General features: G+C 43.6%; 1 protein-coding gene and 1 pseudogene across 1 annotated transcript in view; one reads left to right on the top strand and one right to left on the bottom strand.

Annotated features, from left to right (window-relative positions):
* Nucleotides 1–1,813: 1,813 nt before the first annotated feature.
* LOC115389870 (E3 ubiquitin-protein ligase RNF38-like) lies at nt 1,814–47,436 on the bottom strand (annotated as a pseudogene).
* A 12,332-nt stretch (nt 47,437–59,768) lies between these two features.
* The window catches only part of LOC115390971 (cysteine-rich protein 1-like), a 2,970-nt gene continuing 1,935 nt past the window's right edge, over nt 59,769–60,803 (top strand). Inside the window, exon 1 of the mRNA XM_030095038.1 lies at nt 59,769–59,917. Coding sequence (XP_029950898.1) covers nt 59,875–59,917 — 43 coding nt within the window. The 5' untranslated portion in view covers nt 59,769–59,874. The remainder of the gene's footprint in view (nt 59,918–60,803) is intronic.

Genomic DNA, 60,803 nt, shown 5'->3' with positions numbered 1-60,803 from the left:
TTTTTAACTGTTCAGGTTTGAAAAATATATACTTTCTCATTCCACATTGTCAGTCTCAAAAAAAAGAAAAAAAAACTTTGGAGTGTAAATTTTAAGGTTATTTTGGCACCATTTTACTGTTCTGGCCCACTCAAGAAGAAATTAGGCTGTGTGTGGTCCCTCAACTGAAATGAGTTTGGCACCCCTGATCGAGCGAGCAATTATTTTTCATCTTTTCCTGCTGACATTAAGACTTCTGGATATCAAATTTCAGGACAGCTAAGAGCTACTTTCATTTGTGAGCAGTTGGCAACGCTGACTCAGAACAGATCAGCCACTCGCTGCAAGATACAGCTGTCCAAGAGAGGTTGCATCAAATCCAAACCGCTTGATTGAGTTGCAGTTACACACTTCAGAGACATGAGTGTTCCACCTGCTTCTGAACTGAAAAGCCCAAGTCTGTCTGAAAAGAAATACTGAGACAAACAGAATTTTTATTGCACTTTCTACTAAGAAAATAAGAATTTTCTAAAAAGTGCAAATGTGCTCCTTTGCACGTGAACTAAATAAATCCTGGCGTTGTGTTTGAGCTTGACATCCATGATGTTAACTGTCCTCGCGTATGCATTCCTGCAGTATGTCACAGCCTCTTTGAGGAAATGTTCGCACTGTTTGGTCCAGTTTAGAAGAATATCAGCCGTAGTAGGCTTTTAAAAGGAAATGATTTATCCAGTCCATTTTTATGAATGCTTCTCTTTCCACTTCCCAACAGCTTATTTCCATTCTTCTCTTTCTCAAACTGGTTTCAAATATTAAAGAAATCATTAAGAAAAAACAAACAACTGAAGCAGAAGCGTGTTTTGTATGAGCATACTGTCTTTCTTTCAACCCAAAATAATGAATCTTAGTTGTTTGACCAGTTCAGTTCACCACATATTTATTTTTTTTTATTAATCATTTTTATTTGGAGATATTGCAACATGTCACAGCAGGAAAATCAAAGCGTAAATCGGAAGCGCTAATGAATCAATGAAAGTGAATTTATGCAGCACTTCTGAGAAGGAAAACATCACAAAGTGCTCCTCAGTCACCAGAATAGAAAGGGAATAAAGAATCCAGCATCCAAGAGGACGAGGCAGCTTGAGAAGCTCTGAAACGTTAGCTCTTAGCTGGTGAGAACAACATGCATCAATGCATTCAGCCAAGCACAATGCACTTCTGTAGAAGTCACTGAAGATTTGTCAACAATTTGGTTGAATGCTAGAAACATCTTCTCACTTTGCAGCTGCTTTCTACCTTCAACACTGAGGCGTAAAAAGAAAAAAGCAAATAAATACCAGCAAGAACTGGACTGTAAACCTCTGTCTTTTTATTTCTACTTCCTTCAATCCTCTCTCCACAAGTGCCTCAATCACTTAATCACTTAATCACAGCCTTAATTAGAGAGAGCTTTAACCTCTCCCATGTAATGGCAGTGTAACAATTAGACGAGCTCTGATTTGGGAAAATGAAAACATTAGAAAACACTGCAAAGAAAAGGCTTTTTTTTTAGATTAGCTGTTAGTTTTGACCTTGCAAAGTAATCGCTGGAAACATAAACTCTTTTAGTGCGGAACAACAGGCTGCCGTCTCAGTAACCTCAGCCGCCGACAGGTCCAAAGCCTGACGGCCTCTGCAGAGAGGAGCATTTCTACTAAATTGATTGGAAGTGCCAACCCTTTCCTGAATCGTTGTGGCAGATGGGCTCAGTATTAAACTGACCCTCTGGTAGTGACAGCCATTTTCAAAACTAGGGGCCCCACACCAAATCTTGAGTGGGTTGACGTGCACACACTCACTTGTTGTAGAGCACGATGTCAGGAAGCCAGATGTGTTTCGACGGGATTCGTAGTTTCTTGATGCCTTCGTATTTTTCTGGGTCCCATCTCAGCCTGTAGTCGTTCCACTCCTGCAGGGAGAGAACCAGAAGCCTCGTTTCTGACCAGCAAACCGTGCATCTTGATAACTGTACAAACAGTCGAAACAGTACGGGCCTGTACCTGAAACAGCCACAGATTGGTCGTCATTATCTGCTCCCGCTCATTCTGCAAGAAAGCAACAATGACTTTTACGCTTTGTCATTTCACTTTATGTTTTCTGCTGGCAGTAACAAAACACACTGAAGGTCAAACCCAAATATCAAAGCATACCTTCAGGTGCCAAATGGAAAAACATGAGCGTTTTGAGTCGAACAAACACACTTTCCAATTGCTTTATAAATGTCACAAAGGAGCTTACAGTTACTTTGACATTACAGCAATAAAGTTGTTTACGTTCTTTCTCTGAGGCTGGAAGGCGGAGGATTATTGCCATCCAGATATTCAGTGGACACACTCGTCCCATCGCTTCCTGGTAGCTGAGGGACTGATGCTGGGCGGGTGCAAGGCTTTCAGGAAAAGAGAGGGACCATGTCCTCCACTAACTCCACAATTCAATTATTCATACAGTGACTCTTTAGCAAGGTGAGCTAACATTCGCCTGTATTCGGGAATGATCCAGTTTTGGCTCAAGTTCAGTCATGCTCCAGATAAAATGATGGCAGTCGTAAGTGCCGAATATAGACGACGAGTTGAGCATGTATGGGTGTATAGAAGCTACATTCAGAATTTTTCGGTCACACCTGTCACCTATACGTTCTTGTGTAGGGTTGTGGAAGGCTGTGGTTGTGGCGTGGGAGTGGATTAAGACAATCTGTAGATCTGTACGTTCACTGACAAGCTCGCCAGCTATTTAAACCCCATGACAGTCAGAAAAAAAGAAAAAAAAAAAACCTTTTGTAAGGACAGTGTTTTGAAATGCCACAATAGAAAAAGCTCAGATGGAGACTGAGTGGCACTGCCTCTCACTCACAGTTCTACAATGTCAGCTTTCCGTGCCTTTTTTTGGAATCACAAACAGACCTGAGCCATCACGTGTGTCATTAGTATCACCCTTTGTGTTTGTTTTCTGTTTGAAAAGACAAAATCTTTGCAGTGGAAAATGTGTGTTGAGTGGTGAGATCACCGTGAAATGATGAAAATGTGAGCAAAAGCAGGAGAGGAAAAAAAAAAAAGCCCCTTCATGTGGAGTCGGAGTTATTTTTATGCCATGTTCTTATCATTCACGTCACACTGGAGTTATCAGACCTGTAACATCTGACACTTTACGAAAAAACAATGCCTGAAGACCAAGCAAAGCCTTGCGCTGCCTTCAGTGGGGTTGTTTTGTGTTACTTCATGGATTTAGTGTAACATCGGTTAGTGTGTATCGTGTTACCTTACAGTGGCTGTACAATCGTCTTCACTCATAAATCACAGAAACATTGCACCCATTCATCCTTTTTATTGTAACCAGCAGAGCATTTAGTCACATTTCTTCCAAACAGAGGCATGTTGAAGGTCCAGGGCAAGAGATTTACTGCCATCTGAAAAGTCTTCCCTTCAAGGAGTGTCGGGAGAACCTGCGGTGGCCATGAGAGACGGGGTAATGCTTCTCCACAGCCAAAGCTAGTCACCGAAACCGCATGCCAGCTCAGAATCGGAGGGATACTATTTTATCAGCAGACAATTAAACAATTTCGCTCAATGGCCAAAAAAGGAGCCTTTTCTTTTCAGTTTGTCCAGAGAATTTGAGAATTCCAAAGAGTTTGGACAGAAATTTGAGAGAGAGCTGATATGCAAAGCTACGACAGTGTCAGCTACAAGACATTTGGGTTCCTTGTTGGGTCAGAGTGAATGGCCGAAGACAACAGGAAAAGTGTCTTATTTATTATTAATGAATTTATACATAGATATGCATGTTTCAAAAGTGATGATAGAACACAATAAATATTTTGAAAAAAACAGCTTAGCAATAGAAATAACATAGCAGCTTTTTGTTTATTGGGCTTTCATTTGTCTACATTTAATTTTTTCTGAATTTCCATACTATTTTAGACTGGATTTGTTTAGTTTTTTATGGCTGGTAAATTTTTAAAAACATGTGTAAGAGTGTGAATGAGAGTTTAAAGTTCTTTAATATTACAGCACTTTTCTCTAGATATCAAAAATACATCGAATAAGGAATCCGATCCATGGATTTTCCCCACACACTCTGGTTTCATGCCACAGTCCGAAAACATACATGTGAGGGTAAAATGTTGATTCCAAATTGTCTGCAGACGTGAGCATTTGTGTGTTTGTTCTGTGAGGAACTGACAACCTGTCGGTGATGAACACCACATTTAGAGCATTGCACACTGGGATGGACTCCAGCATCCTGCAACACTGATCAAATAAAACACAACAGCAGATAGATGGATGGATTATGAAGAGGAAGCATGACCATGGGGGCTTTCTATATGGAACTACAGTTCCTCGTGGACTCACTGGATGAAGGAGGTTTGTACTCACCACGCTGATGAGCTGGGAGAGAGAGACCTGTATGGAGATGGTGACCTGTTGGCTCTTGTTGACAGCTGGTCTGATCAGTTTGTTGTAGCGCTCCGGACCCAACAGGTAGTTCACCAGCCGCTCCTCTGCATTCTCTGCCCTGCTGCCTGCAGGGAAACTAGACGGCGGAAAAACCTTTATGACTGTGTTCCATCGATGTGTGGCATACGAATCCTCTGGTTAATGAGGTGGTGTAACAGATCTATTTGAAATACCAAAACATAATAAAAACATATATATACAGATAATTAATTGAACAGACAAATTCCTGAATGATAAGGAACAGAAAGAAGAGTAAACTTCTCTGACTTGTTCCCACCTGCCTTATCTAAATCTAAAACTGTGGTTTTCAGTCTTTTTTCCTTTGATTCCAACTATTTTCTCTTCAATTTCATCTCTGGTGGACAGAATTGATAAATAAGTGTCATAACAACTTTTGAATATAGGCTGTAAAGTGTTTGTTGTGGTGCAGAATGATGGAAATGTCTACATTTTCACAAAGCCAGACAGTTACTACTGAAAATGACTGTAGCTACGAGTTGTTTACGAGGCTGCATTATGCAGCAGCTCATTTGATCATTATAATGTGATTATATTGCAACATTAATTTTTATTCCAACCATCCTATGTATGTTGTTACCTTTTTTCTTCTTATTTTGTTTAGTTGATCATGACAATATGTAAAGAACTTAAATCTTTGTCCTCATTATCTGCTAATAGTTTGTTTTCACAACAAAAATAAATCAAAAACCAACAAAGACTAATTTTTACAGACTTCCTGGCACTTAACTTCTGCACACTCCCTTAAAAAGAACACAATCAGTCAGCCAGGCACTAATGTTGTGTATAAATGCCATGTGTTTGTCCTGCAGCTAACCACTAACTCTGGAACAAAGAGCGAGACGTCTTCTTTTTATTCTTAATACTACAACACACACATCCGGGTGTGTGTGTGTATAAACAAGTTAGTTTACCAAAGGGTTTGGGCTGTATCACACATCCTCAGTGAAAGTTTGGGTGTGTGTCTTGCAATCTGACGCTCCACTGCAGGGTTTTAGAGAAAGAGAAGAAACAAGTCATTCATGCATCCTTCCCTCTGTGATGATCCCTGGAGCGCCGTGTCTTCTCACCCCGAAATTATTGGTTATGTAAAAAAGTGATGGCATGAATAAGTTAGAGGAAAAATGCTTCTGACCCCACTCTCTTGGATTTCAATGCCTACTTTGTGTCTCGGCTGTCAAGCTGACTGACAACAGCTAATGTTTAATACTTGGACCACTTCCCTTTCTGCACCGTGAGAATCATCTGTTTTTTTCAGATTACATGTGGACGAGCCTGAACGAGCACAGATGTGCTTTTATCAGCAGCTCCCTGCTGTTCCGGGGTTTCACGTCAGGCTGACGTCTTCTGTTGAGGAAACGCAAGTGCCTCTATTAGAAATGAAAAACCATCATTCGTGGGTTTATTTTAATGGTCACAAAGAAACCTGAGGAATCTGTCTGTGTACGAGGAAGATAAAAATAACAAATCACATTCAGAATTCATCTGAAGAGGAGTTGGTGTCATTCAGGGGTGATGTTTAACTACAGCATGTCTTCAACATGGTAATTATTGAGGTTAACCAGTGTCAATTGCATAGAGAGGAACGTTTTCCTTAAATCAGGAGTGATAAACACAATTTAGTTCAGGGGCCACATACAGTCAGATTTCATCTTGAATGGCTTGAACTTGTAAAATCCTGCTATGACAACCTTTAAATTTAAACTTTAAAGTTTTACTTGTTGTGGCGCAGAGTATATGTGATGGAAATGTCTTTATTTTTGCAAAACTAACCAAATAGTACAGAAAATGACTCCAATATTAACATAAAGTCAGATTTAATCAAACCTGGTGCAACAAGGTTTCATCATTCATAGCGGCATCACTGATATCTCAGCTCAGGTGTCAGTGCTGCGTTGTTTCTGCTACTCGAGGAAAATCGTTTTTTTTAAAATAGGGAAATATTTTCTTTGAAATTCTTACAATATGCTGTGTGGTTTGACTGGTGCTTCTTTGTGGGCCGATTTTGGCCTTATGTTGGACCCCCTGCCTTACCTATAGAGCAATAATGACAGCAATTCTTTGTTCATATTTGGACACAATGTCGGTCACTGGAGGAGTTGTAACCTGAACCAGCATTACCTTTTTTTTTTAATCAGGACGTTTTGTTTTTTTAAATCACTTCAACCAAAAAAAAAAGAATTACATTCATTTGTGTGAAATTATTGAAACAAAGCTGTTATGAAAAAATAAGAACTGTGCAGAAAGGTAAATCGTCGATAGCCGTGATCAAATAACTTTTCCAGTTTGTGTAACTTAAGATGTGAAAACTGGTTTGCCCGTTTTACTTGCCATTTGGTGCTATGCTGATGAGAGAGTAAGTCTGTGCCTTTCTGAGGAGCTGAATTGTGCATGCAGACTACAAAAGTGTCGCAGCTCGTCTAACTCAACAACGCAAGGCGGGTTAGTCACGAAGCAGTTTGGGTGGCACAGTCGAGGCGTGGTGAGCACCCTCAAGAAATCTCAATAATATGGTGATAATTGATCAAAAAGTGAAAGATGTGTGAACACCAATGTGAAGGAAATTCAAGGTTTTTAATGGTTATTTTAAGAATTATCACCATATTACGTATCCAGATCAGTAGTGGGCATTAGTTACAACCCAGATGTAAGTACTTGTTAGAAAGTGTTATGAGTGCATCTACCCTCATAAATGTCTCCCGTTACCTGAAGATGCAGAGTTTTTAAATCTCTACATGTCATTTAAAGACCTGAGGAATGTTGCCAAATATCATTACAGAGAACATGGCCCAGTCGAGTCTCCTAACCTTCAGGGAGATGCAAACACTCACAACAACATGGTGGAAGACACGCAGACGTGCGGGACGCCTTCTAGGTGTATTATACCCTCTAAATCTTTTAAACCTGGATTCCAGCGTATGTTTGCCTTGATGGATGCTGCACAGTAATGCATGACTGTGTTGGCTGTCGGAGGAAATCTTTGTCAGAGTGGATTTTTGTGGATATACGAACAACAATAGACAACGACTTGTTTTATTTATGGATATTTTAACGGTGATTCTATTATTTAAATGAATATTGCAGTGCACCCCTGGCTTACAGCCAAGTTAAATCAGTTTTAATCTGTTAAACATCCTCCAAAACTTTAGCCCCTATGAATAACGCTCCAAATCAAGGTCATGTTGGTAAAAGAGCGTCCTCCTTTTGGGACAGCGAGACGTCAGTGCCTGTGTGTTTTCCCTAAAAGATGGAGGATGATGCTTCCTTAGTGGTAGGTATAAAATAGCCTTCTGTAAATTATTCAAAGCACCCATCTGCTTTTACTTACGAGTATGAACTGCACACACCCTCTCTGACATAGAAGTTTTGTAAAGTGTGTCACCGTGGTTCATTTCAGTCCAAAACTGATGGCCCTATGCAAACATGCACAACATAACTGTCTCGTGATGTCCAGGGAGATGATCTGATTTTAAACTAAACAAACAGATTGGGCAGGTTATGTAAGATAATTACCACAAGCCTTTTACCGAACTGGAATCTAAACTGCACAGACACACTGGGAAGTTGTTATATAACATAATGAAATTTAATGAAAGCACAGGTACGACTGAAAGCACCAGGGTTTTGTCCTTGATGTTGACTCATCGGTTTAATGGTTTTGAGGAGTTTCAACTTTAGAAATATATCAAAAGTACAGAAAAGCAATGAATGAGTTAAAGGCTGATTCTCATTTTAATTTAACTCTTAAATGATAAATTGAGCAGACAAGAAACCCTATATGGGATTTCATTAAGATGCAATGTTTCAAGTGAAAACTTACTATTTTTGCTTTTTTGGTTTCAGAAGAGTTTCACGTTTACACAACATTTTGAAACTGGTCTTCATGTAGGGCCACTAGTGGGTGCTGTTGTTTGTTTTTGTGAAGAAACCAGAACAATACAGTATACTAACAATGGGAGAATATTGGATATTCATATGAACAGATGACCAGTCTGGATTATTACTGTGACTCACATCTGAAAATACCACCCAGGACAATATGGCCTGGGAGTCACGACATACAGAGCATGTGCAGAAGAACTATTTACTGAGGCATTTTCAAATAAGTTGCGTTTTCAGTGGCTCCGGGCTCAGTCGCTGGGTAAACATAACCAAAAAAAAAAATAAATAAAAAAAACTCAACGAAGGTTTTGCATTTTCATTTGAAAACATTGCATGCAAACTGGGCCCATTTAAAGCTTCACTGTCCCTTTAACACTTCTTTCTTTCTTTCTTTCTTTTCTTTCTTTCTTTTTTCTTGTCTTTTTTTCTTTCTTTCTTTTTGTTGTTGTTGATTTAAACCACCTTTTGATTACCTGGTTCCGAAACTGTAATACACAAATGAAGTTGCCTGATTTATCAAGTTCTATCTAAACCATGCAAGACACGTATAGTTTGTAAAGCTTTTGTTCTCTGAGCAATAAATTAAAGACATGTAACCAGGTCAGGCTGAAGTTGGAGTATTTTTTTAACTAAATCAGCAGTCTACTCAAGAAAAAATTAGGTTGCGCTCCTTCTTTTTTCTTCTTCAGGCAGTGTAAGGCAATTTAAGCAGACAAAGTTCAAATTAGCTTGTGATGGTGAACATTTACTGCGCATTTGGTAAGTAGCTCCGGCGTTTGATTAAATGTTAATACCTCCTGTAGTTCAACGGAACCTAATTAAGTCGTGGGTTTCGTGCGTGAAAGGGCGTGCGCGAGAGAAGGGGGAGGGGGTGTGTTGAGTGTGTTTGCAACTCAAATCTATTCAAGATTTGTGCGTAATGTTCCAAATCAGCACCATGGACAGCGTCTCTGGTCTCCTTTAAACCACTGAGAGTTACTAAAATCACAGAAATTATTGTTGCTCACTTCCCAAGCACAAATTCCTCATTATTTAACCAAACATGCTTATAAATATGTAGAATATAAAAGAACTTACTTGCGAGAGAGAGGATAATGAGCAGGAGCGCAGTGTGGTCTTCATCTCTTTGCGCAAACTTTCAAACGTTGTTCTTAAAAAAAATAGTAAACACCAAAAGGAACTGTTCAAATGAACTGATTGCACGGTGTATGTATATTCCGTCGTGACAGAGTCAGTCTTCTTTCGTGCTGTTGCCACACATATGGTCCACAATCTATCTCCGATGGTTGCGCAATGCGAAAAGCAGAGGGGGAAAAAAGAAACTTTGGTAACTATTTTAATGTTTTTACCCGAAAATGTTTGTTTGAAAGTGGCAACATGATGAGTCTTAATTTCACACCACTTTCCAAGACGTTGGATGTCCGTTTGCGCGCTGCTCCTTCACATCAGCTGGGACTTGAAATCGCTCTCCATCCAAATCCGACGGTCCACACGTGCGCCACGTTGTTGCTGATTCCGCCGCCGTCCCGGAAAAATAAATCTACTTTGCTCTTTTCTGTGCGTGAAGTGAAGCGCCAGCCTTTACCTTAAGTTCATCCTGTGCCGTTGAAAGTTACGAGACTGGCCCAGCTGCTGGATGCGGTGCGCGGAGCGCGCAGCCGGGGGGCGCGGCGCGCGTTACGCACCGGCTCCTCCGGGTCACAGCCAGCGGCAGCGGGCAGCTGAAGTCCGTCAAGAGGCCGAACAAGACGTTGATTCCCCCCCATAAAACTCCCAGTGGCTCGGAGAAGAGAGGAGGTGAAGCAGGAGGAGGGGGAAGCACGCTGTGTGTTTCTGACTGTGTTTGTTCGCGCTCTGACATTGAGATCGCGCTGGAAATAATAAACAGATGGGAATAGTGATCGGCTGAGGAATAACGATGAAGTAGGAATAAACACGATAACCTGCTGTATATAATGTAATTCTATATTTAAAGTTTTGTGGCTACGTCTACCTAAGCAAACAGCAGAGAACGAGCCAGCATGAAAATGATTTCCAACTTTATGGGATCGGTATTAATTTGCTTACTTTAAACAAATATAAGCATCAACTCGAGACTTCGTGGAAATCGTGCGGTTTTAGGGCTCCTGGGTCACTCCATAGTGCAAATATGCAATTAGTGAAAATAATTGGACACTGGAAAATTGTCATGTCTGTAAGAAATATAAAAGTCAGTGTATCCCACATGGCAGAGAAGCATAACTTGTGTGTGCATGTATCCAAACACTGCATCATTGTGCACATGCACTAAGACTTCATGTAGTGGTTTACATTCTCTCTTAAAAAAAAAAAAAAAAAAAAAAAAAAACTTTACAGTTTGAGTCCAGGCTTTTGGCCTTTCCGTGTTTTTCCCGGTGTGTAAGGGGCGTCTTTTCTGGATGATCTGGTTTCCTTCAAAAACATCCATTTGATGTTATGTGGCACTAATTCTTGGCTCCAGGCTCCTGTCACCCTAAAGTGGTTAAGAAGGTGTAGAAGACTGATATTTGATGACATGATGGTAAACTGAAAAGACATGAGTGAAAGAAATCATTCTTGAATGAGATCTAACAAGAAATATTCATCATTATACACTCATGCAAATTAAACTTTTTGCACATTTGAATGAGATACAGTCCATTTCCATCAATAAAAGCATAAACTGCATTACCTGACATGAGCTGAAAGTGTCTGGAAACCACAGTGGATGACCTGGCAGCGTCAGCCATCAAAGGAATATAAAGTATTTATAACAAACAAAAGAAATAACCAAAAGCCGTCCAGTTACGCATTCTCCTCTGGGGCTGTGCTAACTCAAGAGCCAAAAACCTGTTGTAGTTTCACTCATCTGAGTCTTTACATCTTGTGCGGTATACTGTGCAAAACTCTATTTGCTTTTCTGTCATGGGAGGTAAATAAATGTCATTGTTAAGAACTTTTAGTGAAATATTGAAAAGTTGAACAGATTATTATGATTTCAAGAAAAGTATTTAACAGTTATTATAGTAGATATGTTTGATGGCATGCCATTCTTGCAAGGCATGCTTCCAGTCAAAGTCCAGAAACAATCTTGTTAAGTTAACTGGACAATTTATGTTCTCTGTGTATGTGTTTATGTGAGAGGCTAGTCACCTGGCTTCAGCTGTGTAAGGTGGTGTTGGACAAAAAAATAAAGAAAGAACAGCTCAGTTGATATTTAATGTAAATCACATCCATTTACCCATCCATCCATCAGTAGCATCATGGTGCTGAAGCTGTACGACTGCATTCATTCATCCATCAAGTCAGTTTTTACATCAAGTTAAGGGGCTTATGCAGGCTCACGCCGGGCTTAAGCCAGTGAAATTTTGAATAGTTTGAGAGAAAGCAGGAACTTTACTCTTAAATCATTATCACTAATTGGTACTGTGTATTCCTTTTGCAGTGATTATTGAATAACTGCAAACACCAACATGTTTTCATGGTTTTATTGTGCTCAACTCTTTTTTTTTTTTTATCTTTCCAGATTTTACCCTTTATTGAGCAGTTATTGAAACTCTTGGGACTTGTGCTCAAAAACTAAAAAAAAAAAAGTTGTTTTTTTTTCTTATTACACATTCATGCTTATTTTTGGCAGGTTATTTAGTTAATTGAGTTTTTTTGTTGCTAGTTGGTCATTTGGTGACAGTAGTTAGGCACATGTTGTGTATGTTAGAGGACATAGGTGACTGGAAGAGGAAGACACACAGTTCTCACCAGATGGACCACCAGGACAAAAATTTACAACTCTCAAGGAAAACTGCTACCTTTATCTTTTGCTTTTTCCAACAATCAACTAAACTAAATAGACGGACTGTAAATTCTGTTTTTGAGGCAGTGTTTGTTCCCTCCTGCTCCACCTGTGTTATACTGGCAATAACAGGACAGTGGAACAATGAAGAAATGTCATTACATACTGTAACTTGCACTAGTTTAATGTGTATCATGAGAAATGAGTGGCAGACGTGTTTGTACAATGACTATCAGAGAGTATAGAACTACTCAAGTTAATGGTGAAGGTTACAGGAAACTTGCTGAAGTTAGTTTTAAGGTTGCAGTAAGACATGAGGTTCCCAAATATGAAAGTTAGGAATGTTCTCTAAGCAATACATGGGTACCCCCTTTAGCCATAGCGTGACATCGATACCATCCAGGTGCCACCTCAGGCATGATGGGTTGATAGACAGCGTGTAACTCACCCAAACGCTTCGGCGAGGTAATGGCCCGTACAAACGCAGTCTTGCATGCCCCCCCTGTAGCTTCTGCTGTCACCAAGGACTCAAAGGGAGGCTGACACCGAGCCTCCAGGAGTAAGCGCAGGAGCCATGCTAGAGCTCATGGGGCTCTTGAGGGTTGAAGCCTCAGAGCCAGAGAAGAACCGATAGCAGGTTGTGGTTCCCAGCTGTGCCATTTGCAGCTCCATATTGCTGCCACATATACCTTTAAGGTAGAGGGAGATTGATCTCTTTTCAGAATAGACTGCAAGGAATCTAAGACCATGGAGACTGGGCAAAGCATGAGGTCCTCCTTGCAGATGTTGCACCACTTAACAACCTCCACCTATTGTCGTACAGCAGCCAGGTGGGCGGCACTCTGGTATTCAGAATGGTCCTCCTGACAGGCTCCATACAGCTGCCCTACAGCATTGTGGGCTTCTCAGTAGCCAAACTCATAAGCGGAAACGGTGAGGACCGGAGTGCCAACCTACGTCCGTGTCGAGACAACAGATCCCTGTTGTTGGGGATATGCCATGGTTCACTGTGAGAGTCTGTGCAGCAAGATAAACCATGCCTGAGCTTACTAGAAGACCACCAGCAACAGCATGTGGCCTTCTTAAAGAATTCTCTGGGGTGTCTGCCAGATCAGAGGGAGCAGGATGTGAAGGAGGCCCTATAGCCAATGGTGCACCAGCACATCCTGGCCCAGAGGGCTGGTGGATTCCCTCGGGGAGAACCAAAGTGGACCGTGGGTTGAAACCTCTGAGGTGAAGTGATCGATGATCGATGCTGAAAAGACCTCAAATTGAGTGTAACGGGTGGAGACACCACTCACATGGTGGAGGACTCCGATGGGAGAGGGGGTCTGCCAGCTGGTTCAAGTCCCCCAGAAGATACATGGCCCACAGGCTGGCCAGACAGGGGTCAGCCCACCTAAGAAGTTGCTGAGAGACCTGCAATAGCCGGGTGAACATGGTGCTGCCCTGGTGGCCGATGTGGAAGACGGCCAATGTGCTGTGTGACCATTCAAATGTGTGCCTTCCGTTCAGTCATGACAAGAAGTGTTCAAGGACTGGGTGTACTGCTCACAGTTCCAGCACATTGATGTGATCTGTGCTGTTCCACAGAGACCACTGTCCCTGAAATGCTGTATGCTGCCAAATGGCACCCCTCCCTGAGAGACTGGCACTGTGGTGTCAGTCTCGTTTCGAGCTCAGACCATACCCAATGGGACGCCTCTTGAGAACAAAGTCCTGTCTCCCAATGGGACCAGGGCCAAGATACACTGCTGGAACACCCCAAGCTTCTTGTGATGGTGCCACTTGGCATCCCAGTGGAAGCCGTTCAGCCACCTCTGCAGGGTGTGCAATGACAGCAAACCCCGCGTGACCACAGCTGCCATGGACATCCGCTTGCCTAGACTTATGTGGGAAAGCAACGTGCAGCAACAACCTGTCTCTCTCTGGAAAGTGTGTGAAGGTGAAGAAAATTGTCTACTCTGCGAGGCTGGGCCTCCATGGTCATGGTGCCCAAGGCCATACCAATAAACGTCACTCACTGAGAGGGATTCAGGCAAGACCTATGTGGATTAACCCTGAGGCCTAACTGAGCCACATATGCAAGGAACCTGGCGGTATCCCGGACCACCTGAGCTCATGACGGTGCACAAATCAGCCAGTTGCCCAGGAGCGGCAGCATTTTCATGGCCTGCAACCATCCTTCAGTGTCGCCTCTTTCATTGTGAAGTAGGATTGACCAAGTGTTGGATTGTTCACCCACTAATAAGGAACGTCTGTTCTGTCAGAACAGAACTCACCCACCTGGCACCTTTGTCCAGGGCGAACTTTCTCCTGCTGTGTGGTCTGTGTACCTTGTGTGATTGGTCAGATTTTTGTTGCTTACTTATCCATTCCACCATAAATTAGGCCGAATGGCATTTTATAAGTACTTACCGATACTTATCAGTACTCAGTATTGGCAAGAAGCTACATATTAGTACTCGTACTTGTACTGGTGCATCTCTAGAAAAATTCAGTGTTTCTCCTTCCACCCTCACCTCAGAATCCTCCAGTTGTGGAGTTCATACCCTGCACATGTGGGCTCTGGTTTTATATCTGTGAGCATGGTGTGCATTCAGTTCACACATGAATATTTTTATGAGTTGGAACGGGCACATGCGACGATCGCAGTAAGAGAAGAGTCATGTCGCAGACCACTCTCGGTGGAAAGAGGCAGAGCTGGGCGCGAAGGCAGTAATGTGTGGAAGACATGAACAGCAGACTGCACCTCTTTTAGACATTTTGCTGGTGGTTGATGAATAAACCATCACAGATTCAGCAACTAACAACTGTCAAGCATACAGAGGAAGTTTCTGTCACTTTCTTATTGTTCTGGAGATGTACAGTTGTCATTTTTTCCGATAATACTAAACATAAATCTATGTATTTGTTTCCTTCTCAATTAAACTTAATCTCATTTATTAGAACTATTCCTGTCAAACCTTAAACTAACGAAAATTCTACATCTATGCTATAGTTGATGGGGGCACCATGTGTGTAAATCCCTCACAATCCGAGTCATATAAGTAACACATTACTCCCTTACACGGCCCAGTGGAGATTTCAATCTGCTGTAATGGAAGTGAATGTCTGCCTCAGTCAAGTTAACTGGCACAAGGGTGCCACATTTTACAGCAACTGCTCCATCACTGCTTCGGTCTCGCAGCTTCCAGGCTGATAAATAAAAGTGCACAGATCACACCTGTCATATTTATGTATCTGTAGCAAGGACACAATGTGTGCTGGGGGATTCATAAATCAACAAGTTACACGGGGGGAGGTGAAGGTGTTAAGACCTTTATAGAGGTCTATTTTTAATCTGTATTTGTCCAGATGAGGTCTGCTGTGTGTGCACATGACAAAGGTTGGCAAGTTAGTGACAAATAACATTTTTTTTTTTACATTTCAATCTCAAATCTCAGGTGAAAGTGCTAATGTTAGCCTATCAACTCATTATACGCAAAGTAAATGCATCTTAGACGCATTTAGATTGACATCACAAAGTTTTCAAGTGACAATGCAAAACTTCCATTGCATTTTGGGAGTCATGAGTCCCAGTCCAGATTCTCCTGGACTCCTGGAGAGTTGACAGTCACCATAATAACAATCCAACTTGCTTGTCTGTCAATACGAATGTCTGTGTTCTCCCATATATAGTGCATTGTTCTCTGTGTGTGTGCTTTCATTTCTAAAACAACCAACAGCACCAACTACTGGCCCAACATAAAAACTGCATCATTTTCAAAATGTTGGTGTAAACACAAAATTTTTTGGCGAACACAAACACAAAAATAATGCGTTTTCACTTGAAATGTCATGAAAACAGCCTAAGTTTGTTTCTTGAGGGACTAATTAAACTTTTAATTGCCTTTGAAAAGCTGTATTTATAAAATTGCACCACTGTCAAACAAATTACTTAAAACTGACATTTTGTTGTTTCTGTTGTTTGGTTTTGCTCATAATGAAAAGAGATTAAAAAGTAGATCAGTCACATAGGGAAAGTAACCGAGCGAGAATGGAAGGTAATTTACTTTCATCTGTCAGTGACGTATTGTGTCTGCATCAGATAGACGGACATGACACAAAAACAAACAATCTGAACAGCAACACAGTTCAGGATGTGAAGTAGCAGTGACCCTGTAGGCCGATGTCAGTCCAAAGCCATGAAAGCCGACATCCTGTTGAATGAGTGATGGTCAGTTTGCGGTACAATTTTCATGCACCAGCTGATCTTTGGCTGATCATTTTCTAAAATCCTCCTAAGACACTAAAGGAGAAGTCATCAAGAGTTCATCAGCAGTAAGAGTCCGCCCGGCACTCCGCCTTTGCAGTAGTGCATAGCAGAGGGTGGTGTGCAGGGCGGAGGGACTCCATCAGCGGGTCTGAGTTGGATGGCTCGCATCCAACTAGATATGCACAGCTCAGCCGGAGGGGCCGGGGGGTGAGGGCCGGGAGAGAGGAGTAGATCTGAGTGTAAAAGGCATACTAATGGGAGGTGTGGGGTGATGTGATAAGGTGAAGTCGATGGAGTCGGGAGTGAAGCCTGGGGAGATGCAGCGCCGCTCTCCACACACCTGATAAATGTTGTCAGATGCAACTCAAACATCAGAGGCCATCGCTGCCATTTCATGTTGTTTGATGATAACAAAGTAGCCGAATTTAGCTGCAATTATTCAGACAGAAGAAAGTTTTGGAACAAGCCAAAAAAAATCAAAGTGCAACTCCAGCCAATGTACAAAAAAAAGAAAAACTCAAATCTGCACTGCACAGGAGTAGTCAGAAGGTTTTAAAATGTGATGTTGCAGGCGTAAAGGACACCATCGTGTAAATCAGGGGCATCTACTTAGGAGTTTCTCATTTCTCAAAATCTGCTCTTTATGACAGTCCTCGTCAGCTGTTTACCAAAACAGTCATTTTCATTTCAGGGACAGCATTGTGATGTATTGTTGATTTTTTTTCCTGCAAAAATCAGCAAGTTATAAATCTTTGCTGATGCTGTTTAGTCTTGCAATACAAGAGTGCACCACAAGATGGTGTATTGGTAATCATATAAAGGAGCAGCAGTGCTCACAGGCCCCATTTCCACAATGTTGCTGCTAGTTAAAATCTAGCATTGATCAATAAAAATCTTAAAACGAATCCTTAAAGACACAAGGGTTGAAAGAAAGAAAGATTCAACTGTGAAACTGTTTCTGCAACCAAATACATATTGAAATTTTCTGTGAACATGTGTGTATGGTTACTTTCAGTTGCCAGTTTTCCACATCTTTAAAGTATACATACATATGTATATATATATATATATATATATATATATATATATATATATATATATATATATATATATATATACATATATATATATATATATATATATATATATATATATATATATACATACATACATATATACGTATGTTTTTTCATGTCTAAAAGTACCTCTCTATAGAATCAACTCATGTCAATCAATCTATATTAATCTAATGAGTTTTACAGACACTCAGCTGTCTTCAGAAACATGAATCTCTTTCTCTTCTTGGCACGATTTTCTCAGAATAACATACATTTCTTGTTCTGGAAGTGATCCATTATATCTAGAAATAAACTCTTACTTGTCTTACTTGACACATTAATTTAAATAATTTCTGGGGGGGCTCAGTGTGAGATGTTAAAGTTTTAATACAGATCCACAATATTTCATCCAAAACATGAGCAGGACATGTACCCATTGCTCTTTCCTGGTCAAGTCCATCTCATTATGTAATTTACAGGAACCAGTTTACTTCTAATTTGTGTTTTCAGACTATAAGGAAACTGCAGTACTTATCTATCAAGGGAAACATGCAAACTCACCAACCTGAATTGAACAAATGAATCTGTGTGTCACTGTGAGACAGCAGTGCTAGCCACTACTCCACCATGCTGCTAAGACACCCCACTGCAGATTGTGCAACTCAGCTCCTTTGACCAATCGCACTTGAAGCAATTGAAGCAATTACTAAAGGTTTCTTCTTATGTCTGAATTCTTGCTTGTGTTGTACATCGCTTTGGACAAAAGCGTCTGCTAAATTAAATTGTAGAATTCACTATAAGAGAAAGCTCTACAGCTCTAAACTTAAAAAAACAAACAAAAAAAAAAAACGTATGAAACCCCTCTAGTGGTGATAAAGATAACTGCAGATGTTGTGCTTTAGTCAAAAGTCTATCTCAATAATTAGGTTTAAAAGTAATGTCCTATTTTTACCTTTTGTAGGATTTTAGGCATTTTGTTTATTCATTTGTGTAATGGCAGAGGGTGAGTAGAGGAGTGGGTTTCACTATTTTTATTTGTTTATTTTAAACCTGTACTTTGTGCTGACATTTATTGTCCAAAAATGTTTGATAAAGTTTAAATTGATTTGATGTTTCAGATAATTCTACTAATGGCGTGTAGAAATAGTCTATTGTCACTTGCTATAAACTGGGATTACATGGAAACACTCACTGGGAGCGTAATATGCTTTTCTCCTTCAAACACTACTTATCACAAATCGGACACAAAGCAGCTGGTTTTAATGCATTTAGGCATTTTCTCTTTTTCAAATAATATTTCTTTTTTCTTAGTTTTTAGATGGATTTTTATTAAAGTAACAAGTGATTTCAAGAATTTGCACACTTTTATAATCTCATTCTTACAAAAATCCTTCTGAATTTGGAGGTGAAACACACTTTTATTCTTAATAAATTCGGGATTTTTTTCCCCCTTACATTGAAACACTTTTTGTAGAGTAACAAAGAGATGCAATATCGTAAATTTTACAAGGATTACTCTTTAATTTACATTTAAAGAAACAATTTATTGAAATCCACCAATTACACTTCATTGTTTATAGATTGAAAACCTCCACATCTTCACAGATTGATGGATTTATGCCAGGTTGTTTATTAACCTTAATTTCTGTGACTGTCAATAATGTCAGACTTTTACATGAACATGGATCAATTTTCAGCATATCTGACTGTCCTGACTTACAAAATGTAACATGTAAGGTTGTAAAATAAAAATAAAAAATGTCTGATATAAACTGAAGTCGAGAGTATAAATGTAGAGCAGAGCTGCACTGCCCCCCAGCGGACAGACCTGGAAACACCTCAGATCTGATTGAGGATGTTTCAGTAGGAGATTTGACTGAAAAGAAAATTAAATTGAAAAATTCAGTGAGACACGTGTGATTTTTTTTTTATGGGGGTGTATGAACCGATAAGGTTATAATTTTGCAAGAAATTGGTTCTGTCTTGTTTCTAATACTTGTGTGAACAGCTTGAGTTGTTCTTAACCAACAAAATAAATCAGCACACACTTTAAACCATCTGGTTCTTGAACTAGTACAGTAACTTTTTGATCCTTAGATTTTCTTTCAGCTTGCTGTATTTAGTTAGCAAATGCATGTCAAATAAAACATTTTAAATGTTTTTGTTACATACTTGTTTTAAAGTGAAAAAAACCTTTTCTGATCCTATTCAGCTCTTTTTGTAGAATTATTTTGTCATAATAATAAATACAATGAAGTGTTGTGGTGACACAAGTAAAAGGATCAAATATCTCCAAAACTACAACAAAAAATTGTATTAAACTGTACATGGCATTCTTTCTGAAAATAAGGTCTGTTAGAAAACAAAATTCATTTATGCACAGAAAACATGCAGTAATTAATTTTATGGATCAAATGTGTCCAGTTATGTTTTTAGATATAAATCTTTAGAAAACGTGAAGTTCTCCGAGAACACAAACCACATGCGAGAACCAGTGGTTTTGCCCTTTGAACAAGAAGGTCGCCGGGTTGACTCGAAACAAATGAAAAACCACTCAGACTCACAATATTTTAGAAGAGGAAGTTATACATTTATTATTGAACCAGCTTTTGAATCCAAAAGACACGGTAAGGGATTAAAAAAATCATTGCACTACTTAATAAAGTATTACTAGTAATAACTCTCATACAAAATGTACAAATGTTTGTTAAAAATTTCATCATCATCATCATACAAGCCTTCAAATGATTTTGGTTACAGATATAATACAGAATGAATCTACTATGACACTGTTTTAATGACAGAATTTCATAGGAGGAAAACAAAAATATTCAAACAACCCACCGACTTGCATGAAAAAGATTAATCCACGAGCAGAAATCATACAGGCTGCGCCATCTTTTTCCAAAAGAAACAATAAAAAGTACATAAATAAATGGGACTGAGGTAATTGCTAGTGTACCAAGCAACAAAGAAACTGTCCAACGGATGCACACAATCACAATATGACCACACACACACACTCACCCACGCGCGCGCACACAAAGAAAGAACTGAGGAGAGGAACAACCACTTCCATTGGTTCCTGTGGATAATACATCACTTTACAAACTCACAACACTGAAAGAAAAGTTTCAGACAATAACAATTGGAAAGAAAAAAAAAAAGACATCCCAGATATTAGTTTGCATTTTCTGGGAATATAATCCTGGTGGGAATAAATGAATCTGATGTGTTGACAGTGAGGAGACAGGAAAACAAAGTTTAATAAAAGGCATCTCAGATGTAAGACACTGCAGGTCCCCCCACGACACACACACGCACGCACACACACACACACACACACACACACACCGTTAGCAGAGACGGAACAAAAATGTGATCCAAACAAAGAGTTATCTGAAGGAGATATTTAATGCGTTCACGTTTGTTCTCACATGCACAAAGAACGGACGACATATCATCAGTGGTTTGTTCAGAAAGGGGGGAAAAAAAAAAAAAAAAAAAAAGGTGTGTAGGTCCTAAATCTACATATTAAAGTGCAGAGGCGTCGCATCCACTGACGGAACGCAGCAGATTTCGCTGTGACCGCTCGCAGCAGGGTACCGAGACAGAAACGGTCACTTTTTCTAAGGAAACTGGTAAACTGAGACGCCGTTCACACGACGACGCTTCAAGTGGAAAGGCATCGTTTTCGTTTCCACGTTTACATTGAAACATTTAGAAAATGATGTCAGCTGATAATACAGCGACTGTCAACTACAAAACCGCCAAGTACTACAGCTGTGAGCATCGTTGTCATGGAAGCGGACACCTGTTTTTAACTTGAAATCGCTGCCGTGTGAACGGGGCCTGAACATGAACAAAAACTTCACTGAATCCGAACAGTGTTAAAACACCCTGATTTGTTTTCTTTAAGAAAACTGTCTCGTTTCAGACACGCACGCACACACACACACACACAAAACACACAGAAATGAAGATGGGAAAACGTTAAAAAAGGTACAGTATGTAAAATTTAATTTACATGACGAACATGACTCATGGATGTTTTGCTACAGGTTGCAGTCGTGACGTTGGGAAGCCGACCAGCTGGCCTCCAACACGGTGTGCCGTAAACGCCGTCTGTCCTCAGTCCAAAAATCTCACACCGAGCCCCACAAGCTGAAAAACAACCATCCAAACTGAGACAGACAATGAAAGAGGTGAACTGAACACAAACAGGGTCTGATCGTGACTCGTTACTGCCACCTAATGCATAAAAGTGGCATTACTTTATCTTTGCATACTGCACCTTTAAGACGAAGTTGAAATGACAGAAAAACGAAGGATGAAAAGTTTTCCCTGCTTACAATCTTTTGATTTTTGATCTCACCACGTCCTCCCGACCTCCAGTGAGTCAAATCCAGGCGGAATTTAGCAAATGAATGCGCAGTACCACATGAACTGCATAAATACCACAGGAGGAGTAACACTCATACCCACATTGGCACGCCCCCGCAAAACATGTCAAATAAAATAAAATAAGTGTTTTATCTTTCCACTCAGTGACACACAGTATCTTGGCTTCACCGCACGCAGGCTGCTCGGATGCTTGAGGAATGCAAGAACACAGAGAAATCAAACCGACTCGTCCAGCGGCGAGTGAAAAAGAGTCTCTGCACGCCACGCCGCGAATGCTTAATTAGAAACCAGGATAATAACGCACTCATCATAATCTTTGGACTGCAAATTTACTCTCAATATTTGTTAGTACTACTATACAGAAGTCTCTTTTGTTTCCATAAAGTCTCTTTTTGTCCATCGCCTCGAAGACGGAGGGTCCGAAGTGCTCGGTAAAAAAAAAAAAAAAAGGTCCACCTGCGCATGAACCGTGTCTGTGTGTCAGAAGGCCATTTAACAGTATGCAGGGCGGGTGGGGAGCGGAGAAACCTCCACGCTGCAAAGTGCTGATCCCAGGTCTGATCGGGGTCTGAGGGATGGAGACCGAGCGGTCCAGCTGGTCCAGGAAGGAGCAGAGTGTGTCGGCGGAAGCGTCTGATCGAGGGAACGGGGCTGAGGTCACTCGGAGTCCCGCTGGACCTCAGAGGCATCGGCTTGGCAGATGGGACAGGTCCGGTTCGCCTGGAAGACGGTTCATAATCAATACACTCAGCCGTTAGCTTCGAATCAGGGCCGGCTGCTCAAAGAAAGTTACACTAATGTCTCAAACACCAGAAAACAAGTACACTGGACATTGAAACAGAAAAGAGAGAATCTCTCCAATCCAACAACACAGCTGTGAGGTAACGGGTAACATAACACACACGTGGATATTTAGGGTGATAAATTAACCTAGTTTACATGTTTTGGGAATATAGGAAGCTTGTAAGCATAAAGGAGAACATGCAAACTCCACTCAGAGAGAGATGACTCTGTTCTCAATAGAGTGCATTGTTTGATTCATGTTGGATTCAACCCTTAACCTCGTATCATCTCTGTAACAGTCATTTCTATCCTCAAACACTCAGACACAGAGAGAATGGGAGAAATCAACAATTTTCTCACCTTCAACCACTTATCAACACACTTGGCGTGGAACTCGTGGTTACACGGTAAAACCCTCAGGAGCTGGCGGGACTCAAAGTCACACATACACACCACGCACCTGTAAGACAGCGGACGATGGAGAGTTTCACCGCACTGTCCAAGGAGACACGGTTCAAATCCCCCCTAACAAAGCACAGGCACAGCAGGACTTACAGTGCTGCTCAGACTGGTGGTTGTTGGGATTGAACCTGTACGACGGAAGCTGCTCGATGTCGGCCTTGGTCAGGCCTCGAGGTTTGGCCTCCCCGAGACGCTCGGCGAGGTTCAGCAGGGCCTGGAGGAGGTCACGGTAAGCGGTTAGGATAAGCCGACTGCGAGCTGGACCGAAGGCTGCGGCGGCGGCGGCGTTTCGCCCTACCTCGTAGTTCTCCACCTCGCCGTCGTCCACGTCCAGCTCCAGACTGATGGCGGGCGCCACGTTCGGGGCACGGGAAGCATCGACCTGTTCAGGGTTCAGAGGGCACGCGTTGAGACACACCGCGCTTCACTGACGGTCAGCATGTTACCCACACAACCCAGGAAAAGAAAGACTCACAGGAAGTAAGGGAGGAAGCTGGGGTGGTAGGGAGACGGAGGCACGGCCTGCTGCGAGCGGTACCGCCGGCTGGTGAAGCGGCGGGGCACGAAGTGGGGATAGGGCTGCGGAATCAAGAGAACCCGTCACGTCACGGTTCCAGCAGCGCGTTACGACAGCGGATCCGTGGGACACTCACGACTGTGAACAGCTCCGGCGACAGCGGGTCGTGGTGCGACAGGAACTGCAGCGGCGTGGAGGGGCCCAGGGTGGAGGGGGGCTGGTGGTGGTGGTGGTGGTGATGATGGTGAGCGTAGCTGAAGCCGCCGCCCACTGAGAGCTGCTCTCCCAGAAGCTCCACTTCGTTTTCGATCCTCTGTAAAGGCTGAAAATGAACAGCAGGAGTTACGGAGGAGGAAGGATTTCTTGCTGAATCCTGAAGAAGCACACTGGCACGAAGCGCCCGGCTGCTTCTTCCAATTCCAACTGGTGTTGCAAAACAGCCATGAGGTTATCTGAAGTACATGGTTTGATTTATGTGTATATTCTGAACAGGATCCGTTTACACAACAACAAATAAAGTAAAATCACATCATTTTTTTTGCCTGTTTGTTTCAGGAAAGTTTCACATTTGCACAAAAACCTTTTGAAAATGATGTGAGCCCTGGTTCTGCAAAGGTTTCTTCCTTTTTAAAGGGAGTTTTTCCTGACACAGCTGCCATGTGGAGCTTCTGGCTTTTCTCTGTTAAGAGTGTCTCGAAATGACTGTGTTGTATTCGGCACTGTACAAATATTTAATTGAAATATAGAGGATAATAGATGACAGATTACATTGAATCGTGAAATAAAGCCAGAAACAGGCCACGCCTAACCGTGAACAGAGCTGTGTAAATATGTCAGACAGACTGTTGTGCTAATCAGAAATCCTGGAGCATTTTTCACAAATGTTAAGAGTTTTCAGAGTGAACGTTGGTTTTTTCTTCTGAACAATCAGCCTTATGGAATCACTCCAGAAATGATGTGACACCAAGGCTTTTTCACTTTTGGGTCAATTCTTGAATTTAAAATAATTTCTAATTAGCCAAATACTATCAGAGCCCAGGGGCTGTGGAAACATCTGTAGTCTGATTCAATAAGAGGCAGAATATTCAGAGTTATAATTGACTGCATTTTAAAGTCTTTACAAATCCTGTATTCTTGCAATAAGAAACAATAACAGCATTTCCTCGGTATCTCCTCGGTCTTGTTGTATTTATCACAGTTTGACATCAGATCAGCCACACAGATTGAATCCTCCCGTACCGATCTGGGCTGTTGCGTCTGGAAAGGCAGGAACTGTCCGGGAGTGGGGAGGTGAGGCGCGTGGTGGGACAGGTGAGGCGGCGGCGGGAGCAGAAACTGAGGGTCACTGGACAGCAGCGACGGGAAGGCGTAGGGAACCGGCAAATGTTGCATGGAGCACGCCTGCAGCATCTGGGAAAAGAGCAGCAGAGAAGAAGAGAAAATTCACTTTATTTCTGCAGCAGTTGCAGTTTGCAATTCTGCCACAAGGTGGCAGCCACAACTAAGAAAACGGAAGGCGGCTCTTCGAGCTGGAACGCGTCCTGTGGTTTTTTATGTGCACAGTTTGCTTGTTCTGCGGTTGAGTCATGTTTGGAAGCGCACAGTACAAAGTGTGCTTTCATATGAACAAACAAGCCCACGCCATCCCGGGAGGCGGCGGCGCTCACCGGGTGGTAGTGCTGTCCGGTGCTGAAGACCACGCTGCAGGTGGGCACCTGCTGCTGGGAGGAGCAGGGGGGGGAGGTGCTGACCGCTGCACAGCGGCGCCGCCAGGCCGGGGGGGGACGGGGGTCACAGTGTAGGAGACTGGTACGCTGCCCTGCTGGAGCTGGAAAACAGACGCCGTTCGGTTAACCGCCTGGCTCACGTGCCGCGACTCCCCGGAAAGTTGTGAGACCGACCTGCTCGTGTAAGTCCATGACCACGGCTCCCTGCTGCTGCGGCGGCTGCGGCGGCGTGGCGTGATGCTGCTGGTGGTGGTGGTGAGGTGGTGGTGGTGGTGGGCGGCCGGGTGCAGGAGTCTCGGCGACAGGGTGGGGGGGTGGAAAGCGCGGGGCTCCTCTGAGCCCGCCCCCGCCGCCGGCCACAGGCGGCTGACCGTAGGCGCTGGGCGTGTGCGCCGGGTACGCCTGGTGCGCGGATGGAAGCGCGTGGTGGTGGTAGTTCTCATCCTGGAGCTCTGACGGGGACGGGCGGGGGGCGGGGGCCTGCGAGGAGGGGTGGTGGTGATGGTGAGGGGGTAAGTGGCGAGAGGGCCTGGAGAGCCGTCCGCGCTGGCGCCTCGCCGGAGGGCTGCAGACACGAAGAGGGACAGAAATCAAGCCAGGGTCAGACCGTGATTCACACCAGCGACGGCAACAGATCAGTGACGTAATACGAGATCACGGAGTTCTTCACACTGATGAAAAAATGGGTTTTACCAACACCAGCGCAACAACCATCAATTTAAAATGAACTCCTTCTACCTGAGCCGGGATCAATCACTTCCAGGAGCAGACTCTCGCTCATTTACACAGCATTTTCAAGTGAAAACAGAGAATTTTGTGGGCCTGTTCACATGACAATAGTGCACAGAGACACTACAAACACTCTGACTATGCATCTGAGTGAACAGGGGAAAACGCAGCTTTTTGGAAACCGTTTCCAAAACATTACTGTATAAACTTAAAACTTTTCTGGGATGAAGAAAACTAACGCGTTTTCACTTGAAAAGGTTGTCATGTCAACAGCGCCTTATAAAATAAATTCTATAAAACTGGATTTAAAGATGCTTTAGTGAAGATAGAAACAAGAAATAATATTTCAAAGTTAACTCAATAGCTCATAAAACATGAAAAACCCAAAAAAAAAATCGAAATGTTTCCATCTGAGCACAATGTGCAAATTCAACAAAAACAAGCTGCAATAAATCAGAAAAAGCTGCTGCCAAACATCGATTTTCAAGTTGAAGTGTGGGGAACTCACCTCCGCCTGTGACGGGCAGGCGTGAGGCATCTCTCCTGGTGGTAGAGCGGGTGGGGGTAAGGCTGCCTCCGGCTCGGGGGTCCCGACTCCCAGGGGCGGATGGGGGGAGAGGGGGTGGAGGGCGGGGGTGCGGATGAGGTGAGCTGTTCCAGTACGGACTGGCTGGACAGCCTCTGGCGCTTTGGACTGGGGCTTTCCTCGCTCTGTGGAGGGAGGGAGGGTACAGCGGTTAGTGACCCATAGCACTCATATCCAATCAATCCATTTACGGTCCCTCCGGCTTACAATCCATACTCCTGCACGGACACTCTGCTCCTCTGTGATTCGTGGCATTTCCTGTACGATCCAGCCGGCGTGTGTTGATATGCGCTCGTATGTGTGGAGCTTATTTCACCAGTCGGGGCCCTGAGGGCTCCGAGTCACTTCCTCTCGGAGCGAGGAAACGCAAACACAAGACAAGCGCTCACAAGCCCGTGTGCGAATTGCAAGCACACACCCTGGACTGGAAAGGCGGGCGAGCGCTGTTTTTCCCGCGGCGCGAAAGGGGCGAGCGACGGCACAGGAAAAAGCATAGCTGAACGTGAAGTCATTTCAGGTTGAGACTGACTCAGGACTTATCATATACTGCTTCAGTCCCATCGGCTCATCTCTGAGTCACTTCACTTACTGTTAGTGACTCTCATACTTGGCACTCGGTGAGGCAAGAACACACTCACACACACACACACACACACCCATGTGTCAGTTCTTAGTCATTCTCCCTTCCCAGGACCTTCGCTGTGCTCTGAGGAACACACAGCTTCTTTAGGAGACGCCACACAAAACACACACATACACACTCTTTCCCCACAGTTACCGTCTCCACACCCCCCCCCTTCTACTTGCTTGATCCCCGCTTCCACCTCCCGTCTTCGTGGGAGAGACACGTTGTTAAAGTGTGGTAAAAATGACTCAGCGGCTGTGACTTTTTAGCGCAGACACACACATATACAGCTCAGCAACCTTGAGAGCAGTGTGATAGCTAACAGGAAACAGCTGGAGTGCAGACTGCTGAAGCGCGCGCGCACACACACACACACACACGCGCGCGCGCGGTTATGGAAACGCCTGCAGACATGCGCAAAATTCACATTCACACATGGGCAGCTGCCACCGTTTGAGTTCTACAGCTTTTAAAGAACAATACCTTCAGACAGAGACAGACGGGCCGCTCACTCACGGCTCGCGTGTCGAACTGCATGTGTCCAAAGCTCGGCCGGTTTATGGGGAAAGGCAAACATTAATAATGACTCCATTCAGTCATGTAGTATGAAGCACGTGATAGGACCGGGCTGCGGAGCTGGCAGTGTGACACAAGAAAAGAAGAAGTGGAGGGCTGAGGGTGTAAGATAATGAGAGCTGAAAGAAAACCCGTGAGAACTTCAGGAACAACCGGATCCAACATGACTAACCCGGGTAGGAGGAGGCCTACGCACGCACGCTGAGCAGCGTGTCTTGTTCTTTCTGCCCTGTTCGGCTCAACCATCACACACCTGAACATGTGGCGCGTGTGGAACGGTTCGTTAGCAATGTGGTCCAACTTCTTGCAAAGCTGAAGTCTTCCCAGCCTGATCCACTTCCCAAAGGCATGTTCCGTTTCATCCGTTTACACGGAAACAGCAGAAACACTGAAATTCATGTTTTTCACCTTTTTCACTTGTTAAGTATTAGTTTTAAACACAAAATTCACCTAAACAGAAACACTTGACCTGGGATTCTTGAGAAATTGCACAGTGTTTCCAAACTCGAGTGGGTGTAGCAACTCTGGCATTACAAACCTCATTCTGCACCGTCGAACTCGAACATCCAACTGTACAAACAAGACGAACTGCATATCTTCACAGGACGGAGACTTTAAATCCACTGAAGGCAAAGCAGCCCTGTCTGTTCTGTAACGAGCTTCTCTGGGACTTGCGTACACCTGCTGAATGTTGTGTAAGTCCAGCCGTTCTGAGCCTGCTATGCAACAATCTGATGCACAACCAGAATTAACTTCTGCAGTAACTCCTCTGCTGGATCAGACTGTGACTCAAGGTTTCACATAATCCAGACGCCGATAGACAGTATATACCCCACCTCCTGACCGGGGGGGGGGGTGTCAAACATAAGGCCTGTGGGCTAAAATTGGAACACAAGAGGCTCCAATCCAGCTGCCAAACCATGAAGAAAATTGTCGAAATCTCAAATAAAACACATTTCTGTGTAGTGAACACAACACAACAATGAGACGCGGGCTGAGATATCAGTGATGCTGCCATGAAAGCGAGCCACTGCACTGCTGTCAAACTAGGCTCAAAGCCACGCTTTCAGGGAGAGTCTGTAAAAACATGCAGAATGCACCAGCTACTGGAGAAGTGTTCTCTTTCTTTTAGACATTTCACTGTGTTTTACACCGAGTTTCATTAAATTTTCGGTTGCAATTATTTGTATTTTTGCAAAAATAGACACTTTGATCTTATATACTCTGGACCACAAGAAAGGGAAAGCTTAAAGTTTAAATGTAAAGGCTTTTATGGCACTATTAGAGCAGACAAGGCTGTACGTGGCCCCTGAACTAACCGTGTTTGACTGATTTTTTTGAGTGGTTATGATGTTATCGCCGATTGGTGGATGAACAAAATACCATAGAAAATCTACACTTTGTTTAAATAAAGTATACAGTAAAGCTTACCATCAATACAAACGCACCACGTCAAGTGAGCTAAAGCAGAAAAAAAAGGCTTTCCTTCAGCCGTCTTATTAAACTCATTACAGAAGATACACATTATCGACTGGGTGCCCATTAAAGCTCATGATGGAGGGCACCAGCCATCCACCCCACTCTCCTCTATTCCTCCCGACATTAAGCCCCCTCTCTTCCGACCCGGCTCCCCACAACCTCTCTGCAGCCTCACCCCAACCTCAAAACCCTAGGGACATCTACTGTGCCCATTTCATATCTAAGCCAGTCTCTTTTCCTCCACCCTCCCCGCCTTTCTCCACTGCCTCCTCCCATCCCCCCCTTTTTCCTTCCATCAGATAAGCTCAAACCCTCTGCAGTCCCCCAGCACTCTCATTTCTTGCCCCCCCGCTCCCGTCCCGTCCATCTCGTCCTCTCACGGACCTCTGTCTGAAATCTACGGTGGACATTAAGGTGCTCGGACAGCCAGACAAACACACGGTTGGTCCTAACACATGCAGACTGTCGGCCATTAGTATAAAAGTTTGATGGGCCTGTCTGCCCGTGTTAGAGGGAGGGGGACCTTTGTCAGACAAAGCAGTGTGTCCTCAAGCAATATGCTATATGCGACCTTATGTTCTAATCGAGTGCTTCTTGTGAACGTACAGACATGCGTGTCTGGTTGGAGCACGTTTCCACTGAAGCAACAAAATATGCAGAAAAAGAAAACATGCTGACACACACGGAGACAAACAGACACACCGACTCCCAGCACCGAAAAGAGAAACTATCAGCTGCCCTGTGGCTGATACTGAAGCACACTGCGCACAGTTTGGATACCACATACACACACACATCCAGCGTTCTGCAGAGTCCACATGCGGTGTGTGCACAGAGTCCGACATGACAGATATCCTCCAGCAGAAGTACAGACAACGCGTTCTCTTCCACCATGTCCACCTTTGGGGACTGCATGCATCTATGTGCACTTCCACACCAAGACACACACACACACACACACACACAGTAACTGGCCAACAGCTGTTGTGGCTTCGCTGTCATTGCTGAGAACCAAAATAAAGAGACTCGCATAGTGCATGCAAATATACACCCAGGAAATACAACTGGGATGTTTTTTTTTTTTTTCCATTCTGCCCTGAGAAGTTGTTCATAAGTGCGCACACTGAGCAAATATGGCCACTTGCTTTTAGAGATTCATTAATATTTGCAGACGAGCCTCCAGTAACACACACACACACACACACACACACTTCTCCCTCCCCCACTTATTTTCTTTCCATCAACAAGATTTCAAAGCCCATTTTGTTTCCTCTGCCACTGTTCCTCCCTTCCTTCCCTCCCTCACCTCTTCCCCTCCTTTTGCTTCTCTCACTCCAACCAAGTTCCACAGCTGGAGGTGAAATCATTAGCAATACCCCCTCCCTGTTTTTGGCCTCGCCTGCCTCCCCCCCTCCTTCCCCCCGTCTCTCCCTTCAAGCTTTCTGCAACACCTTCCACAGCATCCTGCCTCCTTCCCACTCCTCCACTTCCTCCACCTCCTCCTCTGTTTTCCACCTAGTCTGCTTGCCATTAAGACAAGCCTTCACTTATGACAATGACTATCATTTACTCCAGTGCACTTGTACGCCGCTGCTAAAATTACGAGGAATACCATGTTAAGCAGATAGAGTGTAATTTTTCTCCTTGTTAAAAACGGTGTGTAATTTCTTTTAGAGAATAAGAACGATCAGGGCCTGTTTACACAATGTTTGGGTGAAAAGGGAAACCTCTGGCTGCGTTTTGCTCAGAGTCACTGAAAACACATTTTGAAAACGGCTTCTGAGGTGGAATCTTTTGAAATGGCAAGGTGTCAATATGGACCGAATGCATCAAGTCCTATTTACACACAACATTACAACTGAAAACGTATCATTTCAGCAACTATCAAGTCCAGGACAACGTGGACTGGGGGTCATGTCGGGCCTCAACAGGGAACTTTGAGGACAACATGATAACTTGTTAACCAGCTTCAATCCCTTCGCCTGCCGCTGGTCATAATGTTTTGGCCGACAGGTGCACATTGTGATGTTGGAAGGTGGTTGGTTTACCTTGTCACTCTCGTCTCCGTATGCGTGCTCTGGGTGGCAGTGGTAGGACCCCCCAGAAGCTCCTGTGCAGACAGATCAAAACAGATTGCATGTTTTAGATTGAACATGAGTAGTAAGAGCTTAAAGTCGTATATCATTCAAACTAATCAGGTAAAGTATTTATTTTTCATTTTTTATTTAAAAAAAAATAGACAACTCTTTTCCCAGTGTTCCCCACATCAATGACTGGATTATTTTACAATACAGTGAACAAAACATGTTGGTAAACCTTTTGTTGGACGCGATAGCTCTATTGTACACACACATTGTGAGGATACCCTTGTTTATCTAAATACAGTACATTTAATCCCGTTGTTGTACCAAATCCAAGTTGTATTGGAACAATAACAAGGCAGCAGAAAACAATGACAACATGTTTGTGTGGAAGGCTGCTGACCGTGTGCACGGCTCAAAAGTGACTGAAACACATATGGTATCCTCTTGTCTCAGATCAGAGGCAGTAGATTTAGGTGCACACACACACACACACACACACACAAAATAAACACAGTAATCCTGGATTAGAGAAGCTTTCTGATGATACTGCCGCTTGCACCACAGCGAAGACTTTTTACTCTTTTTGTTTTTCCACAATCCTTTCATCTTTTTATTGTCTTTTCTATTTATTTGGGTTTTTTGTTTTTCCTTTGTCACGGGCACGTCTTTGGTTGGGGACGTCCTCGCCACAGATGGTAGCGGCGGCACACACACACACACCCAAGGGTAAGCATTCCCAAGGGCACTCCAGACAAGGCTACCTTTACAACAGGGATGAAGAAAACTAAACAGGAATAGAAAAGATGCAAAAAAAAAAAAAAAAAGCTTTTAAAGACAGCTTTTTTCACCTATTGGCAGTTTGTTTGTGCAGTTTTAGCCTGCTCGCAGCAACCCGGTTTGAAGAAAAGCCATGAGTGACAACAAATAGAAGGAGGGTGAGAAAGACGAGGCAGGCAGAAATCCCCAGAGCAAGCAAAAATAAATGGAAAGAAAAGGTAAGAAAAGCTGATATTAGTGTTGTGAAAGGCAGCGAAAAGGCTAGTTCCACTGCGATGATTTGGGACCGGGCGCCGGTGATGCATTCACGGGACTCGCCTGCAGCGCGGTGCCCCTCTGTATGACACTCATTCACTCATCACAATAGGCAAAAATCCGGCTCCCTCCCTGAATGTGGTCTCACTTGCACATTGTCAGAATCCTGTAAATTGACTCAGGGACGAGTCATTCAGTTGGAGTCACTCTATAGAGCACGGCGCTAAAGCTACAGAACGGGTTTAAAATGTTTCAATGACATCGTGTCCACCGCTGGAGGAACAGACCACACGGCGGTCCGCAGTTCGAGCCCCAAGGAACGTGGACGAGCCACTGCAGCGTCCAGCACAATGTGAGGCGACACGGGGAAAATGGACTCAACAAATTTTTAACAACACTGGTTTGTAAGATTTAATGTACATCATAACGTTGGAATTGATATTAAAGAGTTTCTAGCATCTGACTTCAACCTAAGCCTGCTGGGATTAGCGCCAAACCCTCGCCACCGCAAGATGGATCAAGTGGCATTAAAGACGCATGAGTGTCGGGTCTTTTTAAATCATGAAAACAGAAGAGAGATCAATGATGAAATGTAAAGATAGGGGGTGTCAAGCAGAAGGCCCGTGGGCCTGTGGTCCACAAGAGGCTCCAATTCAGCCCACTTAAACAACCAGCTAATTTTTTTTTTTTTTTTTGTGATTAACATTTTATTAAGTTTTCCAATACACCACTCCATTGTAGATACAAATCGCAACAATTTCACTTCAGTACAATAGTAGACCAGTGGCAGAACAAAAACTGACAATACAAATGAAAATAAAATAAAATAATAAAATAAAAAATATATATGTAAATAAAATTAAATTAAATAGAAAAAGAGGGGAAGGGGACATCTGGCTGGCGATTGTCTGTAACATGTAAACTATTTCTCACCCAGTGACCAAATACTCTCCTTAGCTCATCCAATTCTGACCTTTAGGTTGGTCCCTGCATCTTGGAAAGGTACGATCCCCACTTCAGGGAAAGCTCTCCACTTTATTCAGCAGTTTGTATGAAAGGCGTTCTAGTGCAGCCAATAACAACAGCTAAATTTTAAAAACTGCAAAGAAAACGAGATTTTTTTTCTCTTTTTTTATAATTTTAAAACAAATTTAAGAGTCGTGGGCACAAGAAAACACTGAGTTATCAGCATGAAAGCTAGCAACCTTGCTCAAAGCCATGCTGCCAGACTAAATCTGTACAAAAATGCATTTTTTTTTATATTTTACTGAATTTGCACATGATGGTTTCATTAAAATTGGTTTATGTTGAAATTGTAGTCGTTTTCAGTAGCAACTGTTCAGTTTTAGTGAAAAAAAATTATACATTTCCATCTGTGCCACAACAAGAAGAAACTTTAAAGTTTAAAATTAAAGGTGATCATTTCATGAATTTACCCATTCAAGATGAAAGTGGGCTGGGTGTGGCCTCTGAACGAGTGAAACGTGTGGCACTCCTGGTATAGTTCTGGTGATGTGCATCTTCGTGAAAATCCCCAGTAAGCTCAGGAAACGTGACGGGAATGCCCACATTACAATAGCACAGTTCACACATGAGCCTGTTGGAAGGTGAGGCCAGGTTTCGCAAACGTGGGTGGAAGAACAGGCAAAAGATATAAAGATGAGAGGATAATGGTCACAACAGAAATGCTTAAAAGAAAACTGGAATTCTAGATGTTGGAGTGATGTCTAGTCTGCTCCCTCATCTCTATCAGTAGCACATGTGTGCGTGAATGAGTGAACGTGGCTGATGGGGCAAAGCAAACAGTAAAACTGCGATAAATACATCAAGTCCATTTGCAAACAACCAACCATAAAACCTCATGTGACATAATTTTCTTAAAATGTCTTGTTTTTCTTGACAAGAGAAAGAAACGAAAATGGATGCCAACTTTGGATGCACCGAACAGTCTCCAGCACAGGAGGAGGGCCAAGCAGATCTGGGTGCTTGACGATGAGTAATGCAGAAGTTGGAGGCGTGTGGCTGATGGTTTGTCAAAGCAATAAGTAACGCCTCCAAAACCCCATACAAGGGCATGCACGAGAGCGAAAGACAGATAAAATCCATCCATATGCCGCACTGCTTTATGCAACTGTAGGGTCTGGAGGGAGAAGGAAGAGTGTATCCAGCACAAAAAACACAGAGAGGCAATCACACTGGAGGTCGCTATTGTCCATCTACTGAGCATGTGCAGAACAAGTATTTACTACGGCTGTGGTGTGAATGCACGGTGATGGAGACAGATCTCGAGGGTTCTCAAAAAGTTCCACCTTGGGAGCAGTTTTCAAAAGGCTGCGTTTTGGCGTTTTCACTTGAAATCACTGTCATGTGAAATGGGGCCTTGATATTATGCTGCATGTTTAAATGTAGGGATGTTAATGTTCCTGCATAGTCAGTCAAATTCTTAATTTTTTTTTAATATTTGAACATTTTGCCATGTTTTCTACAGAAAAAGCAAGTGGCTTTACTTTGAATTCAGTGCACAAATACTTAGATGTACGCTTTGTTAAAAAACTCTTGATTTTTATCCTTGCTTTTCATATATTAATAAATATGAAGTGAGATTGTTGCACGGTAGCAACTGTCAGTTCTGGTTGCCACAAGGCAAAGATAGATAAACTGTACCCTGACGGGCACTAAAAATATAAAAGCGCGGGCAGCTGTATTTGATGTAACATGTGAAGTGCTTTTCACTGGTTGTCACCGTCTCTCTGGGCTCACATGGCCCGGGCACACCAGGCCTGTGTCAGATACTTCAATGTGCAAAGTGAATGAAGTTTGCAGAATCCATCCTGTTTTCACACTCAACCACGCCTTCTCACCGGTTGCACAAAGTGTTGCTGAAGCCTGCTTGGTTTGTTCCTGAAACCGGCGTGGCAGGAGAGGATGAGGAGGGAGTGTGACGGACAGAAAGGTGGGTGACAGGAAGAGGGCGAGGTGGAGGTGCGGGAGGAGAGGAACGGGACTTGAAACGTGCACGATTAAAGGGTGAGAGCACTGAGGGGGAAGTGAGATGGGAAACAGACCATGGAGTGGAGGAAAGAGCATAAGGGAAGCGGACTGAAGGAGGGAGAAGAGCCGGAGCGAGGGAGCAGGGTGGGGGTTGTGGCTTCCCCTCTTGATGCTATTGATTTTCTGTAAGCCTCAGAGTTGCATCAGCTAGTTTCTATCCATTTCCTTCACCTCTCCTTCTCTTTTCATCCCCCACCCCCACCCCTATTGCACTCAGCTCCAGACACCTCCTTACACATCACTCCTCATCCCTCACACTCTCCCATCACTTCATCACCATCCCTTCCTGCCGCCGATCTATTTCCCTATCTGCCGGCCTGTCGCTCTCTGTCTCCAGCTGCCTTTATCGCACAGACATCCCATTTCCTCCCTGGCCCTCTCGCACACATCTCTGTCCATGATCTCCATCATGCAGTTTTCCTCTCTATTAAAAGTATCTCTTCCTCTCTCATGTCAAAATGGAAAAACAGAGGAGAGCGCTGCCGAAGAGAGAGGCTGCTCGGACGGATAAGATGATAGATACGGAGGGCGCGTTAACAAACTCATCAGCTCTGCAGTTTGATGTGGCTAATATGGACAGGACACGCATTGATTTCTGAAGCCTTGTCTTTATTGGATGTGCAGCAAGTACAAAGACTTGAACATATGTGCAACGCAAACACACAGACACCTCTCGCATCACCCGCCTGCTGAACACATGTCACAGCACACTTCACACCTTGGCGTTTAAAGCAGTCAAGTAACGAGCTGATAGTCGGGCTTAAATAGGCGGGCGTGCAACTCTTGCCCTTCCATTACCTGCTACACACACACGCCTGATGGCGAACGATGGTGCGAGCGCGAGCGTATAGAAGCTGGGAATGAATCTTCCCCCTCTCATACTTCATTGTCCTCCTACACCTCCTTCTCATTATCTTTCTCATTATCTTCTTCTCTCTTCTGTTGCTGCTGCAGTCCTTGAGGTGCTCCTCTTTCCTGCACTCCTTCTCTTAACGTTGACGTCCCAAAGGACTGCTAAACACACCAGTGTGTGTGTGGTGTGTGCACGTGGCACACTTGAATGTGAGGACGAGCGCTGGCAGAAAATACTGGCAAACATGAAAATCTATACTGGCTAACATGAGTGTGTACAAGGCGTTTTTAAACATCACCCCTACAGACATGGCCACACTACACACCAGCTTTATGGGCCGGACTGGTAAATAGCGGTATGATAACCTTTATACTTGAGGTATTTGTGGTAGTGCAGAGTATGCATGGTGAAACTGCCTAAATTTTTGCAAAAAAGCAAACAGTTACTTTCAAAATCCTATAATCTCAAATAAACCCAACTTTAATAACACGTACTGGTGAAACATACAGTGAAACGTCCCAAAAAACAGCTGTAGCTTATGGTTGTATTTATCAACTCGCTGGACTGGAGAATCTTGCGGGTGGTTTGGCTCACAGACCTCATGTTCGACACCCCCTGAATTCAACTGAATTCAAACAGAAGTAATGTTCTTTATACATAAAAATATAGTTTTGAGATGTGTTACAGAATCACATCACCATGTGCATCATGCAGCCACTGAAGCACTGTGGAGGCATTGCTGCCTCACTATATCTGGTTTTCTGTGTAAAGTCTGCATGTTGTCCTTGTGCTTCAGCCTTTTCTTCCTCGAGGTACCCCACTGTCCAAAACAACCACTTGAGGCTAACTGGTGAGTCCACAGTTGGCTGAAAGTGTGACAGTCTGCCTTTCTGCATCGCCGTTACCCTGCCTTCACAGCACCACTGTCGCACAACCACAAGTTGGACTAAGCTGAAAGAAAATGAATGAATAGATGGATGGATGACCAGGAAACATCTCCTCCTCCTCCTCCTCCTCAGTGGCACATTTCCCCCAAAGTATAATCCTGCTTCACCGAATGTCACAATCATAAGCTGACTTCCTATTAATAGATACAGACATAAGTGTCCAAACAAGTTCACTCCATGGTGACCTTACGGATCTCAAAGTATTCATATCTTAACATACCGCTGTACTCCAACACTCATCCGAATCAGAGGTGGTTATAAGGCTTTTTGCAAAACATAATGATGGCTCAGTCATCTGAATCTGGTTTATTTTCAGGATTGACCGACTACAGTGGCTCCAAGACCAGGGTTGAAAAACAGTGCCAGAAACCAAGAAGTATATTAAAAGCTAACTGCAGTTTATAAATTAAGACCCTCAGGCCCTGTTTAAAGATGATGTAAAACCAAAAGTTTGCTGCGTTTTGGGAGTTGCTTTAGACACAACAATGGTCTGAGCCACTGAAAACTCAACTTTTAACAGCTCCCAAGGCGGAACTTTTTGTTGACGTTTCCACTCTGCTGTGGTGTAAAACAGACGAAAACGCAACTTTCTGGAAATGCTCCGTCCATAATGGACATAATGGCAGCAGGAATGCTGCTACTATGCATGCATGTCACGATCGTAGTAAATGGTTGCTCCAGGCATGCTCAGTAGATGGACAATAACAATGCAACAAACTTTTCTGAACAAAACGATGCATTTTGGCTTGCAACATGGTATAAACGGAGCCTGAATCTGGTTTATGTTCAGGATTGAACTGTCAATAGAAGAGTGGCTTCCCAAGACGAGTCTGAAAAACAATTCTTTAAACTAATGGAAAATAACTTTCCTATAGAAAAGCTCATTTAAAGTCTTTTAAAGCGAGTCATTCCAGCCCCGCAAGACTCAAACAAATATCACAACTCCATGGTGGAAGGAGTGCTCCTATTGGTTGATTTATGGGTATTAGTCTCATTTAGGAGCTATCTACTGTACCTTCGCTCCGCCGAGTTCTGGGCTGTCAGCTTCTCGTCAGCGAGCCCTGACAGGGAGTGTTTTGACAGTGACGTCACTCTGTCTATATGCATATGTTTCTGACAGTCCCACTACTGCAGCCCACCCAGGCAGCAAGTAAACAAGGTGCACACACACACACACACACGCAGAGCCAGGAGAAAAGTTCATACAGATACACATAATACACACAGCCAACTCCTTCACATTCTGTGCACTTTCTCACTCTCACTCCCCCCTTCTGTCTTCACAGCCTCCCCCCCGTTCCTCTGGTGAAGACAGAAACCAGCTGAGAGGCGGCGTTATTGGAGAGAGAGAGAGAGGACGAGAGAGAGAGAGAGAAGTAATGGGCAGGAAAGGAGACATATGACAGTCTTAATTCTCTTTTTCCATCATAAATCCCGACACTACTGCCACAAACAGAAGCTCCACACTTCATTCTGAGGAGGGTAATTTGGACCGCCGTTTCGATAGTAATTAACGTATTCGTGTCTCAGGGCAAACCAATGCACAATTTATAAGTCCCGGATCAATGCCAGCGCATTTAGAAAATGTCTAAATTTTATGAATACCCACTGAAAAAAAAAAAACTAATACTATTTGCAAAATAGTCTAACTTTGGTCCGATGCCTGCAGATGTGAAATCAGTCTTTTGACAACAAAATTAAATGTAGACATCAAGTCTGGGTTTTACTACTAGGTTGAAGTGTGACTGGTTAGTTTTAAACATAATTCTTATCAGTGGCATGGCTGTGCCGACTAAACCATTTAGACTGGCTCATGTGGACAGAGCAATGAACTACCAAGTCTCAGGAGAACATGGACGGGGAGTCATGGACACAAGGGAGAGTGTCCAGTACAACCGTTTGACGTCTACACGGAGACGGAGTCAGTGTTGACGAAAAGTTGCAATTTCGGTGGCTCCGACCTCCGTTGTCGTGTAAACAGAGACCCAAAACACAACAAAACTTTTTACATTTTCGCTTGAAAACACTGTCATGTAAACAAGGCCTGAATGTCTGTGCTGCATGACTGTGACTCAGGTTTCAGCATCTGTTGTGAACACACACACCACACACACACCTCTCTCTCTTCCTTCAACTCATGAATCCAAGCTCTTTCAATGACAATGGCGTGTGGAGCGTCTCTAGAAGCCATACCTTTATGAAAACATAACAATAATAACAGCGTGGCACAAGTGTCCCAGCCTGAATGTCAAGAAACTACAGCAGTGAAAAGACACCAGGATTAATGAAAAGGTACACAAGTTCACAAACTGAAGAAACAAACACTATCTTAGTGAGAAAGGCATGTACAATGGTGCATGTGGCTTGTTAATCAGAATACTAGCAGAAGCTTTAAAATAGCCTCATGAATATGGAAAAGTTGCAACAAGGCACACAAAACTCTTGTAATCACCTACTTCTTATGCAGTACCTGTGATACTGACGACGCAGGAGTTTGTGCAGTGTCTTGTGATTTACTTGGGAAAACGAGTTTCACGAGATTAACTAACCTGAGTGTTATTGAACTGTATTTTAACACTATTTTATCAGCTGAATCCATAGCTGCACATGTGGAGTCAAAGCAATTCGCTTGAAAAATTGAGCAAATTTAAACAGAGGGGCACCAAAATCCTTCCAGACCCATCAAGTTACTGAGAGTATCTCTGGCGCACAAATGAGCATATAAACACACCTTTCAAATATGCTCCGTCCTGCAGCTCTGAAGAGGCAGAATTGCCGGAATGCGATGTTGATGAAACTGTTCTACACAGCACCTTTCTGATGCTTGTTCAATTTCTGCATGATCTTTTACCTGAAACCATCTCAGATGTGTGTTTTCACTGCCGTTTGCACAACGTTTCAGGTTAAACGGAACATTTTTGTTTTGTTTTTGGGGGGTTCGGTTCCTGAACTGTAAATTAGCCATAGGTGTGAGTGTTTACTGAGGCGATTGTCCCTGTGTTTGCCGGACAGCCGACCCGTCCACCTACACCCAGTGGTACAACAAAACCAGAGACCTGAGCGCACAACGAGCACATGCGGCGCACAAAACCGGTGTTATAATAACAGGGATGGAGAGCTAACATGCAAACCGCTCCTCCCTCCCATCAATCTCTCTGACTCATTCTCATTTTTGCGTGTCCACGCCTCCTCCCAGGTAACACACTCACCTGCTGCCTTGCGACACACACTTCCTCTTTTTTTGTGAATGAGCACATTAACACCCGTGGCATGCCGTGTCTCCCACACGCTCCTTTAAAACGTGTTCACATCCTGGTTTTCACCATTCCTCCCTGGCTTCAGTCTAATTATCTCTCACCCCCTCTCCTTCCCTCCCTCCCTCCCTCCTCTGAGCCTGACCTCCTCCAGCTTATGCACTGCACTTCCTCACTGTGCTCCTATAACTGCCAAATCCTCCAAACAACTGCTTTTTAAAACTGACTCCTCTCTTTTTGTGCACTCTACTCTCATTTCTAAAGGTTTTTGTGACCTTTAGCATTTCCTCTTCTGCTCCTCTGTTGGGAGTTCTTCCCTGAACCAGATCAGAGCTTCTCCCTAAGATTTGAACAAATATAAGGTTCATTTTACACCATCCAAGGATCTTCTCCTGCTGACAAAACGACGCTTTGTCGTTTATTCGGAGTGACAGAGGAGCAGGAACCCCTGCTACTTGGTCAATCCAAGCGAAAGAGTTTCTCTTCGAACTAAAGGGGGTTGCTGGGTGACAAGACAAAAGAAAAAAAAAAAAAAACAGTACACGTTTCCACTTCTGTTACAGACAGAAGGATGGAGAGGATAGGAGTGGAGTGGAGGGGTAGAGTTAGAGTGGCAGGAGTGTCCGCCGCTTTGGGCGATCCATTAAAACGATCCTCCATTAGACAAATGTGAGGGAGGAGGCCAAAGAAAATGGACCAGAGGGGTGCAGAAAGGGTTGGCTGATCCAGAGGGGAGGGAGAGATGAATGTGACTGAGAGAGGACACACTGTGACAGAGGTGGGTCCGACTCAGTGTAGGATATCAAGCGCTACAACAGGACGTTTGTGTCCGCTCGCTCGGGCCACTTTTGGCAGCAGCTCCACCAACGTTCCAACATTTTCTGTGCTCCTCTTCTTCGCAGGCATTATCACTTTGTGCAGACATGAGCTTTTTCCTCATAACACAACGTTATCCTAACCTGTTAGGGGAAGATTACGAATGCCAAAAACGGGGAACGAAACTGCGCACGAGAGACACTGGGGACCAAGCATGAAAGACTGGGGCACAAAGAGGTTCATGGGACCAATAGAGAGAGTGCAAGAGGGAGGGACCGAAGAATACTGGATATCATTATCTTTCATGGCCCAACGCAGGTGACGAGCAGGAAAAGAATGGATGAAGCATCTCTCCCTCTCTTGTACTTTCTCCCAACAAGCAAGACCCACTCTAGGATTGGAGAGAGGGTTTCATAAAGGTGCACCTTTTATGAAACCCTCTCTGAAGACCATCACGGCTCTTTAGCTCCATTTTACAGACTCAGATCATTAAAAGTGTTCGGAAAGGTGCAGCCAGCCAGCTGCTTCGCTTCTGCAAGACAATATTCAAGTAGAAATTAGTCCCAGCGCTTCCTGCCACCACACTCTTCTTCGCTTTCAAGCTCCAGTATCAGGGGTTTCAAACAGTTTTTCGGGACCAATTTCTTTTTTCTGCTACTCTGAAGAAATTAGCTAAAAACTCAATGATTTCTGAGAAACGTTTATTTACTTGCTTGGAGGATTGGCGGGCCAGATTGAAGTCTCTTACGGGTCAGTTGTGGCCCACATGCCTTATGTTTGAAGCCCCTGACACAAACGAAGCCTACATTATTGCATTCTGCCAATGTCAGAAAGTACATAAAACAAATATGTAGTGCTTCCGAATGGAGTTGGTGAATCTCCAGAATTTCCATCCAGCAGTTCCTGTTTGAATCGAGATCAATTTCGATGGAAATACAACACTGCCAACCTATCTATTGATCTGAGTCCGTCTCCACGCCAAAGCCAAGCTACTGTGACAGCACACAGGTCCACAAATCACACTCGATCAATGCGGCGTTCGGACGGCCAGAACTTCTTCGGTGACGCAGTGTGAATTCACAATCCCATTCATGTTCTTCCTCCATTCTTATTCTAACATCAACACAGAAACACAGTCTTCCTGTAACCCCGCAAGCCGACCCGAAGGCAGACGGGCTGATCACACAACATGTTCGCAGGTAGTCCAGCCAGCGCTTTGTTTATGTGGTTTCAGCTGTAGTATTTTTTTTAAACTCTCCCTCTCAGACAGGTAAATCCAGTCTCCAACAAACACACATACACTTGCCCAGTTTTTCTTTTTTTTTTCTTCTTGAGTGTGTGTGTGTGTGTGTGTACACAGGTATGCAGACACCTCCTGTTTAAGCTGTTTATTTAAATGTAAGAAAACTGTCACTGATGGGAGAAAAATCATCTTGGATCGGTCGGACACTGTTTTGTTTTTCTGCTTTCAGACATATTTGCTTGAGTTTCAAAGAAAAAGCGAGGCAGTCACTGAGCTGAGACTCGCTACGCAACACGACCATACATGAGCTGCTGAGTAAGAGCAGTGACTGGCCTGTTAGTCACTTGATGAGTTATCCTACTATGTGAAACCAGCTGGTCAATACAGTCCAAACCCGAGTTCCACTTTTAAGACATTTCATTGATCCCATTGGGGTAATTAGTTCACCGCGTTTGACCCGTCCTATTCATAGCTGACCTTAACTACACACAGTGCGGCGCCCTGGGAGCAGTTTGCAGCGTCCACGCCAAGTGTGGAAGCTGCTGGCAGTGTTGTGACTTCAACCAGGAAACTGGTCACAAGCTCAATTTTCTAACCTTGAGGCCACTGCTGCACTTTTGCTGCTTTACAGATTCAGATCTTTTAAAACTCTGTCAACTGTCTCGCTAAATTGATGCCCAGCAGTTGCTTTTGATTTTTCATGATGCTGAACACCTCTGATGAATGGACTACGGCCTTAACCGAACAGATCAGGTGTTTTTCCCTAAAATATGTATAACACTTTGACTATAGATTCATCCATTCCGAGCCTGGACCTCCCCTCCTTTACTCACATGTATATATTTTTATGCCTTTGACCTTTTGATGCTTATGTGTGTCAGGTAAGAACATCGTTCTGATCCTGATCTGAAAGCATCCCATGTTGTAAGCCTTTTGAAAATCTTGAAAAATAACTATGGGCATTAGCTTCAAACAGGTGTGTCAAACATAAGGTCTATGGGCCAAAATCAACACCAAAGAGGCTGTAATCCGGCCCACTAAACCACCAAGCAAATTGTAAAAACTTCAAAGAAAACATCAATTTAAGATTTTTTTTTTTAAGCAAATTTCTTAAGAGTGAGGAACATAGCTCAGTTCTGACCAAAGCAGGCTGTTAGATGCAGTTTATACGATAAATAATACAAACTTTTTGCCTGATGATGGTGAAACTCTGGCTGTGCGGTCCCATGTGTGAGTGCTCTCGGATGTATTCAGCACCCAGCTGCCACGGGGTTTAACTTTTCATGGAAACGTGAGTTAACCAGGCAGTTTCTCTTGGAAAGACCACGTCTACCTGACAAGTTATACGATAAACTTAAAATGAGCGTGCATCCCCCTCGTGAGCTAACAATTTGGTTTAATTAAGGTTCACAACTTCCCCTCAGCAACCCTCAAAGCCTGCCCATGTGTTATCTGGATCTTTAATAAATAAAAAAAAAAAAAACAGACTATTGCTCGTGTAGACGGGGATTATCTTCGCCACACACTGTTGGACTTGTTACCTAGCTACATCAATATTTGTGTAATTGACTAAAAGTAGAACATACCACACGATGCCTTAAGAGACCGTCTGCTTGAATAACTACACCGGCTCCAGGCTACCCGAGTCCACACCAAACCACACACTGCTGTTGTTCATTACCTACTGTATGCGCAAACTGTGCACCACATCCACACTGGCAGCACTATAAAACACCCCATCTCATTAAATACATCCAGTGTGTTCACACATGCACAGACACTACTGTCATGCCACCCAGGGGCCGTCCCAATTTGCCTCTGAAGAAAAAAAAGGTATTAAACACCTTCGCTTTCAACTCGGGCAACGCGGTGGTGCAGTGGTTGGTGATGGTCAGGGGTCAAACACCATTTGGGGCCTTTCTGTGTGGAGTTTGCGTGCTTTACTTGTGTGTATTGTCCATAAACAATCTGTATGCGAGCAGAATTGGTGACCCTAAATTGCCCCTAGGTGTGAGTGGCTATCTGTGCCCGTGATGGACTGCTGACATGGTCAGGTGTACTCTGCCCTCGCCCACAGTAAACTGGGATCGGCTCCAACGCCCTGCAACCCTGAACAGGTTAAGATGGACGGATTAATGAAGTATTTTCTCTGCCTGCAGAATGAATACTGATATGTGATCTGAAACAGCCTCTTCACTGCTGCTGATCGAACAGTGAATAATCTACTCGGCTGGGGGCAATATTTGTAAATGTGATTCGATTGAATCAGTTTCCCAGTGCCTCACCTGCTAGGAACCTCACCGCACGTCACTGGCTCTCAAGAAAAGGTATGAAAACACCTTCACAACTCAGAGATGGTGTTAAGGTAAAGTGAATCGCTGTCATTCAGAGGCAGTGGGAGTATTTACCTGCCGTGGGGATGCGGTGCGCTCCAGGGACCGAGGGGAGCCTCTGGATGCCGGAGAGGCTCGCTGCGGTTGTCGGAGAGGCTGTGAGCTCCGAGCGGTGCGCAGCCGGCACCGAGCTGCTGCTGCTGCTGCTGCTGATGCTGCTGCTGCTGGGGATGGGGATGAAGATGCTGCTGGCTTGCTGATGATGATGGAGATGATGGTGGTGGTGGTGGCTCGACACCATAACTCCACTGCTCGGTTATTCCATTCCCAACGCCGTACTGCTGGTAATATCCAGGACCGAGAACGAGATCGAGTCCTTGGGGGTTCCATGGCCATTTTGGGGGCGTGAAGGGGGTGGAAGAGGAAGGAGAGGAACGCGGCTGGGGACTGCGGCGGAGAGCCGACGGTCGATCCGGGCTGTGCAAAGCCCCTTGAGCCGCTGTGGCTGTAAGTGAAACCCCCTGGTCCTCTGCCCCCCTCTGCGCCCCCGTACTCCGTGCGCTCCGCCGACTCCGCCGCCCCCGCCTCTTCGAATAAATCAGCCCCTTTAGGGACCGGCTCCGGGCTGGAGGGCAGCCGGGGGCAAACTCTGGGCTCCTGAGTCGTTGGCTGTCCAGCGGCTTGCGATTGGCATTTCCCTTTCGGGGGATTTCCTCTGTTTCTTTCTTTTTCTCTCCTTTTTTTTCTGCGTTTCTCCTCGTTTCCTCTCACGCTGTTAAAAACACACACAAAAAAAAGAGTTAACCAGGAAAGAAATCTATACAAACAATGAAGTTTTTCTCTTATTTTTCTGCTACTTATTTACATAGACGTGGATGTTGTAATCTTCTTGAGAAACTTAAAGTGTGTAACTTCCCCCAAGTTTGTGACCAAAAACAGCGCGATTCCCCAAAACTGGTTCAACAGCCTGTTCCGACGCGCACCGGGCGTTCACAAACTGCGCGGACCGTTTGGAAACCGAGGGTGATTTATCCGCACGTATGACAGAAATTTGACTCATTTAAATGATTTCCAGGAAGGTTTACTTCGTAACGAGCGAGCGGCGAGAATGGCCACGGCTCCGGAGAGAGGCTAGCGCTGAGAGGGGAAGCATGCTAGCGCCAGAGCGCACCGCACACTGTGACAAACGCGGTTATTCCGCTCATTCCGAGCGTACAAACCACCGTGTTGTCACGTCTGCCGCCCCGCTCGCATCCGTCCCCGTACCTCCGCCGAGTTTCGGCCAACTTTATTCACTTTGGCGAGCATTTTAACTAGTTTATCCAGTCTGCGTAACGTCGCTGGCTAGCTTGCCAACCCCTCCTCCTCACCCTCCTCCTCCTCCTTCACCGACCGACAACGGAGAAAAATCCCGCAGCTAGCCACCCACGCCTCCAATCCCTTTAAAACCCTTGGATGGTGGTAAAAAGATATAAAATCCGAACTTGTTGTGGGTGAATTGAGGGCGGTAGTTTGGTCCACAACGCGTCCCGGCTGAAGAGACGCAGAAAAAGGCGCAGAGAGTGGAATCAAAGTGGTCAAAATACAAGAACCGCGGCTTTAGGGAGGAATCTCCCACTTTAAATCCACTGTTTTTAAAGAACTTACCCCGTGTGCGCTCTCCTGTCCGTGTGTATGATATTGTGAGCAGTGTGTGAGTGAGTGAGTGAGTTTGTGTGGTGTATGTTGTGTGAGAGAGCGTGTTTGTGTGTGTCAGCGTGAAATGTGACAGAACCGTCAAAGCTCCGGTCGGATTTACCAGAACAAACCAATACCCACTCGAAAACAGAGCGACTTGATACTTTCTCATGTTGGATACAATCGATTCAGAAAATAACGAAAACATTCAAATTTCGCAGTCTAAATTCCTAAAAAGTTGCTCATTCACGTGAACTCGATTTTAAAACAGTGTTGTTTTGTACTAAATCGAATCTATTTCCTATCGGGCATCGATTATGACTCCCTGTCAAATCAGAAGCAGTGGGTATGAGAGAGGCAGGCTAAAAGGGGATTTAAATTATTTATTTACAAAGAGCAACCTTCACATTGCAGCGGTTTCCTCTGGAGTTTGCTTTTAAAAGAGGTAATCTCTGTGTATTGAAAAATTGCACGAGCTACCAGGTTGCTAACACTGTGATGGAAAAAAGAAAAATGTAGTTTTTTTAAAGGGATTATTCACTACTGAGTTCAATAAGCTCAGGCCAAAACACACATTACTAATATAACGAACTCCTAAAACACTACAGGACATTCTCAAACATTTCATCACACGGCTCTGAGTACCGTGTCGTGTAAACGGACTTTCAAAACACAGTGAAAGTAAGTTCTGATACAAGGTAATAATAAATAGATTATAGAGATCAATATGCTCAGTCAAAGCTCACATTAATAATGTAGTGGACTATTCCTACCCTTTTTAGACATGTTGAATAGATGTATGTATCATATTTGTGTGTAATTATGTTAGTGTGAATTTGTAGGTCCGTGTGTGTATACTGGATGTACATTATTCATTTTTGTATAAATGTATTTTATGTATAAAAATACAATACATGGCAGCACTGTGATATAAAATGCTTTGCAATCCCCAGAAAGAAACCTTTACCATAAAAACTCATAATGTTGTACATGCACGCAACTTAGATTCACAATGACAGAGCATGCACATGGGAAACTTTACTTATCAGGAAGTGTTTGATTTAAAACAAAAACATTAGGACGCAAGACACAAATCAATACAAAAACACAAAAAACATTAAAAAAATATCTTAAATGTCAGAGAACACAGATTGGTGACAATATCAGATAAAATATCACATTAAATAAAAACAACTGCAGAAATAAGCAGAACTCATAAAATGACAGTAATCTCCAACAAAATGCTGGTGGAACCCTTGTCACAAAGTCAGACATGTGTACGTGCACACACACACACCACACACACTTATAGATTCACACTGACCAGATGTATGCTCACACTCTGGAAAACTATCTTAACACTGTATTTTGGGAATGTTTGAAATAAAATAAAAATAAATGTAGACAAACAGCAGATTAACAGGAAACAAAAGTACACCTAAAACACAGATTGACTGCAGTGACAGATAAAATGTCTTTGTAAGCAAAGAAAATAGACTTGAAACTGTAAAAAACGAAAGGCTGGAGACATAACCAAATTTAATGAAACTTACAAAGAAGGTGAATATTGTTGTATAATAGCTCGAAGTTTTTTTTTCCCCCCCTGACAAGCTACAGTGCATAATGTTTAATACTGATGTTGGTGGGCAGGAGGGTGTGATGGTGTGAAAGATCGCATGTGAAGGAAAACAGCTTTGTGATTTCTGTCCTTCCTCTCACAGGCACTCACACCTTATCCCATCCCAGTCTATCCTGCCTCCCGGAGCCTATTCCCTTGGTCTTGTTCCCTCATTTCACACACATTCAACCCCAACCCATCAACACACACATGCACCCAATATACACACGTACACACACTCACAACACACACATTCTCTCCTCATTACACTCCCTTTCCCTACTTTGATGATATGCAAATATCCCTCCCTCCCTCCTTCCTCTCACTCCCTCCCTTCCTCCCTCTCTTTCTCCCACAGGCAGCAAGCCTACACACACACACACACGCACACACACCACACACACACACACACACACACACATCACACAAGCTAATGCACTGTGGCAGCGTCCACAGACAGGCGGGGAGGATCAATTTTTCACCCAGTGTGCTACCGATATTCATAAGATAAGGCCACAGAGAAAGGAGGAGGGAGGGAGAGAGGGAGGGAAAAGGTGGGAGAACAGCAGCAGAGATGGGGATTGGGAAAATGGCGAGTGGGTGTGATGGAAGGAAGGGAGGATGGAGGAAAAAAAAAGTGTGTCCAGAAATAATGGGGTGAGAAGAATGAAGAGGAGGACTGGGGTACGAGGGAGGGCGACTCTATATGGGTGAGAAAGGGAAGCGGGCGGGCGGGGGGTGTCTCCTGGGTGTGTGGGAGGGTGGAGGCAGGATGAGTAAGTGGGTAAAGGGGGATGGGGTGTAGAGAGGGCTCTGGGGGATGGGGATTGGGAATGGATAGGGTGGTAAGGGAAAAGGAGAGATGGTGTGTGTGGACTCTGAGGGGGGGGGGGTTATTCTGCTGACGTGCTCTCTTATTGGCTTGTTCAAACGCTGGGGGAGGGGCAGCCACAAAACCATACTCTCACCAGCTGTAGGGAAGAGCAGAGAAACAAAGAGAGGAGGGAGAGGGGCAGATACGTGTTTTAATGTTGATATTCTGCTCTAATTAGATTTCGGTTTGAGTGGCAGAATGAATGAGGCCGATCACAGAGACGCAGACGCAGTGGAGGAGGACGCCGGCTTTGTTTGAGTTGGACAATTCCTTGTGTCGTACTTGCAAGTGGGGCACCGTTTACATGACAATGTTTCAAGTGGAACCGCATCGCTTTTGCGTTTTCATTTCAGAAGAGTTTCACATTCACACAACATTGTTATTGTCCATCTACTGAGCATGAACTATTTACCAAGACCGTAGTGCGGTAGCAGCATTTCCTACATGGGACTGAGCTCGAGCGTTTTCTAAAAGTTCCACCGTGGAAGCCATTGAAGAAAAATAGCATAATAAGTTTGCATTTTCACCTGAAATTATTGCCGTGTGAACAGGCCCTGGTTCTGATGCATAACAGGGAAACTGAGGAGTGAAGTTCAAGTACCATCCCTTTCACACCCTGTCCAAATCCATATTTAGTCAATGTTTTTGAAGAAAACCGGAATATTTTAGGAGCAGCTGTCAAAATTTAGGTGACTTGTGATTCCAGTGAAGTGTTATGCAATGTCTTGGATGTCATATGTGCATTAGACAAATAACGGCGCGTCACGGTGCGATGCTTGTCTCAGCAGTTTGTACAGATCTGAATTAACAGATTGTCTTCAAACACAGCCATAAAATTTAAGTTAGCATAAATAAAAAATGCTTTAACAGCATAGAAAAAAAAAAAAAAAAAAAGAAATACCATTCCAGCACACACAAGAAGGCAGATTGAGTGCCATGTGTTTGTGGAGCCCAGCTGAACCCCGCCTGCTAAACCAGTCCTCTGGCTGTGACAGACTGTCAGGCAGGAAATGGAGAGGGTGTGTGTGTGTCTGTGTGTCTGTGTGTGTGTGTGTGTGTGTGTGTGTGTGTGTGTGTGGTGTGTGTGTGTGTGTGTGTGTTGTCAGAACAAGGCAAGAAAGAAATGAGAAAATGGGACAAAGAGGCAGATTGACCAACACAGGCAAAAACAAAAAATAGAACAAGAAAGAAAAGACAAGTAGTGACTTAGAGAAACACACAAAGAGGAGTGGATAGCATCATAGATTGAGAATGAGAGAGAGAGAGAGAGAGAGAGAGAGAGAGAGAGAGAGAGAGAGAGAGAGAGGAGAGGAGGCCAAGCTTTCTGTGGCTTAACCAGACTGGAGCGGTGGGACTTGGCTGGCTGTGGACCCTTGGCTTCACTATTAAAGCAAGGCAGAAAAAAAAAAAATCACAGTCAAAAAATGAAAAGGGCAACAAGCTATGCCAAGAATGCACAGGCAAGAAGCAACACATTAGGGTTCTTTCCTTCTGCCTGCTTTTCTGTTTTCCCAAGCAGATCCAAACAATAGGTGAGACCGGCCTGGAGAAATGAGTGAGACGCAGTCAAACCCTGCTCACTTACCCAAATCAGCTCTCCCCGGGCCCCGGGGCCCCGTTTAACACGACTACTTCTCAAGTGAAAATGCATCGTTTTCTGCGAAAAGTTTATCAGTAATGTCATGTAGTTTCATGTTTTCAGTAGTGGGAGCTGTTACTTGTTTTTGTATTGAAACCAAACATGCAACGACAAAAATAAGCTAAAAACATTAACACAGACCAGGTGACCAGTTGGATTCTTGTTACAAGTGATTGTTAACTCTAAAACTACCAAGTCCAGGAGACTGGAGTCCTGGACTGGGAGTCATGACACTCTGGAGAAAAAACACTGCTAATGTCCATCTACTCACACATGAGCAGAAGAACCAGTAGCTGCAGTAGCAGCGTTTCCACATTGAGCGTGAGCATTTTTGAAAAGTTGCGTTTCCCATCCTTTTTCAAAAAGTTGTGTCTTCAGTGGCTCTGAGCACCATCCGTTGTGTAAACGGACTTTCAAAACACAATGGAAGTTTTATGTTTTCTGGGGGGCCTCAGCTAGAAATCATAAGATCCAAGTTTCCTTGATTTTACAGAAGCTTGTGGGCCATAAAGTTAATCTTGTATGAATGAACTTCCTCCAAATGGACCACATTTTATCTGTTTACGCTGAACAGTGATCATTGTGACGGCTGCAGAAATGTCATCCTCACTGCCAGAGGGCCAAGCTCTGAATGAAAAACGATACGACAAGAATCTGAGTGTGATGGCAGAAAATGTAATTTTTAAAAAGCTCTCATGTCTTTCATTTAATCAACATGCTTGAATGTGACGTCTTAGTAATGCAATAATATTGTGGTAGTTTGTTTTGATGCTTGTTTCAAAAGGCCAGCACCTTAAATTACCTATGAAATCAGTGATTTACCAGTGCAGATAAAGTGGTTCACAGCATTGATGTAGTGTAAAATATGGAATGAACTGAAATATCAAAACCCAATTAAAACTATGTTGTTTCATAGTTGCATTATTGAATTGTGGTACAAACCACATCTAGACATTTCTGGATATTTCGCGTGACGCATGTTAGTATCGTGATGTGAGATCTAAACAGAGTTTGGTGGGAACATTGTGCTGTTACTGGTATTTTGGAGATGTATCAAAGCTGAGGGCTACAATTGATTAAATAAAGATTAAATAGATGAAATCAATTCTGCAGGATTAAACAATTCTGGGATTCACAATGCTGATTCACAAGTAAGGAACAATATATTATTTGGCTAAAAAAAAGAAAAAGCAGAAAAAACCTTTGGGTGGTCTGCTATTCGTTGGAAATCTTCACTTCTTGTGTTTAATCCAGAGCATCCAGTATGATGCTAGCAACCGTGTGAGGCTGTATCAGCACAGCATTAGTTTGAGCCAAACGCCAGCAAGCTAAAAATATCAGTGCCCACATGATGATGGTTGGCCAATGATAGTGTTTAGCATGCAACATTTTGGTCTGGTTAGTATCGTGATGTTAGATCTAAACAGAGTTTGGTGGGAATATCGTGGTTTTACTGGCATTTTGGAGATGTATCAAAGCTGAGGTCACATAAACTGGGACTAGAGGAAAATTCAAGCAATGGAAACATGACGGCAAAGAAGTGGACTACAAAAAAAAAAACAAACATCACAGGGCACGTTTACACAACAGTCACTGAAAATGCAAATTTTCTGAGAATGGCTCTCAAGGTGGATGTTCTCAAAAAAGCTCTGACTCCGTCTCCGTGGAAACCGGTGAAAATACAACTTTCTGGAGACCCTCGGCTCCGTCTGGTGTAGATGGCGGAGATGCTGCTACTGCACAAGCGCACTGCATCCGCAGTAAAGCGTTCTTCAGCACCGGTTCTGGAGATGGACAGTAAGAACAACGTTTGCCTCCAGAGTGTCATGACTCCCAGTCCAGATTCTCCTGGTCCTGGTCCAGCTTGGTATTTGTAATGTATACAGTTGTACATTGAGATTTTCCCTCCTCGTGTAACTCATGATGAAGAGCCAGATGGGAGGAATGTGCAGTATTTGAGGAGGATTTGGGGGCCTTGCTCGGGGGACTAGCAGGACCAGTATCTGTTGCTGTTCCTGCAACTTTCTGCTTCTTAACTCCTCTTCCTGACCTTCTAATTGCCTCACTGTTTGTCTTGACCGTGGGAGGACACCTGAGTACTTGGAGAAAACAAACCAAGAATTCTGACCACGACACGTCCCTGAAGAACACCAGACAACCATGAAGCATTTCAATCAACAGCGAGCAGACCAGTCTGTCTCTGGGATGACTCAATACATCTCAAAGTCTGAATTTAACCCTTCCTTTATTGATCTGAACCTCTTCCTCATTTAAAGTTAAATGCTAAATGGGAAAACTTTTGATAATGCAATGAGATGCAAACTACAGTCAACTTGGATATATGTTGGGATAAATTGTAAAGGAATGTGCATCTGCCTCATATTGGAGGAGATTATAATGATTTCAAACATTATAATGTTTGAGAATTTCTCTTGTCTTTTTAGTTGTTTGTGTCTGTGAAGTTATGACTTTGTTTTTCTCACAGCTTCACTTCTTCATACAAATTTTGACACCACTGAAGTTTTTTCAGTCTCTTTTCCGACTCAGTTTAATTTTTTTAGGATGAATTCCTGTCCTATTCGGACAGTTTTGTGTCTGTTCATGTTTCCTTATGTCCATTTATTCAGCTAGCCACATTATTTTCATACTGGTTTCATTAGTTTTGAATCCTTTACGCGTCTCTCTGTGGGACAGTTATGTCATATTATGGTCATTTTTGTCTCTTCTTTGTTGTTTTGTGTGACTTTGCGGTCCTATGACCCCCACCCGGGTCCTGAGAGCAGTGTGTTTGTTCAGTACTCGTTCAGTGATTAAAAAGCCAAATCAGGGCCAACACGTGCTTCACCATCTACGACTTTACCACCTCATTTACTGCACACATAAACACACACACTACTATAAACACAACTGTAATTTACTTGAACCCAGCCATTACTCTCACCTTAAAATGAGACTGACTTCACCTAAAAATGTCATAATTCACATCACGGCAAATTGCTTTTTGTCACTGTGGGGTCCTGGGCAGAAAGAAATACGTTGCCACAACATCAGTTGGAACGGACGTGCGCACACACACACACACACACTCCTACACAAAACATGAGAATATCCTTTAAATGAAAACCGGGCTCACGCTGCCACTCAACGGCGACTGATCACGACGTAATGGATGCCATGCTATAATCATATCACGCACAGGAGCATGAGGGGGACTTATGGGCTTTTCCAGATTAATACTGAAAAACAAGGACTTATTTTTCTGACTTTTCCATCCACTGATACCCTAAAGTAGGGGATTATGGCCTTAGATGGCCTGACCTCCGGAAGGCCGTCACAGTGGGGGAGATATTGTGAAAAACACACTCTCCAGAAATGGTTCACCACACCGCAGAGCACAGCATACCAAAATATCCATCTGACCATGTCAAATAAGCACCAGAACGGCTCGTAACAGCACAGGGCGAGAGAGTCAGTTCGGTTAAAAATGGCTTCTTCTGTTTTGTCCAATCGCTGAGGCACATGAAGGCAGTTGTGAAATGTCATATTTTGAAATCAGGAAAATGATATGAGAAGGAAGTAATAGAATCTCCGTGTTTCAAACAGGTACCATGAAGTGAATCACCACAGTTTGTTTTTGTTTTGTTTTTTTTCTCTTATTTGTCACATATTTAAAATGTTACTTGACTTTCTGTGCCATGTGACTCGTACTGTGAGGCTGACTGTGTGTATGTAGCTGAGATGCAACCCCAAAGCCATGTCATATTCTGGGCTTGGAGGAGAAAGGAGGATGCCAAGAGCTGAAACGTGATGACTTGTGGGTGTGTGAGAGCGAGTGGGGAAAAAGGAATCCTTCCAAAGCTCCTTCTGCTGTGTGTGTGTGTGCGTGTGCGCACATGTGATCGAGGGTGCATTTATGTGTGGGAAGAAGGAATCCTTCCAGCCGTTCTCTTTCCTGAGCCTCTTCCTGTGTCCCCTCCACCTCCCCCTGCATACAATCCTCAGAGCCGGCGTCGGAGGGTTTGGCCTCGGCCAGATCCAACCCACTAGAGGACACAGAGGAGAGGAGCCAGTGTTTCTCTCCCTCCCTCTCATTCTTTCTCACTGTCCTCTCAAGCCCGATCTCTTTCCACCACTCACCGAATGCTACAATAAATCCTTCATATTTCGTACACACATAGCGCCACATCTCTCCATCCGATGTGTGTTGGTGTATCTCATATGACTTGGCAGAAGTGCGGCATGCATACGTGCGTGCCAGTTCGGGAATGTGTCTGTTAAGAGTTTTGGCAGTTTTCTTAACGCAGCCTTACCAAAAGATCCACCGGGAAATGTGGTTTTAACGCCCCCTCTCTCTTCTCGTTCCCTTCCTCTCTCTGTTTCACAATTACATCTCCACTGCTTCGCCATGCTCCACTTGTTTTTTCTCTTTTAATTTTCATCCATTTTCTCCAAGTTCACTTCCTTTTCCCTCATTTTCATCCCGCAGGTCTCCCACTTTTCTCTCCTTGCAGCTATTGCTACTCAATCTAACGACACCAGGCTCTGCTGTTTTGTGCATATTCAATATTTCCTCTTTATTAAAATGAGGACATCATCATTTGCATTGAAAATCATTGTGAGCCATGCATGCGTATAGGCCTCCGATTCGGGTGTAACTCTCCCAGCGCTGTCCACACACAATGAATGCTGATGGAAAGACATGATAGGTTATCCTGTAGGGAAGGCTGGTCAGATGAAATAGCTACTTGGTATTCCATCGCTCTGCAAAGCATGACACACAGGAGAGGGATGCTGGCAAATATGCAAATGATGAAATACTTCATATATTTCATGGCCTTCTGAAGTTCATCAGTCACAGAAATGATATGCAAATGTAAATGTGGACTGGAAGGATCGACTTTAAAACATTAAATGCATTGTAGGACTGGTGAAAATACGAGTGGATATGTCCACTGAGCAGAACATCAAGTACATCTGTTTAGCTTTCTGATCATTCATTCATCCTCTCATATGACTGAGGGTTCGGCGTGCTTATCATAGCAAGCAGAGATAGACAGTCACACGCACTCACACACATTCACACCTTTAATTAACCCTTAATGATTGTAGGAGGAAATCAGAGGAACTACTGAACCCCAAACCCAGACTCTACCCAGATTCTAACAGATTTCTAATCAGGCAGAATATTTTTGGCGTTAGCTACTGACAGGTGACTTTTGGTGGCTTCTGCATGATTTAGGGGGCCAGACACATTTTGGACTGCACAATTCCATCTTGAATGGGTCAGCAGGTGAAATAGTGTCATAATTACCTTTAAGATTAAATTTTAAAGTGTTTCCTTATTACAGCACAGCGTATAAGTTTTGAAAATGTCCATATTTTAACAAAAAATAAATAATTACTACCAAAAATGAATACGATCTTGACAGCAACCAGATTGTTAGCAACCAGATAGATATCTTTTATGACAGTGTATCTCATATTTCAGCTCAGGTCTCAGAGTAGTGTTGAGTCCATTACTCTTTTTAAACTTTTTTTTGTTTTGTTTTGTTTTGTTTTGTTTTGTTTTAAATCAGTGCTTTATATGAAATTCTGACAATTTTCTCGATGGGTTGACAGCCAGATTGGAACTTCCTGCAGGCAGGTTTTGACCCACGGGCCTCATGTTTGACACCCCTGCACTACACCAGCGTGTGGCCTTACCCAAGAAGACAAATCTCTGAACAAACTGTCACGACATGCTTTTGGGTATGCAAACGTTCAGCACAGCCTGGTGGAGTTCAGACTGAGCATCAGACTGAAGTACGGTGACTTTGAACGAAGCTTTCTTGTTTGGAGTTTGGGCCTCTCACTACGAAGCCAGAGACACTTGTGTACCACAGCCGGCATGAGAACTGTTGCTTATCACGTCCATCATGTCTTGACCACCGTGTAATCTTCGAGCCTTCTGATGGCTGGCAGGGAAACATGCCTTGTAACAAAGGTAAATAATGTCAAACTGTTTGCAACAGAAGGTTTTATTGTGTTCAAATGGCCTCCCAAGTCACCAGGTTTCTGTCCCACGGAGCATTTCTTTAGTGGTGGTGGACGAGGACATTCGCCTGGTGGGAGAGCCGGAGGAGGGCGAGGATGTCCTGTCGCATGCATGTTGCACTGCGGCGGTGTTTTTTCACCAGCAATTCAGAATGAATCATCAAACTTTTAACAGGTTTTGTGACACCTGTAGGTTCTGAAAATTTGTCTCCAGCTACTTGGAAGAGGAAAATCCTTTAACGTGAACGTTCCCTCAAATGGTTCCTGCATTAACATACAATAGCCTGAAAGAGGCCCGTCGTGTTATAATGACAGCAAGCGGTTTGAAATGGGGGCTGCGGTCCAAAGCCAACATTACCTCACGCACAGCCTTCAATGCAATGTCACATCTTGCAAATAACAAACCAAAAGCAAGGCTGAGCTAGTTATACTGAAGACGAAAAAAAAAGTCTTCTGGGAGAAAGGAAAGGATTTAAGAACCAAGCAGAGAAAGAAGCACATTTTGGCTATAACCAAGCCGCACCCTGACCTCAGAAAACGAATATGAAATAAACTCTTCCACAGAAAAGGGAAATGGTTTGAAGATATTCTGCATAAAAAAGAGCACCCACGTCAACAAAGTGTGTATTTCTAATCAGATATCGATAGTATAGTATAGTATAGTATAGTATAGTATAGTATAGTATAGTATAGTATAGTATAGTATAGTATAGTAGTAGTTGTGTATAGTTGTTTCTTCTTATTATTATTATTAAGTGTCATAATGAGGCTTCCCATCGTACCCTAGAAATAGGATTAATAGAGTATAATTAGTACATGCAATATCCACTATATAGAAAGAAAATCAGATTGAGCCATCTTGTAACCTCATAGCCTACATGAATATAGAATGATCGACCATCATAACTAATATAATATATGTTAGCTTTCCACGGGGCAGCTAAGCTTAAGCTTGCTGAATTATGTCAAATGCCTACGAGCAGACAATACGAACTGTTGAATCAATTGACCAGAACCGAAGCCTTGTGCTTACAAAAAACACAATTCAACTTCTTTGCTCCCGCTCTGAAAAGCATTACTCTACTGGTGACCTTGTTATATTCTGTGCAGCACAAAAACATTTTGAGATTTTTTTTTCTAGTGTTTTTGTCTCGTTGAATCCTTTTGTAGTGCAGAAAATCGCAATTGTGAGCCACAATAAATGTTCCAGTCACACATCGACCACGGGTGTTTCATGAAACATGCAGGCCGTGGGGCTTCATCAGAGAAGGAGGGAGCTCGACTCAACATGTTTCCATATTCACGGGTGACATGTCACGCCTGTTTTATGGTTTATATGTTAACGGTATGGTCCAGTAAAAGGAGCAGGTTCCCAAGCACTGTGCAACTGTTGTCAAAGACTTTAAAGGGAGATATGGGTGTGTTAGCAGTGGATAAAGCACGCAGCTTTTAGCAGCGATCAGAAGCAAACAGAGGTCTTGTAAACTTTTAAACTGTTTAAACTGGGGATGATTTATCAAACTTTGAATTGCTCCCTATGTAGAGAGAAGCTCCACCTTTTACGCCCACGCTATTGTAATGTGGTCGAAGGGAGTTGGATGCTTTCCTTTCCTACATCATACAAAGGGTACAAAAAAAGCAGAGTGTGGCTCGGGTGGTTCATGTGTTCGATGACCTTCAGCCAGAACCACAAGCTTCTCCCATGGCAGCGACACAAAGGTGTGTGAGACTGAGTGATTAGGGTACCTGAAGCATTAAAATGAGCAGCATACATAAGTCCATTTAACTCTTTGTTACGCAATTAACTGCATACAATTTAGGGTTACCAATTAACTTCGCAAGCAAGTTCAACCAACCAAGTTGGACTGTGATGAACTGGCATGGCGGAGCAAAGGTTTGTGTTCTAGCCTCACACAGAGACAGTAAAGAGTTCATATTTCGTTCTGGGTGAAGTTTGCATGTTCTCTGAATTTGTGGTTTTGCTCTGGGTCCTCTGAGAACATGCAGACTTCAAGGTAAAGTTACGTTTTCGCTCAATGAGATGAAATGCGACTGTGCAGCCCCAGATGTACAGGTAAACAGCTTGATCCAAAGACACATTGCAGTACATTTTTCACTTTTTGAGTTTCCAGACATCGTCACTGCATTGCTGCCTGCCTGTTTCAATCGTCCAGCGACAAGGATCCAGCCGCACAAGCGCTCTCCTGTCCTCCACGGTGACTTCAGCTCTGCCTTGTTCGTGCGAAGTTCATCAGAGTTCATCGTCTTTGTGCGCGCCGAGCCACGGCCGGCTAGTGTCTCCGGCCTTGTCTCGCTCATCTCTCCTCACCCCCCGACTCTCCCCAGGTCTGCTTCCATCAGCCGTCCCGAGGGGATACCCGCCTCCGCCACCCACCCCCATCTGTCCCTCCGCCGAGCCGGCCTCGCCCTGCCTCTCCCTTCTGCTCTCTGGCAACCTCTTCACGCTGAAGTGCGGCCTTTTCTCGCTCTGTGTATGTGTCGATGGCTGCATGGTGGATGAGTCAGTAAGCAGGAGGTTCATGTGTCTGTGTGTGTGTGTGTGTGTGTGTGCGATAGCAAGAAATAGAGAAAGAAAGACAGAAAGAAGAAAAGAAAGGCACAAGTGTCAGGTTTCCCTTTTCAATTCAGAGGCTCAACTCCTTGTATTTAATCTAGAAAAGAGGGTGAAAAGAGCAGGAAAGGGGAGAAGATAGGTGGGAATCCGAGCTGCTGACAGCTGTTTTTGTCCCTCGTTTCTTCACCTCTCCTCCTCTCTCTTTTTACACCGTCATGGTTGCGTACACGAAGCGCTCCTCATGCGAGTTTACATCTAGTTTTCTAGCTTTCTGTGATTTGAGATGCCGCCTTCCTCTTGGCTCCCCAAAATCACGAATTTCACCCTCCTCAGTGTGACGTCGCGCTCACCACATCCTGGTTTTGACTTGACAAGATGCTGACATTGCTGCAGCAGAACGGTTTTCCTGTCAGTTTTCAGTTCAACTGTACACCCACCGAAAGCCCTCACAGACAAACACACCGTGTGATTAATAATACACCATCATGGTAGGCTACTGTCCAATCTGTGGGAAGCCTGTCTACTTCGGTGAGTTACCTCTTTAATTTTTTAACTCCGAAATGTCTGTCCTCCTCTTGCTGTCTGCAGTTTCTCTTCATACTTTTTCCTCATTATCCGCCTTCTTTTACTCGTTAGCAGTATTTGGCCTAAATGATTTATAATGTGATTTTTTTTTTCAAAGTGGAAATTTGACTTAATTGCAGTTCATCACGGCAGTGACTGCAGTCCATTCCATATATTAGTGTTATTCATTTTTTTTGTGCAAAAACATAACTAAATACAGAAAAAAAAACCATGATGTTGTGAGTGACATTCTCTCTGCATCTCCTGCTGTGAAATCATACCTGCTTAGACTGTAAGAACATCTTTCAATGTATTTTTTTCTAAACAGTTTTGGGTGAAAAAAAAAACATTTAACTGTTTTTCTCTTTTTCTGTCTAACTGTCTCTCTCTTTCTACCAAGCCACCCACAATTGCACATGCTGGGATCCATGATAACAGGATGTGGGTCTAGTCAAACCGGCTTGCACGCTGCTTTCTGGGTTTCCTCTTTGCCTTCTTTCTCTCACACACCCAGATCTCACGACTAGATGCACACTGGACTCAAACTAATCATCAGAAATATGTGTTTTTTGTTGTTGTTGTTGCTGTTGTTGCTCTTCTTTTCCTGTTACCTTTCCCTTCGCTGTTCACGTGCCTGATTCAGAGTCTCTGATGTGACCTGGCCTACTTACCTCTTTTTATCAAACTGGCTCTGGCCTACTTGTGCACACGATGGTAACAGTCAGTATATTCAGAACCAGACAACTGATTTAATTAAAAATAAGTCCATTTATGTCTATGTGGTTAGATTAAAAAGAGATATTTATCAAGGTGTTTGTGTGCATGGATGCATGGGTCTAGGCTCCATTTG

This window comes from Salarias fasciatus, chromosome 6 (assembly GCF_902148845.1).
Source record: "Salarias fasciatus chromosome 6, fSalaFa1.1, whole genome shotgun sequence".
NCBI lineage: Eukaryota > Metazoa > Chordata > Actinopteri > Blenniiformes > Blenniidae > Salarias > Salarias fasciatus.
This window is presented reverse-complemented; position numbering and strand designations above follow the sequence as displayed.